The 69,197-nt window shown below is 50.5% G+C and overlaps 3 protein-coding genes across 6 annotated transcripts; 2 read left to right on the top strand and 1 right to left on the bottom strand.

The window, feature by feature from the left end:
• The first annotated feature begins 11,365 nt into the window (after positions 1-11,365).
• Positions 11,366-20,470, top strand: PRDX3 (peroxiredoxin 3). The gene is made up of 7 exons (XM_075534053.1): positions 11,366-11,473; positions 12,540-12,675; positions 14,776-14,917; positions 15,719-15,854; positions 17,228-17,331; positions 19,237-19,402; positions 19,731-20,470. Exons 1-7 carry the CDS (start codon positions 11,438-11,440, stop codon positions 19,782-19,784), a joined length of 774 nt encoding a protein of 257 aa, XP_075390168.1. The 5' UTR covers positions 11,366-11,437; the 3' UTR covers positions 19,785-20,470.
• A 4,095-nt stretch (positions 20,471-24,565) lies between these two features.
• SFXN4 (sideroflexin 4) lies at positions 24,566-42,052 on the top strand. 2 transcript variants are annotated; one of them, XM_075534317.1, is made up of 15 exons: positions 24,584-24,673; positions 27,301-27,510; positions 27,703-27,768; positions 30,090-30,158; positions 31,266-31,292; positions 31,449-31,620; positions 32,374-32,399; positions 33,088-33,141; positions 33,228-33,284; positions 33,452-33,517; positions 34,209-34,299; positions 35,542-35,657; positions 38,666-38,751; positions 40,617-40,734; positions 41,741-42,052. In XM_075534317.1, exons 6-15 carry the CDS (start codon positions 31,518-31,520, stop codon positions 41,816-41,818), a joined length of 795 nt encoding a protein of 264 aa, XP_075390432.1. In that variant the 5' UTR covers positions 24,584-24,673; positions 27,301-27,510; positions 27,703-27,768; positions 30,090-30,158; positions 31,266-31,292; positions 31,449-31,517; the 3' UTR covers positions 41,819-42,052. The 2 variants fall into 2 exon arrangements, with proteins under 2 accessions (XP_075390431.1, XP_075390432.1); XM_075534316.1 differs by lacking the exon at positions 27,301-27,510 and having other exon boundaries at positions 24,566-24,673; positions 31,566-31,620.
• Positions 42,053-44,236: 2,184 nt separating this feature from the next.
• DENND10 (DENN domain containing 10) lies at positions 44,237-67,930 on the bottom strand. 3 transcript variants are annotated; one of them, XM_075533303.1, is made up of 9 exons: positions 67,794-67,930; positions 64,171-64,367; positions 62,247-62,326; positions 56,830-56,978; positions 54,895-55,006; positions 52,318-52,418; positions 49,575-49,682; positions 47,575-47,669; positions 44,241-46,430 (listed from the first exon to the last, which is right to left on the bottom strand). In XM_075533303.1, the coding sequence occupies exons 1-9, from the start codon at positions 67,846-67,848 to the stop codon at positions 46,224-46,226; spliced, it is 1,104 nt and encodes a 367-aa protein (XP_075389418.1). In that variant the 5' UTR covers positions 67,849-67,930; the 3' UTR covers positions 44,241-46,223. The 3 variants fall into 3 exon arrangements, with proteins under 3 accessions (XP_075389419.1, XP_075389420.1, XP_075389418.1); XM_075533304.1 differs by lacking the exon at positions 62,247-62,326 and having other exon boundaries at positions 44,237-46,430; positions 64,171-64,387; positions 67,794-67,920; XM_075533305.1 differs by lacking the exons at positions 62,247-62,326; positions 64,171-64,367 and having other exon boundaries at positions 44,237-46,430; positions 67,794-67,908.
• Positions 67,931-69,197: the final 1,267 nt, after the last annotated feature.

The following is a 69,197-nucleotide window of genomic DNA, read 5'->3' as shown; positions in this document are numbered from 1 at the left end:
AATGATACTTGCTTCATCATCTCCTCCCACAGATAGAGTTGATTTGATTTCTATGCATTTCATCTGGTGAGATCCAGGAGTATAATGGCCATTGACATTGCTGAAACATGTTTTTACGATAAAGAAGTCATTGGTCTTGCAAAATCCTATCATGCGATTGCCAACTTTGTTTCCATCACGAAGGTCTTATTTCCCAGCTACTTATCCCTCCTCTTCTTTCCAATTTTCACATTTCTATCCCCAATACGGTGCCCTAAGTGGCCTAGTGGTTATGAGTTGGCCTTCGATCTGCAGGCTGGTGGTTAAAAACCACCTGCTTCTCTGTGGAACAAAGATGGGACTTTCTACCCCTATAAATAGTTACTGTGTTGGAAACTCACAAGGCAGTTAGACCTTGTCCGATGGGGTTGGTATGAGTCATCATCAATTCAATGGCAATGAGTTTGTTTTGTTTTTTTTTAAATCACATGATAGTGAGACAAGGGGAAAGTAAAAGGAAATAAAGGAAAGAACTCAGAGGCAAAGGGCATTTATAGAGGTCTAAATACAAGCATGTGCATATGTAAATATATTTTTATATGACGATGGAGAAATAGATCTATGTATATATATTTATAGGTTTAGTATTAAGGTAGCAGATGGACAGTGGGCCTCTACCCAAGTACTCCCTGAATGCAAGAACACTTTGCTCTATTACCCTGGCATTCCATGATGCTCACTTTCCCATCACAATCACTGGAGACAAAGTGGGTGCATAAGCAAAAGTGGGGAAGAAAGCTGATGGTGCCCAGCTATCAAAAGATATAGCATCTGGGGTCTTAAAGGCTTGAAGATAAACAAGCAGCCATCTAGCTGAGAAGCAACAAAACCCCATGGAAGAAGTCGATAGGATCAGGGATCAGGCATCAAAGACCCAGAATAAAAAAATCATATTATTGTGAATGAGGGGAAGTACAGGGTGGAGACCCAAAGCCCAGCTGTAGACAATTGGACTCCTCTTACAGAAGGGGTTCGGGGATGTAATGACCCAGTCAGGGTGCAGTATAGCACCAATGAAACATACAACTTTCCTCTAGTTCTTTAATGCCTCCCCCCACTATCATGACCCCAATTCTACCTTTCAAATCTGGCTAGACCAGAGCATGTACACTGGTACTGATAAGAGCTGGCAACTCAGAGAATCCAGGACAGATAAACCCCTCAGGTTTTCAATCTTAATGAGCAATATTTCCTTTTTGATGGTTTCCAATATTCTTAGAGTCATACTTTGTACATTCCAGGTTCCAAGTATTCATGGCTGCGTACAGCCTTTTCTTCTCATTTTCAGTGGTATCCTCCCAACAAATGAAGGTCGCAGAAGCTTTATTCCATCCATGTCATTAAGGCTCAGTCCCTTAGGGGAGACCCTTCTTCCCCAGTCATAGTCTGAGGGCCTTCCTACCTGTGCCCTCAGGTCCTCTTCCAGCACTGGATGAATGGACTGGAAGGAGGTAAAGTCAGGCAGGCACTGAGGCTCAATTGCACCACAGGATTAGACAGGCCTACCAGATGACCAATAACACGAGAGAGGTCGGCCCACAGTCCTTAGAACAGTCCATTATTTGAGATCCAAAGGACAGCATCTGCCCAAAGGCAAAGTTCCAACGGCTAGCAAGGCTAGGAAAAAGAGACAAAGTGAAACAGGAACCCCAAGAAGGAAGTAAGACGACCGCTGGTCCACTATAGATGATGCTAATCAGTGGCACAGGACAAACAGACGGCATGTGACTTGCTGAAGGTCAAACTGTCACCCAACACACAATATAAAGTTTCTAAACCGTGAAGCTGGGAGACAGACAGGGTAGGAAGGTGTTGGGTGCATGATGGCAGGAGCAGGGGAGGCTGCTGGGGAGACCTCAGACTTGAACTCGTCCAGTATCTGCTAGTGAGCCCATGGGCTCTACAGAGAGAATACCAGAGTCTGGTGTTGTGCCTATCAAGTTTGGGGTGGGCAAGAGACACCCACCTGGATATGTTGGCGGACTGACAGGCAAAGGACAGGCCTGGGCTGGAGACGCAGCTTGGGAGAGGAGAAAGGGTTCCAGGCGCAGAGGAGAGGGACGGATGAGGCTCTGAAGTAAGAAACCAAGGTGTGCTGGGGGCGAGGGGGTTTGCAAAAGGAACCTAGTCTTCCCTTCTTTTCCATCTCTGCCTGCCGCCCCGCCCCCCCCCACACACACCTCTCTCTGCCTCCCCCTCCTTCTCCCTCTTGGCTTCACAATGCTCCTGCGTGGTGAATCTTCTCCTATGGAAACCCTGGGACTCTGAAAGCTGAAATAGCATTACTGGTCTGCTTGCCTTGGAAGAGCTCAGTGTGGAGTAGCATGAGACCTTGCGGCGAAGGCCAGGGTCAAGATAAGCCACAGAGACCTTGGCGTGTTCAGCCATGAGGCTTCATTTCCGGGGGACATAGGAGAAAGCTCAATCTGGGCTTCTCCTTCCATGGGAAAAGAAGAAGAAATGAAAGCCTTTTGCATGGACGGAGGAAGCGCTTAGCAAAACCCAGAGTCATGTTGGCCATCTCTAATTACAGCCCCAGCTAGCAGAACATGGACTTGTGGTTCTAGGGCCGTATTTTCCTAATCATCATAAAAAGCAGCATATCTATCTTTCCATTTGCCTTGCCCTCCACTAGATCCAAAAATGTGTCTCTCCAACTCGAAAGGGGAGCCTTTCGCTTGTTCAGTCGCGAGGACAAGGTCAGCTCTTCTCTTTTTCCTGCCAGGAAATGGCCTGCATCCTTCTTCTGGCAGCTGGAGAAAGCGGAACCAACATGTTTTTGGTTTTCCACGAGTGTGAAAAGGACAGTTTTGAACACAGCGTGAGCCTGGCTTATTCATGCATGCCACAGACTTCTTCTGGACGGTTGCTATGAGCCAAGGTCTGGTCTAGTCACTGGAACCACAGAGATGAGTAAGACTTGAACTCAATGCTCAAGACGTCCGATGGGTGGTGAAGACGCAGAGGAAAGTACACGGGTCACATTGGAGAAAACTGGGAGGATCCCCTAACTCAGCCAGACAGGGGTGGGTGGGGCGGAGATGCTCAGGCACCCGAAAGAGATGCTCCATAGGTAAGCTGGATACTGATTTTATGAGGCGCCTTTGTGGGCTGCTAACCGCAAGATCGGAGGATGGAAACCACTAGCCGCTCCTTCGCAGATACACAATGCTTTCCACTCCCTTGAACAGTTACAGTCTCCAAAATCCACAAGGGCAGTTCTGCTCCGAGGATCTTGAGGAGTTGGAATCAACTCAATGACAGTGAGTTTAGTTGTGGTTCAGGCCATGAAGAATTATGCCTGCTTCACCCAGTTCTCCCATATGTTAGGCCGGATTGACTAGAGAAACAAATTCAGTGATATATATATATAAAATCTTTATGACAAAGGGTAATTGTCTATCAAGAAACATCCAAGCCCAGTCCAGATCAAGTCCATAAGTCCAATCTGAACCCATAAGTCTGATATTGGTCCATTAATTCATCTTCAGACTCAAGCAGCACATACAATGATGCAAAATGCAGGAAGCTCACAGGTTAGTGGGTGCAAAGTCTTGCAATCCAGTGGCGGTGGAAGCAACTCAGCTCTGGGGCAGGTCTCTACGTGGCTCCAGGAGATCTCTGATCAACACAACAGCAGAAAAGTGAAGCAGAGAGTGTGCCCCAGCTCCAGGGAGAAAGCAGAGGAAGTTTCCAGAATCTTCATGAGAAGGCCATGCCCACAAGGAGGTATCAGTGGGCTGTGTGCAACCTGATTGACAGGCTAGACTCCACCCCTTTATTCTTAATAGCTGCAATTTAACATAAGATTATGTAACTATCACATCCCCACTTCAAACCAAAGGGTGGGGGGAGAATCCCTATCAAATGCAGACACACTGGGGAATGAAGTCAGGGCCCCTCCCCTCCCTCTCCTGATTAATACCAGTCACGAGCAGGCTTCCTGGACAGCAGAAGGCATGTGGGTTGATTTCAACACAACTCACTGCTATTTACCTCAACCTCATCTGTGAGGCGAGGTCACAGATGTGACCTGTGTGGAGTCATACTGCTCCACAGATCTTTACAAAAGCAGATTGCCAGGCCTTTCTTGCATGCACCCCGGGGCAGACTCACACTGTTAACCTCTAAGCTAGTCGATGAAACTGAACCACTGGCACCACCAGCATGGGCAGTGCATTGCTTTCTGAGACATGGAGGCTGCGAGTTGGGACCCGTCCCAGAAATGCCCCTACACATATCTTCATGTGTATGCTTCTGAAAGCTGTAACTAGGTTAAGCACACAAACAAAAGCCAGAGCAGAACCAGTCATGATGATTGTCTTTTCTTGGAATGAACCATCAGGACTTTGCTTGTCTCCTGAAGGGACACAGTGGATAGAAGCTGAGCTCAGCGGGCAGTCCCTCAGTCTGCCTCTGTACAACCTTCCTACGCCGCGACCCTTTCATACAGTTCCTCATGTTGGGGGGACGCCCCGATCATAAAATCACTTGGGCTGCTATTTCATCACCGTAATTTTGCTACTGTTATGACGTAATGAAAATATCTGATATCCAGGATGTATTTCTATTTTTTTAACCATTTTATTAGGGGCTCATACAACTCTTATCACAATCCATACATATACATACATCAATTGTATAAAGCACATCTGTACATTCTTTTCCCTAATCATTTTCTTTTTTTTCTTTTCTTTTTTTACATTTTATTAGGGGCTCATACAACTCTTATCACAATCCACACATATACATACATCAGTTCCAGGATGTATTTTCATTGTTACAAATTGAACATAATTAAAGCACAGTGATTAATCACAAAAACAATATGTAATTATATATTGTGAAATATTTATTTCTAATGACAGGTAAATGAAATTTTAAAAATTATTTTCATTAGGGGCTCATACAACTCTTATCACAATCCATACATATATCAATTGTGTAAAGCACATTTGTACATTCATTGCCCTCATCATTCTCAAAACATTTGCTCTCCACTTAGCCCGAGGCATCAGCTCCTCATTTTTTTCCCTCCCTCCCCACTCCCCTCTCTCTCCTGAACCCTTAATAATTTACAAATTATTATTTTGTCAGACCTTGCCCTGTCCGATGTCTCCCTTCATCCACTTTTCTGTTGTCCGTCCCCCAGGGAGGAGGTTATATGTAGATCCTTGTAATCAGTTCCCCCTTTCCACCCCACCCTCCCTCCACAGATAAATAAAATTTTGTCTTGAAGCATGATATAGCATGGGTAACAGTCTTCATGCCGGGTACTCATATGTGGGCGTATCTACATGTGGGCAGACCCGCCCAGAGATGGACATCGGAAAAGGCATATTTCCGATGGTCTTAGGCGACCCCTGTGAAAGGGTCGTTCAACAGACCCCCCAGAGGGGTCGCGACCCACAGGTTGAGAACCACTGCTCTAGAAGCTGCCTTCTGCAGCTCTTTCTAGAGAGCTCATTCTCTTTATGACAAGTGGCAGGCATGGCAGGGGTCGGCAGGTCAGGAGCTGTGGGGTCGGTGGTCCTGGAGCCATGCATGCCTGTGTGATTTCTGAACTATTTAGCAACAGCAAGACCCTCTAGGAGATCGATGGACTCAGTGGCTACCACAATGGGCCCAGGCATGGCAACCGTGATGAGCACCGAGCAGGGGCGGGCAGTACTTCCTTCTCCTGTACATGGGGTTGCTATAAGTCAGGACCTATGTGAGGGCTCCTAGCAACGATATTTAACCACGGACAACTGCCTCCGATTCGTGTGTGGTCAGGAGAGAAGCAGCAAGATCTCAGCTCCACCAGTCAATCGGTTGACTGACTCATGGAGACCGTCCATGTGTCTGAGGAGACTGCTCCACAGGCTGGCTTTTTGGAAGTACACTGCAGATTTGAACCCCCAGCCTTTCGGTTACGATGGGAGCAGATTAATAGCTTACACTAGCTAAGGACTCCTCAATGGCAACATGACCTGGGAGTCGGGCTGCTGTGTTGGGCCTCTGCTTGGCGTAAGGCAGACAGGCCCCTCAGACGAGCCCACCTAAACCCCCTACATGGAGAATGACTGCTGCGTGATTGAGCTTTTATGGAGATGAAAATTACTGAACGGCCGATGTGATTTGCATTGAGGGGGAAGCAAGAAGATACGTAGACATTGTTAAGATAAAAATTAAACCACCCATTTAAAAGGAAACATTAAAAAGACATCAGGACAAATGATTAAAAAAAAACAAATAAAAAACATCAGGTGTACCTTAGGGACCTGAAATAACGACATGAACAGAGACCCGGACACCCAGGTTCAGTGAATGACTATTCCCAATCGTGAAAAGGTGGACTACAGCTCCGCTCCAACATCGGAATGACTGTGAGGACGACTCAGGACAGGCAGGGTTGCAGTTCCCTGCCCAGAATGTCACTCCACGTCAGAACCTCCTACACGGCACCTTACAGCCACAGCAGCAGAACCAACCCATAAAGAGCTGATCGGATGGACAAACTGCAAACGTGATGCATACCTAACACGGAAGAGGACTCAGCCAGTAGGAGACACCATCATCTTGGCAGTTGACTGTCCACCAATTAGCTCTGGTGCAATGACTGCTTATTCCTTCCACTTTCTATGGATGCCTCCTCCGTTGTGCAATATTTAGCCCTTAGAATCCTTCAACACTGAAACTTGGGGCTTGAGTTGCTTCTTCCATTCGTTCAGTGTGAAAAATGCTCAGTGTGTTCTACCTTTCTGGTTCCTAACTCCAGGTCTTCGCACATCCCAGTGTAATACTTCGCTGTCTCAAGCTGCCCTTAGGAATCTTCAGTTCAACTGTTTTATTTAATGATTCCTCCCAGTTATTTTAGCTACTCTATGCTCAAGAGCAAGTTTTAGAGTTTCTTCCAACATCCATTTGGGTGTCTTCTTTATTTCCTTTATTTTTAATGGCGTTTTCCTTTCTTTGGGTACAATCTTCTTGATATCATCCAACCACTCCTCAGTTTTTGGTCATTAATGTGCAGGGCATCAAATCTGTTCTTGAGTATTCTCTAAATTCAGCTGGGTTGGATATACACAAGGTGGTATCTAGTTAGGTACTGTCAAGTCGGCTGTGCCGCAGTGACCCTGTGCACAGCAGAAGGAAAGACTGTCCAGTCCAGTGCTATCCCTACCGTCATTACTAAGCGTGAGTCTGTTATGTTAGCAACTGTGTACCTGTGGCTATCAGTTTGCTGTATAGTGGTACCTTGGGTGTTGCTGTGATGCTGGAAGCTCTCTCACCTGTATTTTAAACACCAGCAGGTTCACCCCAAGTAAATAGGTTTCATCGGACCAGTTGTTAAAATGGCACTTGTAATCAGGGTTCTCGCTAAGGTGAGGGGTGCCCATAGTAATAACGCTCATTCCGTCCATAGGGATAAGGAATTAGACAGAATTATGCTTGTTTTATTTATTTATTTGTTTGTTTCATAAAACTCATTATACTTTGGATGAAATACTACATTTTTATTCCCTTGAGTTTGTTACTTCAGTAAACAAACATATAACAGTAACAACAGAGGGGGACATGCCGTCACTCACTCCAGTTCTGTTGTGCCCCAAATTCCCACAAGCTATTGTGAATGAATTACACAATTCCTGAAAGTGCTCAAAGAGCTAAAAGTATTGGTCACAACAATCACTCTAGGTTCAGCAGAAACTGAAAGGGATGTTTCAAAGATGAAGCTAATATATTTAGAGAAGTCAACTGACGGTTTCTAATGTATCAAACACAATGACTATTGTCTGATTGGCCCGCCTCTAGAGGAATGAGAGCCTACTCCTACAGTGAAAAGATGGTTAAGGATAAATCACACAGCCAATGAGGCTTGGATAAAAGCGAAGAATATTGCAAGTGAGGACACCAATCAAGAAGCAATATGGAAATATCATCAATAACATTTTTATTGGTTTTGTAAAGTATTATTTAACATTTTCAATAATATTTTAAAACTTTCTTATATAATCTAGTTTTGTGTATCTCTTTTATAGTTGTGTTTTAATTATTAACTGTATGAAATAATAAACTCTTTCCATATATCTTATTTTATACTTAAAATAGTCATTAGGGCAATGTGGCAGTTACGTAATCTGTCAACATAAGCGAAGGGGTGGAGTCTACCCTGTCAACCAGGTCATAGCCAATGGTCCCTCTGTGTGGGCATGGCCTTCTCCTGAGGATTCTGGGAACTCCTGTCTTACTTGCTGGAGGCAGGACACTTACTCTCCCTGGGAGACATTCCTGTTGACAAGTCACATGGAGCTACACTAGTGGAGCCAGAGTCCTGGAGCTGGAGGAGCCACATGGAGACCCACACCAGCGCTGAGATACTTCCACTGTCACTGGATCCACAAGACTTTCCACCCACTGGCCTGTGATCTTCCCATATTCGGCATCATTGTTGCATGAGCCCGAAGAGGAATTTATAGACTGGCATAGGACATATGGGCTAGTAGCATACTCATGGACTTGATCTGGACTAGACTGGGATGTTTTTTCAATATACAATTGCTCTTTTATATAAAACTCTTTCTTATATACATATGAGTGTCTGTGAATTTGTATCTCTAGTCAACTCTGACTAACACAGGCACCGAACGGGTTGTTAAATTATTTGACTCACACCACTGGGCAAAAGATGAGTCAAATCATCCAATCTGAGGTTATTAAACTTTCCCAAGCCTTGGTATCTCTTGGGGGTGATGCATTAAGAAACAGGACTTGCTTAAAAGTGTTGTGAGGAAACTAAACGTGTGACGGCATTGGACCCATCATAAATCAGAAATTACTGTTGACTCCTTTCATCAGTCAGAGTGACCCTAAAGGGGAAAAGTAACCAAATCCTTCTAGCCACCCTCTTCGCCTCTCCCACCACCTTCCACAATCACAGACTTCATCTACTTCCAGAGCATCTTCTTTCTCGGTGAAGCCTTTCTTGAACTCTTTTTCTTTTTTTTAAATTGGTCAGGACCATCTTTTATTCATCAAGCAGATGTACAAGCATAACAGTACCTCACATTTTTTCTTTTCTTTTTAAATAATTAATCATTTTACTGGGGGAGGGGGTGCTCACAAATCTTATAACAATCCATCATTCAATGATATTAAGCACAGAACTCTCTTTTTCTAACCTGTCAGAGCACCCAACCTGGCCTTCTGTTTCATTCATCTAACCGGCTGTCCCAGCACTGTGAGCCTGCTGACATTGCAAACTACTCTGCGGACGTACTTATTCCTCAATGTACTTTGGAGAAGCACTCGGAAAATGTTCTTACTTCTCCCAACAACTCCGTGAGGAAGGTATTCATATCATCCCTGCTTGACCATACAGAAAACCAAGGCCATAACTTCCGTTTTCAAAAGTGAACCCACTTAAAAAAACTCAAATGCCAAATACTGTTAGTGAGCCAATTCCACCACAAAATGACCTTACTAGGCAGAGTAGAACTGGCCCTGGGGGTTTTGAGGCTGTGAATCATAATGGACACAGAAAGCCTCTTCTGTCTCCTTTGGAGCGGCTGGTGGTTTCAAACCGCTGGTCTTGTGGTTACCAGCCCATTGTGAAACTCACTGTACCATCAGGTTCCTGAGTCCATTCCAGAAGATGTTAACCCGTATGCAGGTGATTTGAGACACGGAGTCCGTCCTTTGGGGATGGACTGACTGGTGTTTGACATCTGAGACAAGGCAGTTGGTCTGTTTTCCAACAATGAGGCCAGGGCTGGATGCTAAATCTGCGTGGGAAGAGCTTATTTTAAAGTATGAGGGGGCTTCAAAGGCTCTATGACCTCTTCATTCCATTTTCCCGCCAGTCTTTGAAGCCCCCTCAGACCAGGCTCACCACTGAGCAGCTCATTTATTAGTTAACTGAAATGGCATGAAAAAATTTTTTTGCGTTAATAAACATACTTTATTTAAACAAATCCTCCTGTAGGAAATAAAGAAGCATTGCTTTTGCTTGGCTGTGTAACTGGACATGTCGAACGTTATCTGTGCAGATCACCACCAGCCCCTCTTTGGAACACTGGTATTGCCACATCGCAGCTCCCCAAAGGTTCTGACCACCTCAGAATTCTGTGTCTCCTTTGGCTTGCTTCCCTCTTCACTCTACCCAGGCTTTGTTAATGGTTTCCCTCATATCATCATCTCCATCTTCATAACTTTTCTTTAGGACATTCATTCATCCCTCCCTTGGATCTGTTTCCCTGTCGTGGGAAGGCTTTTCTTTTTCCTTGCATTCTTTCTCACCCGGAGGCAGACAGTCCCACCGCATGCTTTCAGCCTTCTTTCTGCACGTGATAAGGACTGTACCATCTGCACGTTTTTGGAACTGCCTCCACAGAGATGAGTTTCAAGAGGTTGTTCACGATCGTGGAGTAATTCTTCCCTTTCAGGTCCTTTCCTAGAAGATCCAATGACCTCTCTGGGAAATGCACCTGCACATTCTCGGTGGGCACGTGATGGACCCAGTTAAGGTGATGTAGAATTTCACAAACTTATTTGACGGATCCCATCCTCTTCCAAAGCAGAAGCCACAGTAGGGCAGGTCAGACCAAAGCCCGCACAGTAGTAGCTTAGGGGAGGAGACAGGAAAGAACGCAGGCAGCCCCGGTACAGGCCGCAGGACCCACAGCCCGCCCCGAAATGGCATGAATTATTTAGTGTATTTGAGGGGGAAAAACAGAGGTCCGACCAGAGAGGCGTTTTGCAGAAATGGTGGAAACACTAACCCACACCCAATCAAAGCCAGTGATTCCTGCTTGGCCACCTCCCCAGGCCTTTCTTGGCTGCCCTCCTTACGAAAGCCATTCGCCAGCATTTCTTCCGGGTGCTGCTGGGTGGTTAGTAATAGATGCCAAACGGCTAGCACCACTCAGGGACTTCTAAGCCACAAATATATAAAGTCTCAATAAAACAAACACTGCCAGCCAGTCGATTCCGACTCATAGCGACCCAATAGGCCACGGTAGACCTGCCCCTGGGGATTTCGGAGGCTGTAACTCCTTATGGGAGTAGGAAGCCTCATCTTTCTCCCACAGAGCGGCTAGTGGTTTCGAACCGACTTCATAGCCTAACGTGTAACCCATCACACCACTATCAGCAGCAGATATGGTCCAATCTAGATTCCCACCTGGATTTTTTGGTCGAAGCGCCAAAGAAGAAGACAGGGAGTACTTTCCCAAAGCAATCAACCCCGCAGAAGCCATTGCGGGACTTGTCCTCCAGGGTTGTGCCCTGGAACCCCAAAAGACGGGAAGTCGGTGGAGCTACAGACAGACCCCGCCCCTGACCACTGGCCACGCCCCTGGCCGCTGGCCACGCCCCGTCCCCTTCGCCCGCCACGCGCTAGCTCCGCGGACTGAAGATGGCGGCCGCCGCGGGAAGGTTACTCAGGTCCTCGGTGAGTGGCTGTCGGCGGGGGACAGGTGTGGGGACCCCGCCGTGGCTCTGGGCACGTGCCTTCCGGACGTGTCCCGCTCTCCCGCGGCCTCGGAGACATGCACCCGTCTCAAGGGGTCAGCGGCTAACAGGCCTCCGGGGAGGGCACCCTTGCGCCTGCGCAGACGACCCTTGCCGACCCCCACTTGCCCTCCGCGCTGTCCCTCCGCAGCCGCTCGCCCTAGAGTCGCCGATCGCCGACCCCTGGTCCCCCGTCCGCTCAAGCACCTGGCCCTGGAGGTGGGCGCCTGGGCTCCCGGGCCCGGATCTGTAGCTGGCTGTGGCCTTGGACGGTGACTTCGCCTTTCGGAACCTCAGTTTACTTTCCATATAAGTTGTAAAGAACGATGCCCAGTGCGGGATTGCCGCTTAAGTAGACGGAGACATGCAGAGTAAAGTAACGGAGACGCGGTTGCCCGTCCCCACCCCCACCCCACCCCACCCGGATCCTCTCAGGCTGGCGTAGCTGTTGTTTCTCGGCTTATCTCGGGCAAAGCTTGCCACCCCGACCCCTTTGTTGCGGTGGGTTTCTGCACAGATCCGTTCTCCTCCGTGAGTCACGTTGGATGTGGAAGTTGAACAAACGCTTCCCTTGAGCCCAATGCAAGCTTGCCCAAAGGCTGAACTTTGCCCCGAGAGTTTGCTTGTGCTTGGGGCTAGACCTCCTCTTTGCTGGGTAAACAGACGAGAACATGCCCAGCCGATAGTACTGGTAAAAGGCAGAAATGCACTGGGTCTGCCAGCTGCCCCCACACCCCACCCCCACGTTTATTTCAGACCCTGTCGTTTTGGTCTTGAGCCCCTCTGCCCTGCATTCAGGGAGCAGAAGGAAGCAGCACACGTGAAGAACAGAGAGAGACGCTCTGTACTTGGGGGGTGGTATTTGGTTCTAGGACAGCTAAGGACACCGTGCGCATTAGCAATACCCTTTGAAACCAACAACGTCCACCCCCCACTACCCCCCCCCCCCCCACAGACACACACCCAGCCCAGAAACATTTCCTAAAAGAAATTGGTTCTCTTCCCAGGTGGCCCGACATGTCAGTGCCATCCCATGGGGCTTGTCTGCCTCCACAGCCTGTAGGCCCACCACCTCGGGAAGAAAGTTTTTGACAAATGTGTTGTGCACTGAGTCCCTGCAAGCAAGATGCGCCTTCAGCACCAGTAAGTAGTTCCATGTCTTAGTTGACCCCTCTGGTCAGGGAAACATGAAATCATCATCATCTCTGGACCAGGGGGGGAGCCTGACTGCTTAGGCCTACCTGGGGAGCTTTTGTAGAATATAGCAGAACCCCAGTGTCACCAGCAAATGGGATTGTGGGGGTGAGATCTGGCATTTGTTTTGTTCTGTGTTTTCCTACAGCTACCTGGGGCCCAGAGTGCTGTGTGCACGTCACGTTCTCTTGTTGGTTTGCCGGACCTTTCTGGGTCCTCTGGGCAGGAACAGTGGTTAAGTGCTTGGCTGCTAACCAGTAAGTTGGCAGTTCAAACTCACCCAGTGGCTCCACGGGAGAAAAGCCCAGCAATCTGCTTCCTTCCCGCTGACAGCCTGGAATAAACCCTGTGGGGCAGTTCCCTGTCCATGGGGCCACCGTGGGTTGAAAACCAACTTGGTGACACCTACCACCACCACATTAAGGGGCCTGCGTGGATCTGAACTTGATACGTGTGTAAGGGTGTCTAATACCCGAGTGTGCTGAGCAGCACCCCTAAAGGGGGTTAGTCACAGTCCCTGGCTGCAGACGACCCTGAGGAGCCCGACGGCCCTAGTGGGACCCACTCTGCTATATTGGGGATTGTAGCTGTATCTTGTGATGTCCATGCCCATCTTTTAGGACATGGCCTCTGCTGCCATCTGGTTCTGATCAGGACTCCTGTTTGAAAATGACTCCTTTTCATTGATCCTGCCTTTGAGGAAGTCCGCATTTACAATGTAACTGTTTAGCCCCAGGTTGTGGAAGCTAAAAAGTGTCCAGTTTTTGCTCCCTCAAAACTCTAAAGGCTTCCAGGTCCAGCCAGACCTTGTTTCCGCTCACCATGCTTTGATGAGGTTCACATGAGGTGTACTTTGTTTTTCAACAAAATGGAAGGTTTGTGGCGACCCTGCACTGAACAAGCATGCCGGGGCCACTTTCCCAGCAGCATGAACTCACTTTGTATCTCTAGTGCCGGGATTGTTGCCAAAGGTAGTTCAGACTCTTTACAATGTTACCATTACACACCTAATAGATGCAGGACAGTGTAAACATATGTTTCCTCTACACTGAGAAACCAGAAAACGTGTGTGACTTGTTTGAGTGCCCTGGTCTGGAACCCAAACTGCTCAGATCTCCGAGGTCTACCCTGTTTGTGTTCCAGGCCGTCCCACCACTGAAACCGGGCATTGTGACACTGGGACCCTTTGTGCCACAGTCCCAGGCAGACACAAGTTCTCTCCAGTTTTGCTTCATTCTTCATCGCTTTCTCTCATCTTCTCGGCCACACCCAAACCTTTGCCCCCCCCTCACAGAGATAACAGGAATCGCCTCCCCCATCAGGCACACCACCCCTCTGGGACCTCTGGCTCCCCTGCCAGCCTAATCTGCTGAAACACAGCTGTCTTGTATTGGCTTCCCCTTTAAGCCCCTCCCTGGTACTTGGGGCCCTCTCAGCATGGCCTTGGCCCTGTCCTTGCCTGCTTTCCAATCCTGCAGCTGGGCCCACCACACTGCTTCCCTCAAACCTTGCCATGAACTGCACACAGCTGCCCTGCTTGTACTCCCGGGGCCACTTGCCCTGCCCGCCCTGGCCCCGGCAAACCTGTGCCACATTCAGAATCTCTCCCAGACCTCCCTGCCCCTTCCCTACCGTGTTCCGCCTCGCTCATTTTAGTTTCGGTGTTACTTGAATGAAATCGGTATGCATTCTAGCACTGTGGACAGGAAGCGATTACTGACTATCAAGGATGTGCAATTGAGGTCTGAGCCATTTGACTTGATTTATGTTGTGTGCTGACAAGTCAGTTCTGAATCACAGTGACCCTGGAGGACTGGGTAGAACTGCCCCGGTGCGTTTCCAAGGCTGTCCTTATGGAAGCAGACTGCCCAGCTTTCTCAACTCGGAGCCACTGGTGGGTTTGAACCCACAGCCAACCACTGAACACACTATAGCCCAGGGCCCCTGTTAATCACGGATACTCATGAGTGATGGTGCGGGGTTTAAGTAGAACCAGATGGGCTTTGGATTCCGCACGTGGTGATCGGTGCCCGGATGTGGCTTTTGCAGGCTCCTCGTACCTCGCCCCTGCCGTCACGCAGCACGCCCCCTATTTTAAGGGGACAGCCGTCGTCGGCGGAGAGTTCAAAGAGTTGAGCCTCGATGACTTTAGGGGAAAATACTTGGTGCTTTTCTTCTATCCTCTGGACTTGTAAGTGTTGCTGCTCCATCATCGCTCTGCGTCCAAGCACACCCCTGCTTCCTGCTGGGACCACCTGCCTCTGCTTGGAGGGGTACTCCTGTCCAGGGAGGGTTCTTACAACCCTTCACCACTGGTGACTGGCCTTGTGGACTGGCCACAGGTGGCCTCAGTATCTCACTCACAAGTGGTAAAGGTAGGGGGTGGAACTATTCACCTTTCACTGATTGGGTTCGAATCTGGCTGCCTCTGATGAGGCTCCCACACATTAGCCTAAGGGAAGTTTTCCCTGGTCTCAGAGGAAATTGAGAAAAGAATATAAAGATGGTGGCTTTTTTTTAGGGGTGGGGGGAATTTTTTCCTCTCGAATTTACATTTATGTAAATTTTCCTTTAGTCTTAGAATCTGTGTACTTCCCCTCCCTCATTGATAGAGTCTTAGGTGAAAAGGGAATGGAAAACACACTGCCATCCAGTCATTTCTGGCTCATAAACCACCTGCTATGGGTTTCAGAGACTGTAAATCCTTCCGGGGGTAAAAGCCCCGTCTCCCTCAGAGCAGCTGGTGGCTTTGAGCTACTGACCTTATGGCTAGCACCCAACTCATAAGCCACCAGGGCTCCCCGTTAATGGAAAGAGTCCTTTTCCCCCAGGGTGAAACTAGCCCTCCACTGGAGGGCGGGCGTTGGCATCCTGCTGCTCATGGAGCTAGCTTTTGACCACCTTCTGTGCCTGTCTTAAGTCGTTTTTTGTTGTTTTTTTAATTGTCACTTCAAAAGTCTCTTGATAAGAATGTCTGCCCTTTTTTCTCCAGCACCTTTGTGTGCCCCACAGAAATCGTTGCGTTCAGTGACAAAGCCAACGAATTTCACGATGTCAACTGTGAGGTGGTGGCTGTCTCGGTGGATTCGCACTTTAGCCACCTCGCCTGGATCAACACCCCCCGGAAGGTACGACATCGCCCTTTACTGTCGCCCTTTGCTGTCTGCTCCCCGAGACGAGAGTGGAGCCGGTAGCCGTTGCTTCTCAGGACACTCTGGCCATGGAGAGCCCACAGGGGAACCTCCTGTATTCCACATGCTGCCTCAATTAGGGGGCGGGTAGGTGGGGTGCTAGGTGCTCTCACCCCTGTGTTCTGCCTAGTTACGATATTCTTCCCTAAAAACATTCTTCTGACACTCAAAATGACTAACCACGCTGCTGGACTCTCGTTTGATTATTCAAAGGGCCTTGGGTTACTCTTCAGTTTCTGTGCTTGAGAATCAGTCCTTAAAAGGCTCTAGACTGGTGGACGGACAACAGAAAAGTGGGTGAAGGGAGACGTCAGTGTAAGACATGACAAAACAATAATAATTTACAAATTATCAAGGGTTCATGAGAGAGGGGGGCGGGGAGGGAGGGGAAAAATGAGCTGATACCAAGGACTCAAGTAGAAAGCAAATGTTTTGAGAATGATGAGGGCAACAAATGTGCCTGGCCAAAAAAAAAAAAAAAAAGGCTCAGTGGTTCTCAACCTTCCTAATGCCATGACCCTTTCATACAGTACCTCATGTTGTGGTGACCCCCCCCCCAACCATAAAATTAATTTTATTTCTACTTCATAACTGTAAGTTTGCACTGTTATGAATTGGGTGACCCCTGTGAAAGGGTCGTGTGACCCCCAAAGGTGTTGCGACCCACAGGTTGAGAACCGCTGCTCTAGAATTGGAACAGAAAGGTCATGGTGTCTTTGGGTCCTGTGGAGTCACTCCTACTCAGAGCTGCCCTGTGGACCATAGCACCCAGCCCGGTGGTGACAAACCCATTGTCTTCCAGGCAAGTCCCACCCATAGCTGTCCTGTGGGAGACAGCATGAAACACTCAGTCCTGTAGGAAACCCACTGCCATCAAGTCAATTCCAACCCATAGCAGCCCTGTCTAGGGATCCTTAGGCTTTGTAAATCTTTATAGGGGTAGATAACTTCATTTTTCTCCCAAGGAGCCGCTGGTGGAGTTGAACCACTGACCCTGTGGTTAGCAGCCCAACAGTGTCACTGGGGCCCCTCCCTGTAGTCTAGCTGCCTCTGCCCGCTCTCTAGCTGTGAGCTGGGGCCAGTTAGAGAGCCTCATCTTGCTTATCTGTGAAAAAATGGAAACAATACAGCTGTATCTGTGGCTAGGTGGCTGCCCAGACAGAATGAGACCACAGAAAGAGCTCAGCACATTGCCCAACCCGTTGTCCAGTTGTGACCAATGGCCACTGTTGGGGTCTTGAACATTGTATTTCGTGGCCAGGGAAGTGAAGCCATGTGGTGTAACCAGCGGCCTCTTTGCATTCCGTTAGAACGGCGGTCTGGGCCACATGAATATCCCGCTCCTGTCGGATTTAACAAAGCAGATTTCCCGGGACTATGGCGTGCTCTTAGAAAGCCCCGGCCTGGCCCTGAGGTAAGAGCCACTTGATGTGGACCTTCAAGCTGGTTTCCATGTTGAGCATCATTCCTACTTCCTAAGGAATTTATACGGGCTTTGGGAAATCATTTAAAAAACCTTCATTGTAATCTCCTTCGAGGGTAACCAGACTTCCTGAAATGCTTCTGGCGGTGGCCCTTCCACCACCCGGCTCTGTCTCCTTGCTGGCGCTCCTCCCTCCCTCCCCCACCCACCCACAGTCTTGACTGTGAACCGCTCTGCCCACAGCAAGGCCATCAGACCAGGGGGGATGGAGCCCCGGATCAAGCCGACAGACCTGGGGTAGATTTTTCAAAACAAAACCGCTGCGTAGTAGATGGGTGTATGAGCAAGTTATGTGACCGCTTTGAGGGTCTCCTCCCTCCCACCCTGCCTCATTTTCCCACAGCTAAAGCAAGGTCCGATTGTGAGGGTCCTGAGGCCTGCTGGCTTATTAGCTCCCCTACCCCAATGTCACTTCTGTCCCCACGCCCTCCTGTGCTAACCCTTCATTCCACTGAGTATGACGTATGTCGAGTCTTCAGCAGCCTCATGTCCAATTACAGCCTTCCAAGGGTGCTCAGAACCCAGCCCTCAGAGCTGGCAGCTTCTTGGCCACTGAGGGAGGAGGAGGAGGAGGAGGAAGGGCCAGCTGGGTTGGCTTCCCAGGTTTGCAGGGACTGATGGAGTAAGCCAGCTTACCTGATCTTTCTTGTGGGGCAGCACTGGCTACGCTGTTCTTGGCTTCCACCTGGAATTTAGGTGCTGGGGAGGGCCTTAGAACAAGGGTCTTTTGACTCCAAGGAACTGGCAGGATTCCTTTGATCCACTGACAGCAGAGAAAAGACACCAGTGCTGGCCCCTTCTCCTGGGAGGTCACCCTCCATACCTATTTCAGGGTGTTAGGGTTGACCAGGGGGCAAGGCTGCCTGGCTTATAAGAGAAGGCTTGCCTTCTGCCTGTGGCTACTTCTGTGTGATGGAGGCTCAGGGCCGGGCCCTGCCCCAGGAGCAGGCACCAGGGCTGATCAGTGCCAAAAGCATGGACCTCCAAGTGCTGGGCCCAGGGAGGGAAGGGGAAACTCCTGCTTTCCTGGTGAAAGTTTTCCAACTTTGCCTGTTCCATGGCTAATTAGCACCGGTGTGCCCACACTGCCTTAACTTCTGGTTAACTGTATTTGCATCCCTCCCCAGATGTACGTGTGTTACGTGGTCACCTCCTTGTGTGGCTGCTGGGTGCTGAGATGAAGGGGTGTGGTTTCTCTGTAGAGCTCTGCTCTGCTGAGGGTTAAGGCCAGTACATTCTTTCTGCAGAGATTTCTCCCATGGGATTTCACCTCATTCACCAAGAATTCACTCCGTTAGTAAATATTTGTTGAAGGCAGATAAAACACAGCTCTGTGGCCAGGCTTGGTGGTGATTGCTGAAAGAATGTTTCCCAGATCACTAGTGACCCAGGAGGTCCTCGCTCTCCCTAGTTCAGTGACTCGTAGAATACTCACCCGATTTTCGGCGCCCAGTTGGTAATTGGTGAACAGGACATGTCGGGCTGCATTTTTTCCCCATGGTGTAGCTCTAGAAAGCACCCTGACCGGGAAGGCATCCCTCTTTACACAGACCACTGCTGCTGAGTCAATCTGACTCAGAGCAACTTCTAGGACAGAACAGAGCTACTGTCCCACAGGCCTTCCCAGGCTCTTTACAGTCATCTGGATGGAAGCAGACTGCTGACATCAGAGCCTGGTAGTGGGTTCAAACCCATTAGCCTTCAGTGAGCAGCCAGGCTGCTTAACTGCTGCATCCCCAGGGCTCCTAAGCCTGGTGTGTGGCCCTTGAAACCTTATAGCTGCCGTACTAAGGAGGCTGCTGGAAAAGGCTAACAGAGACTCAATTCTGATGTCAGGGGTCTCTTCATCATCGACCCCAATGGAATCATCAAGCACTTGAGTGTCAATGACCTCCCAGTGGGCCGGAGCGTGGAAGAGACCCTTCGCCTGGTGAAGGCCTTCCAGTTTGTGGAGGCCCATGGAGAAGTCTGCCCAGCCAACTGGACGCCCGACTCGCCAACGGTAGGCTCGGTGTCCAGAAACCATGGGCTCGAGGGTTCATAGGCGGCTAGCCTGGAGTGCCTGCACCACAGCCCTTCCTTGAAGCAAGATGCAGATGGGGTGGCGCTGGGTGGGACAGGCATGGCTGCTAGGATGCTTGGGGTGGGAGGTTTACTCAGAACTTTCATCCATATATTTTCTAAGGAAGCAGACCTGTAACTGTAACTTAAAAAGTCAACAGCTGCTTGACATAATGGATGGATGGATGGCTTGTGATAAAAGTTGTACAGGCCCCCAAGAAAATGATAATAAAAAAAGTCAACAGCTACCCAATTTTTTCTCTCTTCAGATCAAGCCCAGCCCGAATGCTTCCAAAGAATACTTTGAGAAGGTCAACCAGTAGGTCCTCCCCAGTGCAACTGTAGCGCCAGCGAAGAGCCACTTGCCAGAGTCCTCATTAGCATTTCAGAGATGATTGTTCATAGACAGCGGATCAAGAAAAGGATTCACTACGCTACAAATTTTGTTTTCCCAGCATTGGCTAAAGCATCTTAAATACGGCTAGTTGTGAACGTAAGGAGTCCTGTTTGTATTGTCTTGATGGCTTGCTAGAGTGTCTGCCTCCCCTTCTTGCATCATGTTTTCAATGGGAAAAGGACACGCTCTGCCGGCTTACTCCAACCTTGGTGCAGACACCCACAGTGAGCAGAGCAACTAGCTTCTGATCAAGGTTCAGAAATTGTCTTCGGGAATTTCTTTGTATCAAACCCCACCTTCTTTTTAAGCAGCAAAGATCACAGCTTTCGGAGGTTAGCATCGGCGATCTTTAGCCCTCTTATCGGATGTGTCTGTATGTGTTGGGAACCAATGTCAATCGTGTTCTGAAGAAACCCTTCTGGTGACTTCACTGATCCTGCACAATTCCCACCCCTGGATCATGTTCACATGATGATTTCACTTACTTTATTCATGAGTTGATGTTGATTGGGAGGCTATTTATTATGTCCACAGATTGCATTTTGAAATCATTGTACTTGTTCGCTCCCTTGACGTGTTGAATGTGGAGTATAATAAAAATAAACATTTAAAAAATATTAAGCCTTTTAAAATTAATCATTCTTTTGGGGGCTCTTACAAATCTTATAACAATCCACCATTCAGTTGTATTAAGCACACTTGTACATATGTTGCCATCAACATTTCCAAAATATTTTTCTACTTCAACCCTTGGTATCAGCTCCTCTTTTTACCCACCATCATGAGTCCTTGATCAATGATATATTATTGTTATACTATGTCTTACATCGTAGTATTAGGTGTTTGACAGCAGTTATTTCAACTTACCTTCTGGGGCTATGTTTTTCCTTCTCTGGATGTGTCGACAGTTGAGCGTTTGACTTGGCCACAAAAAGAGCTCAGTTTGGGGCATCACACAGATGTGAAAACATTTTCTCTCTTACACCCCCCAATCCTTGTGCCCATGTCCCAAGAACATAGAAAACCAATTTCCACCTTCATATGAGACATCCTAGAGAGGGGAACATGACCATAAAAATATGTAGAATGTCTAAAAAAAACAAATTTCCTCCACTGAGCCAATTCCAATTCACCTGACCCTACCAGACAGGGTAGAACTACTGTGGGTATCCCAGACTGTAACTCTCCCATGGAATGGCTGGTAGTTTGAAAGCATGCTTAGAAGGAAAATAAAAAGCCAGGAGCTGATCCCAAGTGTTCTAGGCAGGCTTGTTTGGGAAGGAGCCCTAGTGGTAGGCAGCTCCAAGGGAGAGACGGTTTTTCCATAAACCCACAGGGGGTTGCTATGATAAAATGTAAAAGGAGGGGGAAGAAGTTAGGGGTTAAGGATCCCAGGCAGAGGGCATGACAAGAATGAAGGCCTCAAGACCAGAGCTGGTTTGGATAGAAGTCCAAGGGGCTGGAGGGGGGAAGGAGGAGAGTGGTACTTGGGCCAGTAGAACCTGATGGACACGTTAACATACTGGACTCCAGAGGGTTGAAGTCCATTTGTTACGGGAGGGTTACCCAGCTGGATTTGTCACACATGGAGGGTAGAATAAGGTATACTGAGTACCCAGGTGTGATGGAAGCACAGAAGGGGGCACCCCCACTCAGCTTTGGGGTCCAGGAAAGTCTTGGAATAGAAAGGAGCTGGTGAACGCTAAGGAAATGGTGAGAAGTCACACGGAGCTGAAGAAAACCAAGATCTGTGGTGGCAGGGCCAGGGCCGAGGCAGATGAGGGCAACTGGGCATGCTGAGCACTTCCAACGCGGCCAGTGCTCAATGAAGGATGCCTAGCTGTTCTCTCTCATTGGCTCAAGAAAGCCCTGTGACAGGTACAATTATCCTCATCTTTGAGATGAGGAAGTGATTCAGAAATAAAATGGCCCAGGGTCGCGGCTACAGAAGTGGTGGTACTGGGACCCCACCCCAGGCCTCTGAGGCCCACTGAGTCTAAACACATGTGACTTCCAAGAATCAGCTGTACACGCACCACCCCACTGGCCCCAATCTGGGAAGGACATGAGGGGGGGAGGAGGGATATGTCCTTCCCCAACAAATGGTCCCTGTTAGGTCTGGGATTCCACAGAAAGTGCTGGACTTATCCTCCCCAGGTTTAGATAGGGCCTTGGGCTTGTGTAATGCTCTGTCTCCTCCAAGTTCTTAAATGCAGGTTAGTCAAGGGCACTGCATTTATCTTCATTCTTGGATATTTGATAGAGTTATAGGTGAACGTTTATGCAGAAAATTAGATTTCCATTCCAAATGCCCTGCATGAATTATTTCCCGACATTGGATACCCATGGTGTGTCGGTACTCCGCCTGCCCTTTCCGTCCATCTACTTTCCCTGCCCCTCCACATTCCTGACAGATGTTACTGTTTACAGGTCAATTGACTGAACAGTGACCTCTGGGAGTGGCTTCAGTTCCAGGTTAAAATAGTGTCTTAGTCTTGGGGGTTCTTCTAGTCTTTTTTTTGAATTTGAGTCTTGTTCTACCTTTTTCTCCCATTCTCATTGGAATGACCTTTGTAGTAGCCAGGAGCCATCTAGCCCTTTTGGCCTCTGGCTCAAGGAGACTTTCAAGTGGGTTTTTCGTCCTGTGAACTCATTTCTTCCTTGATATTTTGGTCTCCATCACTTCCTTCACTCCACATGGGAAGAGACCCCTAGTTGCATCTTATTTAGCCACTCCCAAGCTTTAAAGACCTCAGACACCCCAAGTGTCGGCCACTGGAGATCCCCTCATAGAGGGGTTTAGGAGAGGAGATGGGTTAATTAGGGTGTGAGGTAGTACCGATGAAGAACACAGCTTTCCCCCAGATCCTGGATGCTTCCTCCCCCCAACTACCATGATCCGAATTCTACCTTGCAGGGCTGGATAGGACAGAGGCTGTACACTGGTGCATATGAGGGCTGGAGGTACAGGGAATCCAGGGTGGATGATACCTTCAGGACCAGGGGTGTGAGGGGCGATGCTGGGAGAGTGGAGGGTGAGTGGGTTGGAAAGGGGGAACTGATTACAAGGATCCACATGTGACCTCCTCCCTGGGAGATGGACAGCAGAGAAGGGGGGGAAGGGAGACTCCGGATAGGGCAAGATATGACAAAATAACAATCTATAAATTATCAAGGGCTCATGAGGGAGGGGGGAGCAGGGAGGGAGGGGGGAAAAAAGACCTGATGCAAAGGGCTTAAGTGGAGAGCAAATGCTTTGAAAATGATTAGGGCAAAGAATGTACGGATGTGCTTTATACAATTGATGTATGTATATGAATGGATTGTGATAAGAGTTGTATGAGCCCCTAATGTAAAAAAAAAATACCTCAGACACTTTATCAAACCAGTATGACATCTTTGTGAACAAAGTGAAGCCGACGACTGACCTAGTTGTCCCACAAGCCTACGGACCTTAGCCTTTCAACCCAGTAAATCAATCTGTACATGTGCCCCGCCTATGCTTTTCTGTATGTATGAATATACATATGCAGCACCTACAAACAGCTGTATATGAGAGCTTAAAATTTTTTTAAATTAAATTTTTTTTTCTTGAGAGCTTCAAAAATTTTATGGGAAAATCGAATGCAAAGATAATGCCATTTTGTTGTGGAGGTGTTGACATTTTCTACGTGTTATAAAGAATAAGACTCGCATACTTTAGACATGTTGTCAGGCTAGATCAGTCCCTAGAGAAGGACATCATGTTTGGTGAAGTAGAGGGGCCGTGAAAGAGAGGAAGGCTCCCTGGCAAGATGGACTGACCTGCAACAGTAGGCTCAAGCATAAGAACAATTGTGAGGACAGCGCAGGCTGAGCAGAGCGTGCTCTGTTGTACCCGGGGCGTAGCTGTGAGTCTGGACTGACTCCATGACATCTAACGACAGCAGAAACAAAGACGCTTATCAGATACAGCATTACCCAAAATGATTTCCGGTGCGGAGGTTCTCTCATTACCCTTTTCAGAAAGTCTTGTAATGAGCATGAATTTTTAGGAAGTCTGTTATCTAGGTTTTTATCTGGTGGCGTCTTTGCCTGGCTTCGATGTCAGGGACTCACAGAACAAATGAGGTCCTAGCCTTTCGTTTGCTACTTTTTGGAATATTTTGAGTACAATCAGCTTCAACTCTTCTGTTAGTTGAATTCTCCCGAGAAGCCATCCGGGCTGAGGCTTTGTTGTTGTTCTTGTTGGGAGTTTTGTTTTTTGTTTAGGATACCTTCGTTCCTTCTTTGACTAGTCGATGTCGACGTCTGACCTCTGTTGGTGGTGCTTTAGGCGAGTAGTGTGATAACACTTTCACGATTCACCGAGCCTACGCATATCCTACTGTGCATTCTGAACGTTGCGGGCAAAGGGACAGAGCCTCCACGGTAATAAGCAAAGGGCGGGAAACACGCGGGAGGAGGCCAGGCGCGGCCGTGGAGGGAAGCCCCCCTTTCGGTAAGGACAGTGGTTGGCGGGGGGCGAGAATTGAGCCCCTTCCTAGCCTGTACGAGGCTGGACCTCCCCACGGGGCGGAGCGGGCGGAGCGCGACTGCGCACTCCCGGCAGCGGCAGGCCAGTGGGAGAGAGCGCGGGCCCAGCGAACTGGGCGGGGCGGGGGCGGGGCGGGGCGGGGAGGCGGGACCCACCCTGGCTCCTCCCCGCGCGCCCCGGCGCCCGCCCCGCTCCGCGCAGGCGCAGGAAGTGAAGGGAGCCTCGCGGGCCGGCGCCTCGCAGGGCGCTGTGCCGCCCTCATGGAGCCTAACCTGCACTTCTGGATCCGCGAGCGCCAAGTACGGGGCGGGGCCGCGGGGCGGGCCGGGCGCGCACGGGGGTGGAGGGGCCGCGCTCGTGAAGTCCGGCGGACCCGGCCCGCCTTGCCCACCTGAATCTGGCGACCTGGCGACAGCCACGTGGCCGCTACGCGCTCCCTGGGTGACCTCCCCCCGGAAGTGGGTTTGGAGCGTGCCCCTGCACCTGCCGCACAGTCGGCTCAAGAGCTTGCAAGACTGGGAGGAGGATGGGAAAACTCCTCAGTCACTCGGTCACCAGCGTCATCACCTGAGACCCAGGCTTGGACTTGCAGGGTCGTCACAAGGTCACGGTCTAGATCGCCCTAGCAGAGAAGCCCCCACCCCCGCTTCGCAGGTGTCTCTTTCCCTCTGGGTCTGCTGCTCAGCGTGCAGAGAGCGCGTGCTGGAAGCTTAGACAGCTGTCATCTTCCCAAGTGACACGTCCCTCCTCTTGCAGTGCCTAAGTCTGCACTGAACCATAGAAACGGGGGGGGGGGGGGCACGCCACAGAGGTGATGGAAAATACCTGAGCTACATTTTAAAAGGAACAAAGAACATGAAAGGCATTTTAATCAAACACTAAACCGGTGGTAACCGCAGCCAGTGCAGGGGGAAAACCTGTCAGCGAGCAAAAATGCACACATTCGCCGATAATAACCACAGGAAAGTAGTCCTGCTGCACCCTGTCCCAGGTGAACAACTCGGCCACCTGGAAAACCAGCTCCCGCAGTCGATCCAAACTAATCATTTCAACATGCAACCAGTCAGAATATTATTGAGATGCTTTAAACCTCTTTTTATATGTGCATTTCACACCCAAGTCCTGTCTCAGTTGGGCTCAGGCATATTTCAAGTGGTACCTGGGAATGATTTCTTACTGGTAGGAGTCTCAATTGAGATCTACGCCCTCCTTTTAAAGATATTCTGTGATTTGGGTAAAAGTTGACAGCGCACCCCTTTAGCAATGTATATGCATCCCGTTTCCTGGCATCAATTGCAATCCCCACAATCTAACAGCACTTGGTCTCCTTCCTCCTTGGATCCCCGGTTCCAATCGCCCTCCTTACTGGCCCCATTTTGCTTTCTGAGCTTTGCTGGACCAGGGAGGGGAAACTGGATGTCAAGTTGTTCCCTGGAGAGCCAGGGACTCAAAGCCAAGAGCATGGTGACCTTTAGGGGTTTGGTGCAGCAGCCCAGCCTCCTTTCTCAGTGACCTTGGCTACCTCCTCAAGCCCTTCTTTGTGTGTTCAGGGCTTTATTAGTGTAGCCAGTCTTGCAACAACTGTAAGGGTGAGGAAACAGATTCTGTGGTCATTCTAGGTCAGTGGTCTCAACCTGTGAGTCGAAGCCCCTGTGGGGGTCGAATGACCCTTACACAGGGGTCGCCTAAGACTATCTGAAAACATATTTCTGATGGTCTTAGGAACTGAGACACCGCTCCTCCATCGGCTCCAGGCAGGTCCGCCCACATGCAGATACGCCCACCTATGAGTACCTGGCATGAAGACTGTGACCTATGCTACACCATGCTGCAAGACAAAGTTTCATTTATTTGTCATTAGAAATAATATATAATTGTATATTGTTTTGTGATGAATCACTATGCCCTAATTATGTTCAATTTGTAACAATGAAAATACACCGTGCATATTAGACATTTACATGACGATTCATAACTAACAAAATGACAATTATGAAGTAGCAACAAAAATAATTTTAAGGTTGGGGGTCACCACAACATGAAGAACTGTATTGAAGGGCCACGGCATGAGGAAGGTTGAAACCCACTCTTCTCCGTACTTGCCTCAAGGTCATATATGGGATGGGGAGGTTCACAGGTAGAAGAGAACCCAGGCCCTTATGGACCCTAGAGTCTGAGCTTTGAACTCTCAGGAGCAATTTGATGTGACGAGACAGGCATATCTGTGAGAGATTGCTGCGGGGCTTTCTGTGGCTCTAGATCATGGCAGTAAAACTAGGAAAAAGTGGCAGCGCACTGGGTACGTATTGGTTTGCTTACTGCAAGGTCAGCAGTTTGAAACCACCTGCTGCTTCTCAGGAAAAGGACTAGACTATCTACTCCCTTAAAGAATGACAGTGTGGGAAACCCACAGGGGAAGTTCTCCCCTGTCCTAGAGGGTCGCTTCGAGTAGGAGCCAACTGGATAGCATTGAGTTTTGATACACATTTTATGGTTCCCAGTGTATCTGACAGTTACGTTTAGACGGTCCTGTCATCTACTAACTGTGTGAGGAGCATGATGAAACAGAGTGAGGCTGAGGGACTTGTCCAGGCTTCCCACAAACCTTCCAGTTGTAAGAAATGCAGCAGCTGCAAAGTGCAACTGTAGGCAGTCCGATCCTGTATTTTAAGAAAGGAACCCTGGCAGCATAGTGGTTATGAGTTGGGCTGCCGACTTCAAGACCAGCAGCCCCTCTGAGGGAGAAAGACGGGGCTTTCTACTCTCACAGAGGTACAGTGTTGGAACCCACCAGGGCAGATCTACCCTGTCCCGTAGGGTCGCTGTGAGCCAGCATGGACTTGGTGGCCGTGAGTTTGGTTTTGGTTGTTGGTGTTTTGAGTACCGACTAGAGCCATGGCCTGACTGGTTGCTATCTAATCTTCAGCGTCCTCGTCTGTCAAACGGTTGCCATGAGATGATCAAGGGGAAAAAGCGAGAGATGCAATACAAACCCTCACCCACTGAACCCCAACATCCTGCCGACCCTGAACTCTGAGTGACCCCACAGGGCAGAGGAGAGATCTGCACCACAAGGGTTTTGAGGGTAAACCTTTAGAGGAGCAGACAACCTCACCTTTCTCCCCCAGAGAAGTTGGTGAGTTGGAATTGCTGGCCTAGGGGTTAGCAGCCCAATACTTAATCCACATCGCCATCAGGGCACCTTCCAGGGCCCTTCTAGGTTATATTAAAAAAAATGTTACTTGTCATGATAACTGTATATCTTTGTTTTCCTATTGCTATTAACCTTCTCTCTGATGCTCCCCGCCCCTCCTTTCTTTCTCTTTAGCCTTTTGTTCAAAGATTTCTTCTGTGGACAGAATTATTAGACCCTACAAATTTGATCATTTCAACTGTAAGTATTTTCTTATTCTCAGAGATAACAGATGGTGATGCCTTCCCCCCCGCCCCCCGCCTTTTTTTTAAGTGAATGTGAAAGTCATGGGTCCCTTTGCAAACAGTAGAAATGACAGAATCTAGCTGCTGTTTTGTTGTCCTTTCTTTGGGAGATGTTTGGCAGCTTGGCAGGATGGTACACAGAGTGGACATCGGTCTGCAGATCAGGCCCACTCCTGGGCGACAGGTGCTGGTGATTGAAAGTGAATGGAAATAAATGCCTCCTGTGTCAGGAGCCACACTGGCCATACTGGTCACCCTCCACGCCCTAGAGTGCTCCAAGAGGACTTGGTAGAGAATCGCAGACCAGGGGAGGAACACCTGTCTGTCTGTCTCTCCCTCCTGTAGTGGCTTGCCCGTGGCTGTGATGCTGGAAGTTGTGCCACCAATAATCCAACTACCAGCAGAGCCACCCATGCTGGTCAGGTTTCAGCAGAACATCCAGACTAAGGCAGACTGGGAAGAAAGGCCTGGCAACATGCTTTCAAAGACTCGCCACGGAAAGTCCTGTGGATCACGGTAGACTATTGCCCAAGACGGTGCTGGATGACACTCACCAAGGGGCCCCAGAGGACCCGTGTGGGCCGGGGCATCTGGGGAGACTGAGATGAGAGAGGCAGGGAGGAAACATCAAGGAGCAGGCAGGGACCCTGTGCAAAACCCAGGGTCAGGCAGCCAGTGTGAGCCACCAGCATTTGCCATGTTAGGCGGTGAGGTAGACAGTGAAGTGCTGGTTGTGGCTGAGACACGGAGGACTGCATCTGTCCTCGGGCAGCAAGGGATGGGGACATTTGCATGTCAGAGGCCTCCTATAGCTGGGTGTTGGGTCTCCAGAGGGGACTCCACTGTCCGTGAAACTGATCAGGGGGTTGGCTCAGGGTCCAGGGTGTCCAAACAAAAGCCCAAGAGGATTGGAACCGGGGGAGGAAGAGGCATGCCTTTCTCACCAGCACCAGCCTCAGGGCCAGACCCCGAGAGGCCCTCCCACATCTGTGCTCCATAAAGACCGTAACCTAGGTTATAGAAGAAACAAACTGAACGTCATCAGTTGGGAAACAGGCCGGTGATATGTGGTACATGGGCTTCTGCCTAGTGGTGACAAGTGATGGAACAGAGAGATGTCCTAAGTGGACATGGACCCTGTCGATGATGTGTACTGCAGACAGCAAGATGCTAGAATTCTAGCTCTCTTTAGAGCAGCAGTTCTCAACCTTCCCAATGCCATGACCCTTTCATACTTCATAACTGCCATTTTGCTACTGTTATGAATCAGACGATCCCTGTGAAAGGGCCATTCATCCCCAAAAGGGGTCGCGGCCCACAGGTTGAGAACTGCTTTAGAGAGTGTAACATACTCAAGAGCAAAATCACTCAGTGTTGATGGGTGCATCTAGTCACCTGCTGTTATCAGCTGTTTCGTGCTGTCCCCATGGAGAACAGAACAGAATGCTTCCTGGCCCTGCAGCTAGCCCCAAGCTCAGTTGCGGATCGGTTGAGTACATAGATGTTCACTGGCTGATTCCAGGACAGGATGACCAGGCCTTTCTTCCTAGTCCAGCTTTGCCAAACGTGTTCAGCATTGTGGCAACACCCAGGCGCTTGCCGATAGCATGTGGTGGTGGCTGCATGCGCCGTGCATTGGCTGGGACCCAAACGCAGATCTCCAGCATGGAAGGCAGGCTTCCTGCTCCTGGGCCTCCCAGTACAGGGTTGGAAGAATATGCCTGGTGTGCAGACGGGCAGTGACCTCTAGAGTGGAAGAATGGGGAGGGAACGCAGCCCTGGGGGTAATGATTCCCAGTTCCAGAGAGAAACTCGTATGATAGACTGGTTACAGCAGTCAGGCCAAGAATTAGTCTTCGTATTTTTCTGTTTGTTATTTTCTCTAATTAAAGAGCCAAGCAGAGAGGGACGGTGAGTGGGGTGGCTGGATGTGGGGCGCAGGAGGCAGGTGGCCCTGTCATCACTGAGACAGCTGGTGACCCTCTGAGAAGAACCTGGGTGGAGGAGCGCAGCTGCTGTGGGGCAAGCTGGCAGGACCGTCGAGGAAGTGTGTGTGTGGGTTGGGATGGGAGGGATGGTAAGTCTGAACTACACCTGTGAGGAACCCCCTGGGACCCCGGGAAGGGAGTCTTGGCCTCGCTGTTGCGCTGACATCAAAAAGAAGCACCATTTCCCGTCCAGTGCGTGCCAGCAAGGGGACAGTGGTTTAAAGGCGGTAGGTCAGTCTGGACGACAAGTGAACAGTTCCCTCCTTGATACCTTCGTCTCTGATTGTAGGAAACAATAGGAAAATCCAGGCAGCTGTTATCCACCAATGCAGCCAGCGGGAATGTGGAGGAGAAGCAGGTACGCGAGGGTGGCTGGGAGGGCCGACTTCCGACAGTTCTGCTGAGTGGTCTGGAGTCCTGTGCCCGGCCATGAGGCACATCTCCGAGATCGGAGCGTATGTAGCCCCCCACGCCCAGGCTGAGCATTTGGACAGCCAGCAGGACCGGTTTGCACACCGGATGTGTAAACGCGTAGAATTCCTGCCAGAAACCAGCGGACAGGGAGCCCTGGGTGGCGCTCAACTGTGACACCAGGAGGCTGGGGGTTGGAACCCACACATCCGCCCCAGGGAAGATGACCTGCTGACTGTACCCTAGAAACCCAGGGGCCGTGCTCCTCTCCAGAAGGGTGGGTCGCTCCAAGCCAGACTCCGTTGGACAGCACTGAATAGCCGTGACAAAGTGGCCCAAGCAGGGGTGCTCCTGGTGCCAGAGGACTGGCGGCTGGTCTGAGGCTTTCCAGGGCGGCATTTCCTTCCGATGCCGGGGCTCTGACCCCGTGTTTGTTGTCGCCCTTGGCGTGCAGAGCTAGTGGAGTAGGGGCTTGTGGAATCAGCAGACGTCAGTCCCACAAAGGCAGCCTGCAGAAAGCTCATGCATAACTGGGTTTTTTCCTAAGAGCCTGCTGGGACTTCCGCTGGTGGCATAGTGCTTATGTGTTGGGCTGCTAACCACAAGGCCGGGAGTTCGGAACCACAAGCCACTCCATGGGAGAAAGACAAGGCTTTCTACTCCAGTAAAGAATCACAGTCTCGGAAACCCACGGGGCTGTGTTCTCGACCCTGTCCTTTAGAGCTGCTGAGTCAGTGTTGACGCGACGGCAGTGATCCAAGCTTGCCTTTGGTTTAGCTGGGCCGCCAGCGGACAGCGACCAGTGCCGGGTGGGGCAGGCTAGAGTCAGACTGCAGGCTTGCCGGGTTCCAGGGTGTACTCGCTGTGTGTGTGTGTGTGTGTGTGTGGGTCCCACTTTGGAGCCCTTGATTTTGAGGTAGGAAAACACTCAGGACCTTTGCTCTATGGGGGGGCAGAGTGAAGGGCCCACCAGCGACAAAACTGACAGGGACGCTGTTTGCTGCCAAACCCCATGAAAGCTGTTGCCTTTTTGTTTTGTTTGCCCTCTTTTCAGATGCAAGAAGCTTGGAAGACGAGTCTTGTAAGTCAGCCCCATAGTAAATTTTCACCCTTAAAATGACAAAGGTCCCCAGGTGTCACAAACCGCTTGCCCTTGGCCACTAGCCCACAGGGCTGGTGGTTCTTAGTGGTGGCATTGCGGAGGAAAGGCCTGGGGTCTGCTTGTGTCCGGTTTCAGCCACTGACAGCTTGCCTGAGCACAGATCCTCGGATTCACCCGGGGGCTCCCCCAGTCGAGTAGAAAGAAATGGACAAACCTAACACTAAGCTGACCTGTATGTGCCCTCTCTTGAAGTCAACAGTACACCCCGACAGTGGCAAGCTGATCCCCGCTCCTTTCCGACCTGCAGGTGAGTGGGTTTCTTCCTAGAAAGGCTTAGGGGGTCTGTGGGGGAAAAGAATGTTCGGAGGACCTAGGGCTTGGTGGGAGGAAGAGCAAAGTGTGAAATGGTATCTTGGGGTCCCCTTTGTCCACGTGAGTGGGGGCGGGCAGCAGGGAGGAGTGGCACGGGAGAGAGCAGAGAGCGAGGGTACGCACGTCTTGATCAACCAGCTCCCCGTGACCGTGGAGCCTGTTCCAGCTCCGGGCGGAAGTGAGCCCACTCAGGTCTTCCGTGGCTGCTTTCTCTAAAGCAGAGAGTCAGGCCTGTCCTCAGAAGAGCCCCTGCTGGACTCAAACCTCCAGCCTTTAGGCTAGCTTGTTCACTGTCGCCCCACTCAGGGGCTCCACACATCCTGACAGGCAGACCCCCAGCTCACAGTGGTCCTGTAGAACAGGAAATCTGCCCCTGTGGTCATCCCAAGGGTCATACAAACAAACGCCTCCAAGGGGTTCAATGGGAGCCCCCCACCCACGTGCTCCCCCCTTCCCCCTGCACTGGAAGAGGCTGCCAGACTGGGGAAGGCTGCTGCCCGCTCTGTGCCTCATTTTTGAGTTTGTACCTTAGGTGCATGTTTGTTATTTTTATTTATGGGGGGTGGGGGGCGGGGGACAAACAATGAGTGCAGCTTCCTTCTGAGGTCTGTGGCTTCAGCAGGCGCCCCTTCCTGTCACCTCGGGGCCTCTGCATCTATGTCACTGACGGCCCTTCTCTCCTGTCCAGCTTTCCTGCCTTTCATGGGGCCCATGGTGAGTACGCTGCCCCTCACCGCCAGGAAGACGGCCGCCCCAGCCTGACCTCAGCCAGTGTCCTCCAGCCCCGCCCCCTGTCCGGGGGCTCCTCGCCTGTGCCCCTGCTCTGCCCTCCGCCTCCCTGTGCTTATCTGTCCCGTCAGCAGGCCTCCATGCCACAGGTCGTCCTTGGTTTCAGCTCCCTCTGTGTGCAACACACCGTGGAGGAGGCCAGGGTGTAAGAGGGCCCTGAGCTGTGCCCACAAGCCCCAGTGGGTAGGCTGTGAGCCTCTTGCCTAGGCCCGCCCAACACTGACTCCCACCTGGGACCGGAGTCACCCCCTCCCCCAGTGAGGTTGTCCTTCTTTGTGCCCCTAAAGTGCTTCCATCCGCCTCACCCATCCCTCCTGCCTCCCACACCTGCCCTGTGTGTCTTTCCAAGTACGTCTGAGCTGCCCTGCCAGGTTTCGGCATGGGGACAGGGATGACTTGGAGGCTCCCGGCATCCCCAGGCAGCTAGTTCAGGGGCCCGTGGCTGCTCTTTAGCATTGGATAGCCTGGTGACCCATGGCCCCTGCATCTTGCCACCACCTACTTTGTCGTTGCTCCTGGGGGGCTCAGCTGCCATATGCCCTGGGAGGTTCCAGACTCCTGTAGGCCCTGCCAACCCCCAAACATTGACTGCTCTCGTCTTCCTTCTTCAAAGGTGTTTTTATCAATGATGCCATCTAGAGGGTTGAAGACCATGATTTTACCCCAGGTAGCCATTGTTTCTGCCTCACGCATGGTGACTGAGCTCAGTTAGGCTCAGAACCAACAAGGGTCCATTTGCCTCTCTGCCCACAGTTTTCCCTCTACACCTACCTGACATCGTTCAACATCTTCAACGGGAACACCAGCTACGTGAGTGCTACAGGGCCAGACGTGGGCCCTTTTGCTGGTGTTTCTCTCCATGCTTGTTTGGTTTTGTTTTTGGAGGGGGCACCTGGATATGGCTTGTTTGTTTTTTAATTATCCTTGCTGGGTGACATGGGGACCTTTGCTAAGCATGTACTTTTATGTTTCCCTAGCATGATCACCCACGAGAGAACCTCTTACTGGGGGCTGGAGTCGTTGCCTCCTCAACCTTCTTTGGAGTAGGTATTTTACCAGCCTGTCTGATTTACTCCTCTCTTATTTGAAATCGACACAAATGTCTGCTGATCCTGAAAACTTAATTGAGGTTCTGACTCCCAAAGATAGGAGGAGGAAAGCCAGAGTTTTCTCCCCTGTGTTCAGGAGACCCTGGGTGATGCCGCCATGCTTGGCAGCTAACTGAAAGGTTGGAGCCTCACGTTGACCCAGAGGTCCCTCTGAAGGAGGGTCTGGTGACTTACTTCTGAAAAAGCAGTGATGGAAACATGGGGATCTCATAGATCAGGATCTTCTGGCTTTATAATCCGTTCCCTCTAAACTAATGATCCTACTAACATTCTAAGTTCCTACACAAAAAGTCAAGTGAAAAAAAATCACTCATTTCAAAGCGTAGCTCATGCTGCACAAACAGGTGTGAGGTCATAGTTGTTGCTTTGGGGCTCAGATCCACTAATGGTCACAAGTGTCATCCCGGACATTGAACAAACCTGGTTAGAGTCCTGGCTCTGACCTTTAGGCACTCTGCGACTCTGAGCCCGGGTCAACCCCGGAGCAGAGCAGCAAAACACAGGTTTTGCCATGGCACCCTGCCTGCCCCACCACTTACCCCGGGAAAGGCTGGCTCTCAGCTGTCCAGTCTGCCCAGCTGATGTTGGGCCTCAGGTAACACTGCCTTTCTCTCTCGTGTTCTAGATACTTCCTCACTTGGCACAGCTGAGGTATGCCCTGAGCAACCCTGCCCTGAGCCTTTTAGTCCGACGAGTCCTCCCGGTCTTCTTCCTGGGTGAGCAGTGTGAAGGGCTGGGAACACGCCATCTGAGGCTGGTCTTTGTGGTCCAGAGCCTTCCACTCCCCAGAGCCAGCCCAGCCCCTTGTTCACGATGACAACCACTGCTTGCAGCTCCTGGGCCCCCGGGCCCCTGCCTGAGTTAGTTCTGAGGTCTGAGAGGTGACATTTGCCCCACCCGTCCCCTCGTCCTGCGTCCCAGGTGCTGACTGCTATAACAGGAATATCACAGGGAGTGGCCTTCAGGAACAGAAGTGGGTTTCCTCTGCCATGGGGCCTCTGCAGGAAGGTCCTCTCTCTGTCCCTGTCTCCACCTCGCCAGCCTCTCCTGGGTGGTGCCTGCAGAGCTCCGCCCAGCACTTGCCCCTTCCTCTGGTTTTATCTTCAACACTAAACACACATTCTGACTGGACTCAGCCTTGGCCCTCCTTCCCCTGCTTCCTCCCTGTGTTTCCCCTTCCCATCTCCTCCCTGCCAGTCTACCCTCCGAGCTTTGTCCTGGGCCAGGGCCACCCCTGGGATCTGACTGAAACAGTTGATTCCCCCACCACCATGGGGATGAATGAGATAAGCCCCAGGCAGTCTGTGTCCCAAGTGTCAGCCGGGCTCTTTCCTGTATCTGCTCTTCAATGTCTCGGAAGTATGGAGGTTTACGGTGCTCGCACTCCGAAACTGCCTCATTAACAGGGGACCCACTCCTCTTAGATGGGGCTGTATCTGCAGGCATGGGGTTAGGACATAAGGCATGTTTTGGGGGCCACGCAAGTCAGTCCCTCACCCCCTTTAATTGGCTTGTCGAGGGTTGAATACAAGCTGGGAGCCCAAATGCCTTTGTAAAGAGCTCTGTACACTCTCGAATGCATGACTGCCTTGGCTCCTGACAGTGACTTAGAAGTAGGGACTGTTATTCCCATGTACAGACAAGGAGACAGACCTTGAGAGCGTTCTCAGGGTCCCACAGCAAGCCCGGAGTGGCCAGGCCACCAGCACGATAGAGTGAGGCCTGCCCAGTCTGCAAGGTTGCCAGTTGGCAGACTCACTCACAGGTTGCTGTGATGTCATGGAAGCCCGGTGACACCAGTGAAGCCAGGCGAGGGAGGTGTTCTAGGATGGGTGGGGTGGGGTGGGGTGGGGTTGGGCACCAGCTGTCAGAGGAGGCTGGGGAAGGGCAGACCCTGACCCTTCCTCTGGGAACTGAATCTCACCCACCCGTCCTGCATGTGCTCTTCCCACTTCCAGCCCAAGTCAGTGCGGTCAATGTGCTGGCATCTCGAAAGCAGGAGTTGGCGCAGGGCATCAAAGTCATGGACAAGGAAGGCAACGTCGTTGGCCACTCCAGAAGGGCCGGGGAGAAGGTAAGGGGCCGTGAGGGAGTTTGAACCCTTGAAACTATTGCCCTTTACTTCTAGACTAAAAGTATCCTCTGATGTCATTAAAGCAGAGAAGGGGGGAACTGATCAAAATGATCTCCGTGTATCTCACACACACACACACACGCGCGCGCGCGCGCGGTGATGAACAACAGAAACAAGGGTGAAGGGAGACAGTGGTCGGTGTAAGATATGAAAATAATAATTTGTAATTTATCGAGGGTTCATGAGAGTGGGAGAGGGAGGGAAAAAATGAGCTGATGCCAAGGGTTCAAGTAGAAAATGTTTTGAAAAGGATGATGGCAACATATGTACAAATGTGCTTGATACAATGGATATGTGAATTATTAGAAGAGCTGTAAGAGCCCCCAATAAAATGATTAAACAACAACAACAAAACGGAACAATGGCTGAATTAGTAGAACATGTGCACCGTGAGCACTAAGCTCTTTCAAGGTCTGTGTCCGTGGCCTCCCAGGAGCGCGGGACAAGGTCAGCCATTCCAAGCCACCAGCCACTCCTCAAGAGAAGGTTGACGCTATCTGCTCCCGTAAAGATTCACAGCCACAGATGGATGTCCCCAGGGGCAGATTGGGACGACATTGACAGTAGGCACTTGAAAGATCAGGTGGGAACCTCGGGGCCAGTGAGTGGGTTTCTGCGCGACTGAGACTGCACACCCTGGAGGAACGTCATGGTCACTGAGTGGTGAGGAGTGTCGTGTCGTTACCGGGTCACACGCAGAGACTGCCGCACCGGTGGCAATGAAGCTGTAATTCGAAGCTTAACAAATGGAAGCCTAAGAGCAGGTGTGCAGGACTCGGCCCCCCTGGAGCTGCTCCAGCTCCCTGCCAGGACCGGGCGGGCGGCTCTGCCGACTCAGGCCCAGTCCGCTCAGCTGCCCGCTCTCCAGAGCCCGCCTCGGGCCAGCCCAGCCCCGCCAGCTCGAGGGTCCGTCTCACCAGGAGGAACTTCACTTTTTTGCCCGAGAGCCAACTTAGGGGAAAAGAGAGGGCTTGATGGTCTGCTTTTATAAAGAAAAACTTTTGTCTCCTAAGAAAAAAGTGTCCGAACCCATGCGTAAGCACGAACCTTTTTTCATCACGCCCGTCACCGAACAGTTTCTGTCCTTTGGCTAAAGTTTCAGAAAGTGCGTAACCAGCAGTATCTGATGGTAACAGGGCACCTTTGACCCGGTTTCAGGGGCCTCACTCGCGCTCTTTTCCCTGGCCGGCCAGGCGAGACGCAGGATGGCAAACTGTGGGGCGTCATCCCAGCGCCTCTCAATGATGGCTGGCTCCATCCCGTGGCTGCCCGTGGCACCCGGGACAACGGAGGAGGTTGGCCTCACTGTGCCGACTACGCAACCCCACACAGCCCTCCTGCAGCTCCTCTTCCCTCCTGACATGGCTTTATTGTACGTCCCTGAAACTTTATCTGAAAGCCAGCCTCCTCGGCTCCACTTGGCCCACGAGGGGAAGGGTGCCCATGCGTGACCGTCAGCACGCAGGGGGGCAACCGAGGGACTGGTACCCGGTGGAAAGAGATGAGCCCAGGAAGGGAGGTTGCGGCCAAGTCCTGGCAAGTGGAGTGGAAGGAAGGCCGGGCGGTGGTGCAGGGACGCTGGCGGAGGAGTGACGTGTGTGGAGTTGACTCTGTCTTACGGGTTCTCCAGTGAACACGAGAGTAAATGCCAGCCAGCATCGGGATGTCCCTGGAGAATCCGTGAAATGCCGTGGAGGAGAGAATGTGTGCTCTTGGGATCGAGCCCGGCGCACGAAATGAGTTTGTGTTTAACAAACAGCGGTGCACACAACCGCAGGACTCCCTGGCGCAGCACGTTGAAGCCCTCGGGGGATGGCCTTGGACGAGTGCTCTAACTGGTCTTGGTCTCACTAGGGATAGTGGCCGCCGGGGAGGCGGGGGCTCTGCTGGGCCCGTTTCATTTCAGGTCGAGCGATCAGCTCCAAAGGTTACGGTGGCTGGGTTTCAGGATCAGCACGAGGACTTCCTATGAAGAAACTTTACGAACACCAAAGAGTTCGTTGGTGAGACAAAGGCCAGAAAAATTGTGTGCCGAGCGATTTGCCCAAGTCGGCCACGTATCTTCTCATTTGTTGAGAGCAGCAAGTGCGTGCTGTACTCTGAGAAGGTTGCAGGGAACACCTGCCGGGTCCACCCCACAGCCCTGATCCTGCCCCTCCCTGCACACTCCTCTCTGTTCACCAACGCCAACATTGAAGAGGAAGGTGATTTGGAGTCCCTGGAGAAAGCTGGTGTCATTGTACTGCGGCGTCAATGAGGAGCGCACCATACTTTGGGGAAGGAGGGCCACAGAGCCAGCGTCTTCCCAAGAGTGCAGACACCAGTGGAGGCCACGGACCAATACCAGCTTCACGTTTGCACACTCCCAGTGACGGTGACTGGGAGTTTCCAGCAGCACCTTTTGACTTGCCCTCGGACTTGGTAAAACGACATTTGATGGCACGATCTTCGCGTCTGTGACTCAGTGGTTTATAGTGCAGCCCTTGGAATGGCACAGGCAGCCAGGTGAGCTGGCTCAGGTGGGCTCCACCTGGCTCAGGTGGGCTCTGGCATTCATGCAGAGTCGAGCTGCGGTGGTAGCGTGTGCCCGAGTTGGAATCCGCGCACAGCGGCCCCACCAGGCTGCCCCCCAGGGTTTCCAAAGTGTTGATCACTGTAGAAGCTAACTGTCTCCTCCTCACATGGAGTGGCTGGTGGGTATGAACTGCCAACTTGCCAGTGAGCAGCCACGCCACCCTGGCTGTGTGCACTGGGTGAGCCGGGGAGTGGTCAGGATGGTGAGGAGACCAATGGCCAAGGTCTGGATTGAAAGGAAAGCGTGTTGTGTGGGATTTTCGAGGGAGAATGGGTGGGAGGGGGGTGCTTCCGCCCGCCCAAGTCTGCCCTGAATTGCCACTCCCCAGAAACCCCCATACCATGCATTGACCTGCTCTCCCCACTCCCGCCAGGCCATCAAGGAAACAGCCTTGTCCAGAATGGTGCTCTTTGGGGCCTCTGCCTGTGTCCCAGAAGTCGTGTCCTACTTTTTCAAAAGGTAAGCAGTCCCCTCCCCCGCGCAGGTGAACAGCCCAATACAGCAAGTGTGTCCAGTGCGAAGCGGGCGGGGCCAGGGCTGGGAAGCGTGAGCTTCAGTCATCTTCCAGCCAAGCCCTCATCCTGCCCAGGGGCTGCCATAGGCAGCTGTGCCCAGGAGCCCGTGGGTGCCCACTTCTAGAATGAGGGTGCAGGCCCTTTCAGCTCGGTGTGCTATAAATGTTGCTCAAGGACTGCCCGCCCTGCACCATCCTGGCCACGTATCCGTTCCCTGAAGTGCTCTGTGACTCTACTAAAGGCCACTGGAGGAAGATGAGTGGACGTGGCCCCAGATTTAGGGGCCTGTTACCTCTTGAGAATCAAGAAAGGCCTGGTAGGAGGTGGCGTGGCAGGGCCTGCTGTGGTTGTGAGGGTCAGGAAGCCCGACATGCAGCAGCTGGGCCAGCGGGGGACATGTCGGTGTGGGTGACGGACATGGGACACCCACCCTCCTCTTTCCTAGGTGTCAGCTTCTCTCTCTCTTGCTGCACCCAGGCTCCTACACCCTGATAAGGGAGGAGTTACTGACCACCCTCAGCTCAGTCCCTCACAGCTTCCTGATCAGACATGCAAAACAACATACCCCGGGGCCAGGGGAGGGGTCTTGCACTCAGAAAATCCCAAGGAAGGCTTTTGATTGGCTCATGCCAGGCCATGGTCCCATGGGGAACTAATCCATTCTCATCTGGATGGTGAGCCTAGGATGGGAAGGCCCCACCAGAACCACATATGTTTAGAAAGGAGGGGCAGGGTCTTGGGTAGGGGTTGGCCGAGCTGGGTAGATACAGAGAGGACGACTCGGGCTGGCTGGGGCCGGAGCTCCTGCGGGAATGGGCCCTCCAGTCCGTCCCAGGGTGTCTACCTCATGTACAGGCTGCGTGGTGGGGAGCACCTTGGGGTGCTGGGAGGACCTTGTGCCAGGGAGTAACCTCAGGTGGGAGAGCAGCTTGCGTGAGGGCATGCAGTCTGCGGAGGCCTCAGGTCCCTGTGCTTCCCCCATGTCTGTCACAACCCCGAAGGGTCAGCACACCCTGGCTGAGGACATGGGCTCCCGGGGGTTCTGAGGCTGCACCTCTGAGCCTTGAGAGTCTCGACAAGCTAAAGGTCATTTGTCAGAGGGGATGAGGGGGACATTGGTGGTTCGGCGATAGAGTTCTCGCCTTCCACAAAGGAGCCCTGGGTTTGATGCCTGGCTCAGGTACCTCCCATGCAGCCACCACCCGTTGCCAGTGGTCTCCATGTTGCTGAGAGCCTTTCAGCAGACCTTCCAGACCAAGACAGACTGAGAAGAGAGTTCACGCTCTGCTCTGAATCTCAGCCCAGTGGGTGACAGTGATCCGAAGCGGGGGGCACAGGGGAGAAAACTCGAGCCTTGGGTGGTGGGGTCCCGTGATAGGCCCCCTGTAAGGCATTAAGACAGCTAAGGCCTGGCAGCATAGTTGTCTTCTTGGCTTGTTTGTGGGTTGGTGGAGCCAAGCAAGCAGCTCTGGGCACAGTGGTTAAGGCGCTCAGTGGCACCAGCCGCTGAGGGAGTTCAAGGCACCAGCCGCAGTTCAAGGCACCAGCTGCTCAACTAGAGAAAGGTCTGGGTCTTGTTTCCATAAAGATGACAGCTTTGGAAACTGGGGCAGTTCTAGGAGCCAGAGTGGACTTGGTGGCAATGGGTGTGGTGTGTGGTGTGACCATAGGCTATAATAAGGCAGCTGTCTGTGGTGGAGGATGGCAGTCAGTCTCACTGGAGCAGGGGCGCCCAGGGAGGGGGTCCCCTGTAAATAGTGCCTCAAGGGGGGGTCTTGCTGGCGGTCAGCCCTGTCGTGTTTCCTGCAGGACCCGGTTTTTCCTGCAGCAGCCGTTGTCACTTTGGGCTGTGAGGCTGTCCTGCAGCTACCTTGCCCTGGGGCTGATGGTGCCTGTCTCCTTCAGCATGTTTCCCCAGGTCGGACAGGTAAGTACCCCTACGCCCATCCTGGGTCCTCTGGAGGCTGCGGTACACCATGCCCAGCTTATGGAGGCAGAATTCCCAGAGGCCACAGTGGAGGCAGGAAGTGGGGACTGTGAGAATGCCGTTGGGCTAAGATGGGCATGGAGGTGGTCCTAGGCTAGCTGAGAGGGGCATGGAAGCCCACCCAGACACTGCAGGCTACACTTAGGGCCCCTGTGGCCAGAAGAAGGGCCTGTATCCCACCTGTGCTCCTGGCAGTTAGAGAAAACCCAAATGTGAAGTTATTAGGATGCTGCCGTTAGGGGCTCCTTAGGATTGATGGTGAGCATGCCGGAGTAGGGTGGGAAGATGTATCTAGGGATTGTCATAAAGTACCTTCCCAAACCCACTACCATCAAGTCACAGTGACCGGATAGGACAGTAGAGCGCACTCTTTACGGGAGTAAGTAGAAAGCCTTGTGGCCTTATCTTTCTTCCCCAGAGAGGCTGCTGGGTTCAAACCACTGCATCTTTCTTCAGTTAGCAGTTGAGTGATTTAATCACTGTGCTACCAGGGTTCTCTTAAAGTGCCTCTGAAGGGAAACAAGGTGCACAGCAGGAGCATGGGGTGCTTGATGGAATAAGACGGGTTGAGTGAGGACAGCACAGGCTAGATGCTGAGGACCCGAGTTTGGTATGGTGCTGCCGACAGGGGTGATCTCAGGAGAAAGACCAGGCTTCCTACTTACTCCCAAAATGAGTTCGAGCCTCAGGAACCCACAAGGCCAGTTCTGCCTGTCCTATAGGGCCGCTGAGTCGGAATCCACGTGAAGGCAGGGAGAAAGAGGAAGCAAACTGGGTTATATTTGAGATTGTCCACAAAAAGTATCCGGGGGCTATATTTTTGCCCTAGATTGGGCCTCGTGATTAAAGATGGTTTAATCACAGAGTGGTTGGTTCTGAAAATGACTTGCCTCTCGGCTCCCGAGGGAAGCGCTATTGGCACTCAGAGGTCCTTTCTGTTGCTCAGATCCAGTGCAGCAGGCTCGAAGAAGCCATCCAGTCTTCAACCCGAGAGACGGAGCTCTTCTACCACAGGGGTGTATAGGGGCCACTTTGAGGGGAAGGTGCCCTGCTGAGGCTGCCACAGTGCAGCCCGTGTCTGGGGCTCTCGGACATTGATGGAAGCAGAGAAAGGAGTGGGGTGGGGGGGTGCGATGGTCCTGGTGCATGCCCCCACCGGTATCTGGGACAAGCAGTGTCAAAATCAGTTTTCCGTTTGCTCGTTGGCCTGTGGAAGGTAACCGTACAATGACTAATAAACTTGTGAACACTGAAAACACCTTGCTGGGCTACTGTGGCTGTGAACATGGTTGAACTGTGGTCTTAGCAGGGGTGGGCCAAGAGGGGTGTGTCCCGGAGGCTGGAAGGGTCCCAGCTTCCTGTCCAGGGCTTCTCTCCAGAGCCAAGCTGCGCAGCACTTGTCAGTGTCCCATCTGCAGTTCCTTCTCCACTCATGGCCTGCCCCCGCCCGTCAGCAAGGGTCCCCTGGCCTGGGGCAGACTCCCCTGGAGTGATGACATCCCCTTCCCTCATGTGCCGCTGTTCCTCCACTCTTCTTCCAGACAAATGCTTAGTCTGCCCAGCAATGGACCCAGCCCCTCCTCCACTGAAAACGGTGGCCCATGGCCAGGAAGAGCCTGTTGGCCCCAGGTCCAAACCTCCTGCCACCATGTCCCCCACCCCCACCCCCCTCAGGTCACTCTCCTCGGTTCTGTGGACGCCATATCCTCTCTGGCTTCAGTCCCCCCACCCGATCCCCACCCCGATCCCCACCTGCCTCACTCAAAAGCCCTTCTGCAGCCAGACTTGGGCTATGAAGCACCTCCACCCCCACCTTCCAGGCTGTATGGCACCCTTGTTCCTGCACTGCCATCCAAGCTGAACCATGAGCGTGTCTCAGAGACCCCTCCCCTTCCCCACTGCCATCTAGTGGATGAGCTCCTTAGAGGAAACCAAATCAACAAACTCACTGCCATCAAGGCGATGCAGATTCACAGCGACCACATAGACCAGGGTAAGAATGCCCTTGGCAGTTTATAAAGGGCTCTACAACCATCTCTGGCCACTACTCAGCCCAACAGCACCCCCTGCTGGTACAGCTGCAACAGCACCCGGCCTGGCTAGCGTGCCTCCAGGGAACCCCATTTCCCATCCTTGCGCACAAGTGATACCAAGCACCAGCTTCCCAGGGCATCAAGGTCAAGCCTAACTACTGGGTTAGGGGCACTGCCTGTGCTCTCAGCAAAATCCAGACCCATTACCCTCAAGTCGATTCTGACTCAATGACCTTATAAAGCTTAGCACACTCGGGTTTCTGAGGTGGTGAAATCTTTATGGGAGTATGCTTTTACCTGTGGAGCAGCTAAAAGACTCAAACTGCTGACCTTGGGTTTAGCAGCCCCATGTGTTACCCTCTACACCACCAGGACTCCTATGCCAAACTTACTGCCATCAGATCAATTCTGACTCACGGAAGTAGAAAGCCTCATCTTTCTCCCTCAGACGAGCCAGTGGTTTTGAATTAATTACCTTACAGTCTAATGTGTAACCCACTAGGCCACCAGTGCTTCCACAGTCTGTATTTCCTGGGTCACATCTAGCTAGCGCTGGTCGCTCTCCTGCTCTTCCTGGGGACTCTGGAAAGCAGGCACTGGGGCAGCCCAGATCTAGCAGGGCACCTGGCACATAACTGGCACACACATCAAGGCCAGCACACCCTCCCCACATCCCCAGGCTACGTACAACTGTGGCTTCCTACTGCCTTTCCCCAGCGTGGTGGTTCCTTTCTAGATTTGACCAAAGGGAGCTGCAATGGACTGAGCCTGACGGCACTATCTACAGAAACCACCTGCCAGGTGGTCCACAGGCTTACAGGACACAAAACGGAGGGACCGTTTGAGTCAACTCCAGGGTATGGGGGTCAGGGGTGGGGTGGGGGATAAGGAGCAGGGCATCCCACCTTCATTCCCCAGTGGGTCAGCAATTGGGAGGACAACTTTCTTCCTCCTTTGTGTTGGGGAGAACTGGATAAAGAGGGCCTGTGGGAAATAGCACGGAGTGAAATATGGCTGAGACTTATTCCCTGAATGGTGCGGAGGGAATCTGGAAGGCCAGTATTCCATGGTAAGGAAGGCTATCACTCTAGTAGTTGGAGATAAAGACCAAGTACATTTTCCTGCAGTAACCTGTCATGTTCACCTTAAAGTGATGCTGCCTTAAAGTGAGCACATGGCTGACTGTCTCCCTATAGAGGTAGGCGTTCCTATTGATTCTATGTCTTTCCGCGAAGCATCCAACCCCTCTCATACCTCCCTCCAATAGCAATGGGCACAGGGGGACTTTATCCCCCAAGCCTGGATTCCAAACGCTTGCCATGAGCCTGAGTGTTTTTGGCTTGGTTACTTGAATATTGTCATCAATTTTATCTTGATAGCTTTCAATGTATAGAAAATAACCGCATAGCCACTGCAGCTCTTTTGAATTTTATATATAAAACAAAAGGGGGAATTGTGGGATACAGAAAGTTTTCTCCCAAGTTGTCTCCCCCAAATATATGCCAAACCTAGGTGCTTGCTACACATGGTAAATGACTATACACTTAGAGGTCAAGGAAAGTTCTTCTCCCTAAGAGTTATCAGTAGTCTAGAGCAATCAGACTAGAGTCTGTCCCACCCTAGTAGGGCCCACTCCCTTCTGATAAGGATAGTAGTAGATTGTTCTCCTGAAGGTAGGGTCCGCCCTTCTTGTCACATGTGTACCCCTATATTATGTGCACCCTCCTAGCTCATCCCCTTCCTGTCACACTTATGCCTATTGTACATCCTTTTCCTGTGATGTGCGTGCCTACTGTACAAACCCTTCCTGTGACGTATGTCTACCTGTAATTAGGGGGCATACATGCTCAAGGTATATCCCTTGGTTAGTAATGAATCACTCTCTCGCTTGTTCCTGCCCTCTCGTCTCCCACCTGCACGTGTACCACCAAGAGGAGTTGAGGTGAGCATGCTACCATGAAATATGTCTGACTTCTTCATTTTACTCCCTCCTATCTCGATTATTCTTTATGACTTTACTGTAATCTCCCTAAATATTTTAACTGTACAAGTGGGCTTACTGAACCCGTGATAGTGTGAGAAGCTGCCCCTCCCCCACAAGGGCCCAATTCCTCACCTACCTAAATCTGTTAAATATCAATAGGCTCCATTTCTTCATCGTGAATTTAGCATTGTAACTTTAATCATTAGCTGATAGTAATTACCCGCCCCAAAAAAAGGGGGTCAAAAAGGATGTTAGCGTTCATTTCCATAAAGTGCAGATTTAATTTTTCATTGTTTGCCTTGGTAAACATCATCTCCTTTTAGATCTCCTCCTGCTCCCACCCAAGGAGGAAGGTGTTTTTGTCTTTAATTATTATTGTTACTATTTTGCTTACTGAAGATCCAACATTAAGAAGAAAAGAAAGTTCCCGCGTGGACGGGAATTTCTGCCAACATTTTCTGGATAATGTTTCTAAGGACACCAGTGTCGCTGGAGTGAGCACCAGCCTTGTATGAACACATGGCTCTGAACGCGAGATAAAAGACACGTACATCCCTTACACCTCCGTGTGGATCTGATCACGTTCAGATGTCGGATTGTGAAGACGGCACATTAGCGCCCGAGAACAAGTCCCTTCGCACACGGCCAAATCACTCGTACTGGAGCTTTTTGGAGACAAGTTCTGATCCGGACCAGGGAAGACCTCTACTCTCTCTCTCTCAGCAACGTCGCAACAGGTCCACTCAGAACCTGCTTCTGGTGTCACTCTGCCACGGAAGGACTGGCCTCTTTCCCCAAAGGACAGTGCTAGCAATGGAGTTAACTAAAAGCATGAAAGGCTGAAGTCGGCCAGCGCTTCCCTCTGCGAAGGCACGCATAGGGAGGGTAAAGTTGTCTACTCAAGTGTGAAACCCGCGCCAAACCTAGTAGGCAAAAAGGTTCAAAGGCCAAGGGGAGAAAAGGAAACGAGATTCTTTTTTTCTTTTACAAGAAAGTGCAACTGCAGGGTCTCTTGAATGGTCTTCTAGACAATTCTACCAAAAAACTTAGTCGTTTGGCTCAGAAAGTCAAGTTCCTCATGAGGAATTGAAATTCTTCCTGGAAGAATACAAAGCAAAATTTCAGGCCACTTTCTGGATATAAACCGTTCGTGTGTGGATACACAGTCAGGCTGAACTGAGAACTATGGGGCAGGCAAGAGGGCCCGAGCCCTGTGCCCAGGCCGTGGCTGCTGCGGTGGCCTCGTGCTCCATCCAGGACGGGCCCGGGGCCCAGAGTGGGTCTTTGTGCAGCTCGGACAGCAGGGACACAGCTAACCGGGAGGAAGCTGGACGCTGTGTCCAATCCTTGGTGAGTATAAGAAGAGAGCATTTCCAGCACGATGTCCAGTATTGTCCACACTGACTGGCCCGTCAGAGTGGGAGGGTGGCACTTCCTGTCTCGGGGATTTTCAGCATGTGCTCCGCGGCTGCCAGGTGGTACAGGAAGTTTTCTGTGGCTGGTGGGAACCGCTTCTGCTTTAGTACTTCCAGATCTAGGGCTGGCTTTTCTCCGTCCCCCGAAGGGTTGGCTAAGGATGCGAGGTTGGTCAAGAGCTCTCTGGTTTTGAGAGAAATGTCCTTTAATGGAACAGGAAAAGGTGTCATGTGTTAACATCCAAGAATCTGAAGGAAGCCAGAGTCTGACCAGAAGAACAGGAAGCGGGTGCCAGGGGCATGCTGGTGTTTCGGGGCGCTAACGTCCTAAGGTCCTTGACTGTCAATACGGCCAGCTCTTCAGAGCACTGTTTTCCCCACAGAAGCAGGAATGGCCTGTCCCAATCTTCATCCCAGCTCTCACCACCGAGCTCCATCCTTGAGTCCCTCTGCCCAGAGAGCCCACTGGGCCCTAACCTGTCTTTCCCCAGTCCCCAGGCCACCTCCACAGGGCATCCAACGACTAGACTCCAGGGGCAGGAATCCTCAGGGGCAGTGCCATGGGATCTCCCTCGTCTACTTTGGGTAATAAAAAGGCAAGATGGTGAGTCTGAGGAGCATGAAGTCTGAGAAAGGAGCACACTGCTTGCCAGCAGCCCCACGTGCCAGCCACCGCAGGGTGTCCTCAAAGCCCACGCTGCTGGCACTAACGTGAGCACAGGGGGTACCTGTATTTGCCCCACAAAACTGAAGACGAGGCTTCCTCTGGGTTGAGCTGAGTAGGACTTGACACCTCACTCCTGGGACACTGCCAGCCACTCCTGTGCCCATGGCAGACACTGCCAATCAACCGCAAGTAGCCCACACCCCCTCTGACCCTGCTTTCCCCAGCACACACCCCACATTACCACAGGCTCTGTGTGGCTTGTTCCCGTCAGCTGGAGTTTACAAAAGCCACAGAACCATTTGTCCTCACGTCTGGCCAGGGCGAGAGGAGGGTGCCGACAGGACCAACACTGTCATCCTGACGGGCAGAGCCCACAGAGGAGCTAGGTCTGGGATTTCAAGCAGAGTCCGCGCCATTTGGCAAGGGTCCTGAGGCAGCCCAGCCAAGTGGAATGGAGACCATCCCAGCTGCAATTCATGCCCAGCGGAACCTTCTCTCTGCAAACTGTGCCTCCACACTAATCACGAGGGGACGATGCTGGCCAGCCCAGGGCATTCCAGACCACCAAGCAGTGACACTTCTGGCCGGATAGCTGACAGGACCATGGTGGCCCAGCCCCTGCTCTCTCCCACGTCCCTTCCCATGGTCATGAGGGCAGGAAGGCACGGACAGAGTGGTTACCTTGATGACTTGGCCGTCGGACTTCTCGGGGTCCTCTGCTGACTGGACGATCAACTGCCCGATTTCTTTGTGCAGCTTCCCCATCAGCATGGCCTCTGGTGAGATCAAGGACATGTGTGTGACTACAAGACCTTCTTTACAACAAGAGGAATTGTGCCACCTGAGCGTGAGGACACAGGACAATTGCAAGAAGCAACGGACAACGCCTCACATGGTCCCATGTTGTCACTAGAAGCAACTGTGATGACGGGCTGGAAGGGACGGAACCACAACAAGGATCACACTTCATGTCCAAACACAGGGAGGGCAGAAGCCAACCACGCCTCCCCAGGCCCCACCTGAGGAGAACAATCTAATGAGAACTCCTGACTGTGAATAAATTGGCCTTTGAAGCCCACAGCCTGACTGATTTTCCTGTCCAGGTCTGGGCAGCTGAAACGTTAACTTTCTGGGGGGATGTTGTGAAAGACGCTTCCCGTCAGCCCACCCCGTGGAGGCCACTCGCGCACAGGAAACGCCAGCAGCAAAGAGCTGAAGGGAAATTTCTGTCTGGAGCCCAAGGATGGTGCCCCAGAGGACGGGTCAGAGCAGCAGATGGCCCCGGGAGGGGCTGCCTTCCCTGTCCGGAAGCGCCAGCAGGTTGAGTGGCCCTGGCTGCGGCTGGGTGTTCTGCCACGTTGGCTGAACCGACAGCACCTTCTTCTGAAGGTCTGATTTTATGCTTGAATTTTTCACCAAGTACGATCCTGTCTGCACTTTGAAAACGAATGGGAGAAGGAGTTCCGCCTCTGTGATTAGACGCTGCTCAGTACAAGCTCCCCTGAACCCGTCCAACAAAAACCCTCAGCAGCCGGCCTGGGGCTGCCACTCGCTCCCCACCGCCCACGTTCGGGGGAAGAGGGCCTCTCATCCAGAGAGAGCGGCAGAGACCACCCTGGGCACGAAATGTACGTGCCCGTCTCCTCCGCTCCACGCAGCAGCCGCTTCTCAGTCTCCTGCCTCGGACTCGCCCCGGCGCACGGAGACCTGCTCCTGAGGGATGCTGAGGCTGTGACTCTTCACAGGAGCAGACGGCCTCATCTTTCTTTTGTGGAGCAGCTGGTGGGCTTGAACCACTGAACTTGTGGCCCGTGGCTTACCCCGCAGTGCCCCTGCATGCCTCAGCTGTCGCTTAGAACCAGAGACGCCACGATAATGCCTTTTTTTGGTCATCACTCCCAAGGGCACTTGAGCTTACAGAGCTCAAAAAACTTTCCCCTGCAGGAGTTTTGTGCGGAGGCAAATGTCCACCAACTAGTCACTATGCCTTTCAAAAGTTGGAGCCCAAATCCTCTCCTCTAAGGGGCCTCGCCTAGACCCAGAGGCTGGCTTCTAATAAATGGAGTAAGACAGAAGTGACCACGTGTGATTCCTGAGACCAAGTCCTAGAAGGTACCCCACACGGCCTCTACCACTTCACGAGGCCACTCAAGCTGCCCTGTGTGGAGGAACCGAGGCCTCCTGCCGACAACCCCATGAGGCAGCTGCGAAGTGGACCTTCCAGCCCCAGTCGGGCCGTCAGACTGCAGCCACAGCCAATGCTTTGGTTAGAAGTTCCTAAGCAGTATGGATTGTGATAAGAGTTGTATGAGCCCCTAATAAAATGTTTTTTAAAAAAAAGTTCCTAAGCAGAACACACTGAGCCAGAACTACACAGCGAAGCCACTTCTGAATCTTCGACCCACTGGAGCCATGAGATCTGTAGCCTATTTCTGTATTACAGCACCAAGTGTTGGGTGAAAAACGAGATGAAAAGACTTTACCTTGTTAGTCTAAAGTATGCATAAAGAACCAGAACATTCTGCTAACTGGGCTAGGTCTGCAAGAACAAGCACAAGAACAATCCCTCCAGCTTCCCAGAGCAGGTTAAACTGCGAGTGTAGAGAAAAGCAGCCAAGAGAACATCACTTTCCGAATCTCTCTGAGGCCAATGCCCCAACAGAAGGAAGGCGAACACGCACCTTTGGCAAGGGGCGCGATGGTGATCTCGCCATCTGCCAGGTTCACAAACACATCATAGAGGTCCAGTCGATTGCTCACTTCCAGGTCTGTGAATCCCGCGATGTAACCTGCAGGTCAGAGGTGATGGGAATCACCAAGGTGTGAGAAGAAAGCAGACAGCGAACAGATCAAAAAGGAAATGCGGCCCCAGCCCAGGGGCTGCTCTTCACCAGAACCAGGTGGCTGGGTTTCCCAGGAACAACGTGGTGGAGGTGGCATCATCTATGAATTGCAGTTCACGGACGAGAAACGCACCAGAGATCGGGGAAACTCAGGAGCAGGAGCTAGCAGACCTGAGGATCCAGTGCTTTTCCCCTGGTTGTGTGGTCAAGGCCACAGTCCCAGGCTGTTGGAACTTCACAGTGCAGGATGGTTTGTTTTTTGAAAAAAACTCGTGGGAGAGGGAGGGAAAAAAGAGGAGCTGATACCAAGGGCTCAAGGAGAAAGAAAATGCTTTGAAAGTAATAATGACACCTTCTGAACCAATGTGTTTGATACAATTGATGTATGGATTGTTGTAAGAGCTGTAAGAGCCCCCAATAAAACGATCTATTAAAAATAATTTTAAAAACATGCACACACCAAAATCAACTGGATTTTACCACAGTTCACAAAGACCGTTCCATACCCTGTTTTGTGAGTAGTGACTGGCGTCTTAAAAGCTCATGAGTAGCCATTTAAGGTGCAACTACTGGTCTCTCTATCAAAGGAAGAAGAGTGGTGAACGTCAGAGACACATGGTGACAATTAGTCCAATGGACTTGAGCATAAGCCTACAGGAGCCTGACCCCAGAAGAATCAGATGGTGTCCATCTACCACCACTACCAATGGCTCTGGAAGGGTTCACATTTGAAGGTACCGGATAGAGTGGGGGCAAAAATGTAAAACAAAATTCAAAATCATAAAAGAGACCAAGCTTGCTGGCCAGCTAGACACTGGTGGAATGCCAAGCCTGTGGCCCTTAACCACCCGTTAGGTCTCAAGTTTCTGTTGACGTGCCAACACTAGTGAGGTGTACCCGTCTGCATACAATCAACCACCTCAGACCAACAGGGCAGCATTTACCCCAGGATAACGTTCCGAAGGGCTAGGAAGGAAGGAGGAATGGAAACAGGAAACACGACTTAAAATGGATAAAACACAATGAGTGCAACAAACACCCAGCCCCAGGTCCACTTCTGTGAGAAAACGGGCTCCAAGACGCATGCTCCCAGCTCCCTGGAGAGCGGAGAGCCAGCCAAGAGCTGAATCCTGGGCCAACTAACTGGCTCTCTGCTCAAGAAGTTAGATTACATCATCACACGCTACCTAAGAATGGAGTCCAGGGAGCTATTAAACACTTAAATGGAAAATAATAATCTGTAACTTATCAAGGGTTCATGAGGGAGGGATGGGGAAGAAATGGAGAACTGATGTCCGGGGCTCAAATGGGAAGAGAATGCTTTGAAAATGACGATGGCAGCATATGTGCAAATGTGCTTGACACACTGGATGAATGTATGGATTGTGATAAGAGATGTAAGAGCCCCCAATAAAAGTTTTTTTTTTAAGGCTTAAACAGGAAATAATTTATCAAGTGTTTAAAAAAAAAACTTAAATGGGAAAAAAATTATAATTTATCAAGGGTTCATTTATCAAGGGTTTATCAAGGGAGGTGAGGGAAGGGGGAAAAAAAGCTGACACCAAAAGCTCAAGTAGAAAGCAAATGTTTTGAGAATGATGATGGCAACAAATGTACAAATGTGGTTGACACAATGAATGGATGGATGGATTGTGATGAGTTGTACGAGCCCCCAATAAAATGATTTAAAAAAAATAATAATACAAACAGGAGAGAAAACCCTTTAAACTCTTCTACCTGTAGAATTTTCTTAAAAACAAAACAAAAAACCTTAAAACCATTAAAAGAAAGCCTAATAAATTCCAACATGGAAAAACTGAGAATTCAAGACACCATAAGAAATTGGGGGGTGGGTGCAGACCTAGCCCAGTTAGCAGAATATCAAAGTGGAGAGTTTGGAGAACGTACGTAATCAATGGTTTCATATTCTGAATGTATGCCGACAGTCTATCAGCCATTAATTAAAAAGAAAAGTGTCGAAATGAGAGGGATTCAGACATTTTACATAAGAGAATGTAGAGATGGCAATATAAACCATCCATTCTGCTGCAGAGTCACCCACAGAACTGCTACCTGGGCCTTCCGAAGCTGGACATGCTTGTGAAAGCCGCCTTTCTCCTGGGCAGCAAGCAGGTAGTGGGCTCCAAGCACAGCATGTTGGCTAGCAGGCCAACACCCACCCCACCGTACAACGGAGAAAGCTGTTTAAGCTGCATTAGCAACCAGGAAAACGCAAGTACAGCCACAGTGAAATACCGCAGACACCCCTAGCAGGCTAGCAACGAAAATAATTTTATAGTTGGGGTCATCACAAAATGAGGAACTGTATTAAAGGGTTGCGACATCGGGAAGGTAGGTTGAGAACCACAAATAGAGTTTCCAAGGCTGGAAATCCTTATGGAAGCACAGTCTCATCTTTCTCCAGCCAAGTGGCGACTTTACTTGAACTGCCATCCTGCAGTCAGCAGTCCAACACTTACCATACACAGCACACAGATTCCAAAGAAAGCAGAGCTCCCTGTGGAAAGGCACACCCAGGGCCTCCTACAGGGGACCACTTCCTCCCCCGCCCCGCGGCTACCTGTACACATCTGCAGGGCTTCCAGCTCATCAGCGCTGAGGTGCACGTAAGAATGGAGGGTTGTCCAATCCTGTCGGTGCCACACCAGGGCAGGCAGTGTCCTGAGAAACCAAGGCAAGAACTCAGATGGTTGTCGGGCAGCACCTTAGAGACCACACCCGCCCCCCTTTCCTTTCCTCTCCTCTCCTCCCCACTGCCGGCTCTGCAGACTCAACACCCGAGGTGACATCTACAGGAAAGAAGCAGGTGGAAAGTTAACCATTTGAAATTTCTGAGTCCAACCTAGCGTGCAAAACCCACTTTTTGTTTGTTGGGATACAAAATAGGTTTCCTTAAGGAAAACCTTAGGTAAACTGATGTTTCTCGGGTTTCTTGGCTGCTGCGGGAAGCTGTGCTGCTTCATCTTTTGAGGGCCTTGTGTGTCCCTGGTGCCCTGCTGGGGAGCTGGGGCTTCCAGGGTTAAAAGGCAAACTATGAAGAAAAAGAGAGCCAGGGTGGGGGTACGGGTTGTTCAGGGCCCAGACCAAGCAGGGGCAAACTCTGCCGGCTCCTTTAAGACCTGAGAACCGTGATCATACAATAGCCCTTTGGTATTGGGGCTAAGTACATCACCCTTTAAACAAACGACTTCTGATGTGAACACTTGCCTTAGAAGCTAGGCAAACCAAACAACTCACTGCCACTGAGTTGATGCAGACCATAGCGGCCGTACGTAAGACAGTGTAGAACTGCCCTGTGAGTTTCTGAGACCACAACTGTTTACAGGAGTGAAAACCTCCGCCTGTCTCCCTCAGAGCTGCTAGTGACTTCCAAGTGCTGACCTTTCGGATTGCAGTCCATGCATAACCACTACGCCACCTGGCTCCTCATGGACTCGGGCCACACAAACATCAGCCTCCACAACCTGAGAGCGCAGACCTAAATGGTGTCCAGTTACTACTACCAACTGCTCTGAAAGGGATCAAGTTAGAAGATCCTAGACAGCGTAGGAGAAAGACGTGGAGCCAAACTAAAAATCATGGAAGAGCTCAGACTTGCTGGGAGGACCGAGATCAGTTCTTGGTCACCTGTGGCTTGATTCTCAGCCAAACTTACAGCCTGACAGGCCAATAAGAGGAACAGTAACACTACGGCTACACTGGACACCTCAGAGTAATCAACCATTTGGAATCAGGAGGGGAGTCCTGGTGGGCTAGCGAGTTACACACTGGGGAGATAATACCAAGGTCAGCAGTTTGAAATCACAAGCCGTGCCGAGGGTGAAAGATGAGGCTTCCTACTCTCATAAAGTGACAGTCTCAGAAATTAACAGGGGTTGCTTTGCGTTGGAATTGACTCAATGGCAGTAGTTTGGAGTGTTTGGGGATCCGGAGGGCAGGATTAACCCAAGGCCAAAGTTGAAAATGGTCAGGACACGAGGAACTGAGATGGAAACATGAGGGGGAGACGGGATGAGCGCTGCTGCCCTGGGAGGGATGCGGTGAATGAGACGAAACTCGCTGTGTGAGAAGCGCTCAGTGGGAAACTGATGATCTACTCTGCAAACCTTCACTAACTCACAATCAAAGTTTATAAATAAATCCAACTAATGAAAATTTGTTTAAAAAACCAAAGTGAATACATGAAGAACAGAATAAAGTGAATAAAAAGAAGAGAAAGAACGACTTACTTTAAAACGGAGGTTGGCAACACCATGGCCCACAAGCCTGCTGTCTGTTTCTGTAAACAAAGTTTTGCTGGAAACCAGCCACGCTCGCTGGTTAACAGTCCCTGGGCTGGCACTGGACAAACCTGCTGCAAAAGACCTCTTTACAGCGTTCACCGAGCAAAGCCTGCCACTGTGAAGGCCACGGTGTGCCTGACTCAAGCCTGGTTAATATTTTTAAATCGCCTCCTAGGTAAGCTGGCCAATGAGCAAGGAGAATTGATGCCTCTGGGTGATGGGGTTGGTGAAGAAAATGAAATATACTACGGGCTGCCAGAAGAATGAGCAGATCTGTCGTGGAAGTACAGCCACAGTGCTCCTTGGAGGCGAGTTGAGGCTGCCGAGACTGTCTCCTGTACTTTGGACATGTGCGCAGGAGGGACCAGGGGGCGAGCAGAGGGTGAAATCAAAGAGGAAGCCTCTCAAGGAGAGGAAGGGACAGCGGCAGCAACAACCGACGGAAGCAGCGAAGGCTGTGAGGACGACTCGGGGCCGGCAGTGTTGCACCTGCTGGACAGCTGCTTCCATGAAGCCACAGCAAAGTGAGTAGTGACCACAGAGACAGGCCCGGCGAGCCACAAGACTGTCCCTTTAGAAGACGCCCTGCTCCAGAATGTTCAGTGTTCCAAACTCCAATCAGATAATTAGATACGAGATTATAGAAATAGGTAACAATCTAGTAGTAACAGGTATCCTTCTTCATCTCCTAGTCCAATTAGAACCTGCCCAAGCCCCAAGACCTTGAACAATTAGATTTTAATGGTATTTCATGTCCAACCTACTACATTCTGGTGATGTCAACTGTGCGACAGAACACAGAATTCTAGACTGGCTGTCAACCAATCTACCTTGTTAATGGTTAGCGTCCATACCTGGTAAACTCCTGAACAACTTCTATGCTTGGATGATAAACGACGATTCTTTTTCTTAGCATCATTGCTGTGTACAAGATTACAGTTTCCATTCCAAATTGAGATACAATATCTTTAAAAAAGGAAAGAAATTAGAAATGTTACGGCATTCAATACTATCAAAAATTCACTGCCATTCCGACTAGACCTTACAGGACAGAAGAGAACTGCTCCTTTGGGTGTCCGAGTCTATTAAATGTTTACGAGAGCAGACTGCCTCTTGTTTTTCTCCCTTGGAGGGCTGCTGGGTTTGAACTGTTGACTCTGAGGTTAGCAGGTCAATGTGTAACAACTGCACTGCCAGGGTTTCCTATTAAACACTAAAGAAGAGAATACAGTCTTTATCAGAAAGAACTCTTGTGATCAAAAGGCAAAACTGGAGAGAAAACACTTAGGAAAACATTTTGGCAAGCGCCAAACCCACTGCCCAGCCTGTTGTCCTCAAGTCAATTCCCTACTCCTAGTGGCCCTATGGGACAGAGGGCAGAAACACTGTATGGGTCTATCCATCTGCTCCTAGGATGAGTGACAACTGCCTACCACCACCCCAGGAGGCCCCATACTGGGCTCACAGACCACGCCAGGCTCAGGAGAATAAATGATGGGACTGGTACCAGCAGTTTCCTATCTCCTGACAATGACTGATTTTAAAAACACTGTTCCATAGGGCAGAGGCTGTACACTGGTGCATATGTGGGCTGGAGGCACAGGGAATCCAGGGTGGATGATACCTTCAGGACCAAGGGTGTGAGGGACGATGCTGGGAGAGTGGAGGGTGAGTGGGTTGGAAAGGGGGAACTGATTACAAGGATCCACATGTGACCTCTTCCCTGGGAGAGGGACAGCAGAGAAGGGGGGAAGGGAGACTCCGGATAGGGCAAGATATGACAAAATAACGAGGTATAAATTACCAAGGGCACATGAGGGAGGGGGGAAAGGGGAGGGAGGGAAAAAAAAAAGAGGACCTGATGTAGGGGGCTTGGGTGGAGAGCAAATGCTTTGAGAATGATTGGGGCAGGGAATGTATGGATGTGCTTTATACAATTGATGTATGTATATGTGTGGATTGTGATAAGAGTTGTATGAGTCCCTAATAAAATGTAAAAAAAGAAAGGAGAAGAAAGGGATTGAGGCAAAGACTGTACAGATGTGCTTTGTACAATTGATGTATGTATATGTATGAACTGTGATAAGAATTGTATGAGCCCCAATAAATTGTTAAAAAAAACAACAACACACTGTTCCATCGCTTCTGGGCCTTTTGGATAAGATCAAGTGTAAAAACACTGTTCCACGGCCTGTCCCCCCTCCACCCAGCATATAGGTCATTACGTGAACCCACGTAAGTCAGCATGATTAACAAGTGAACATCTCAAGCGCACAGAGCTGTAGGGTCCCAGGCGAAGGAAGACAGGCAGGATGTGCACAAGGCAGCCCCTCCTTTCAGCTGCCTTCTCTCTCCTGAGGACCCGAGGGCTGTGGCTCCGCCCTGGGCTGGCCTCAGCTGGTTTTCATGATCCAGCTGGGGCAGACGGGCTAGGAGTGGCCCTCTGGGTCAGGAGTGTCAGATCTCCAGGTATAGGCGCTACCTGCCAAGATGGAAGGGGAGGAAAGCGCGAGTTATCCGAGGCATGAATTCAGCCTCGGGTGCGAGACTGCGCGTCCCACAGAGTGATGTGGGCAACCACCAGAATCTGCCCTCCGGCTGAGCTGTGAGCCATAGACGCCATGAAGCGTGGGGATAGCACAGGACCCAGGAGACACTGGCCTTGGTGGTTGGGGTGGGTTTGGTGTTCTTTCCAGTGGCAAAAATAAGCACAACAACGTGTACCCCAATTTAACGCTTTCTGTGGGACGATTCTGTGAAGTGACGGTTGTGTTCTGCTCTTTGTTTACCTTTGATGGGCCCTGCGAGGTAGGCCTTTCGGGCATCAAAGTCCTTGCTGAGGAAGGAGCCATTTTCCTCAGTCTGGCAGATCCCCTTGGTGAGGACTGCAATATAGCTCTCCATCATTTTCACCGGGCTCCCATGTCTCAGGTACATTCTGGAAGGAAGGACAAAGACCACGGGATTGAACTTGGCAGGACAAGAAGTGCCCCAAAGTTAGGCATGAGCACCTGCTAGAGCTTCCAGCCACCTTGCTAAGACTCTTCTGAATATTCACTTCTATGGCACTTATCGCCTCTACAGTTTTCTTTGAGAAGGCCGACAAGCCTTGGACAGTCAGCTCCCCTTCCAGCCCCCAGAGCTGCTGCTCTCACCCACTGGGGCAGGAAAATGGCCTCTGGGCTCGCGGAGGCACCATTATCCCTGAGCGCTGGGTGGACCTTAGGTCCTACATTCAAACAACTGCTGCCCTTAGTCTTAACTCTTTTTATTGCTGGAACTGCCCGTGACAAGGAAGGCGTCACAGGCACTGTTCCCAGAGGAAGCAGTAATTAGCCCGAGAACCCACACTATTACCAGAGCTCCCAGAGGTGCCTATATTTAGATCATTAAGAAACCAAGGCGCCTCTTAAAGTTTCTGGTGATGATCGTACAGGAGCTACGTCCTTTGCCCAGCTGCATGTCCAGAAAATGCTGACAGGAAACTGACTGCCCTGGTGGCTCCCCTGTGGCGCCTGTCTTCCTGGGAAGCACCCTCAGTAACCTTTGCTGGGAACGCGGGTGAGTCTGTTAGGTAGCTGAGCGGGCAGAAAAACGAGAAGACGATAAAGCTGGTGCTTGGGACAGCTTGCTTGAACACTACGTGAGCTGCTGAGTGAGGGGAAGGCCAAGTGCTTTACCTGCCTACCAAATGTTGGTCCTCAGTGGGTTCTAGAGGTAGAGATTAATGAATATGGTACCAAACCCAACCCAAACCCATGGCCTTCGGGTCCTCTCTAACTCACGACGACACTACAGGACAGAGTAGAATGGACCCATTGGGCTTCTGAGGCTGTCATGTCCGTCTCGCCTGGAGCAACTGGTGTGAACGGTCAACCTTCGAATCTGTAGTCAGGTGCCTAACCACCAGGGCTCCTGAAAGACGAAGATAAGCTCTCCAGTATCTATATGAGGGGGCTTCAGAACGTTTTTGGAAAGACTTCATTATTCTTATTATTTTTAATCATTTTATTAGACTTCATTATTTTTCTATTCCATTTTTCCATGGACATTCTGAAGTCCGCTTGTATAACAGATCTTCAAATCCATGAAAATCAAGCACGCGGCTATGCAAAGAAAACATCTCTGCTTGAAGATACAGGGCACTGTTACAGGGGCTGTCCTGGGGGGTATCGTAAAACAGGGGTTCTTGGGAGCTGGGGTGCAGACTGTTTCCACCCTCTACTGCTCAGCATTGCCTGTATTAGTCTCAACAACATCCTGACGTTACTAATACCTAAACGTTAAAATGCCACCAAATGCTGAGACACAGCAACAGAGGGAGACCCTCAATGAGACAGAGCGACACAATGGCAGCAACCATGGGCTTGACCGTGGACTGGACGGCAGCTCCTTTTGTTTCTAGGGCCACGCTGAGCTGGAACCGACTTGGCAGACCCAACAGCAATATGTATTTGCCTGCAACAACTAAAATATAAACACCCCTAAAATTGTCAGACAGGAAGAGGACACAGTTAGAACAATGGGGACTCGCTGCCACAGCTGGCCCAGGGCTGCTGGCTCCCAAGGACCCTCCTCTGCAGGGACTAGGAGATGAAGAAGGGGTGGAAGTGACGGATCTGGCTCCCCACCAGGGAGTGCTACCTTCCTCGCCTTGGAGAGCCATGGCCCGCCAGGGCTTTCACGCCAATGCGAGGCAGCACCTGCACGCCCACCTCACAGTGGGGGAAAAGGATCTATTTCTTTGCAATCGCGTGGAGTTCTTGCACTGCTATAACCTCAAGGCCAGCCGTTTGAAAGCACCAGCCACTGCGCTCCAAGTGATGGGGCTTTCTACTCCCATGAAGAGCTACTGTCTCGGAAACCCACAGGGGCAGTTCTACCTTGCCCTATAGGGGTCTCTATGAGTCAGGACAGACGCGTTGACACTTTTTTGTGGGGATGGGGGTATGCATGGACACATGCATGTGCGGGGGTGGTGGTGTGCCTAAGCACAAGGGGGTGTGCACACGTGAGGGCAAGCATGAGAGAACAGGAAGGGTTAGAGGCAAAGGAGATGACAGCAGCGATATGGCTTCGTTTCCCTTGCACTGTGATGAGAGAGGAAAACGCAGAATGTTACAGTGCCCAGATACTGAGAGGAGAATCTGCAATGCAGCAATGCCACAGCCTGCGAGAAGAATCCAGACGCACTGTGCGGAGACACTGAGAGGAGAATGTGAACTGCGGCAGTGGCAGGACACCGAGACACAAACCGGAGGCTACCGCGCCACATCACTCCAGCGGCTGTGCCGCCCTCGCCCTCGGGCTCTCCCCAAGGCAGGAAGTGGGGCCACCTCCCCCGTAACCTTGCCTACGGTTGCTATTCTGGAGTGCTGTCACGGGGGCTTCAAGCTCACAGCTCCCCTACATACCGGTCCTGTGCCACCCTCACAAGTGTGCCCTTCCTTGTTCCTCTAGCCCATTGGAGGTCTTCCTCTTTTTCGCTGACCCTCCACTTTGCGAAGCAGGAGGTCTCTCAAGGGATCCGTCAATCCAGATAACATGTTCAAAGCACTAGGGATCAAGTCTTGCCCTCTCATTTCCAAGGAGCATTCTGGCTGTACTTCTAATTTGTATATTCCATATTCTTCACCAACACCATAATTCAAAGGTTGATCTACACAAGGTCAACAAGCAGTTGTTCAAACAGAGTAAGGGCATACTGAAAGGCTTAAAATCAGGAGGAGAGTGTGCTACAGTTAGGAGCCTGGTGGCACAGTGATGATGCATTGGGCTGCTAACTGTAAGGTCAGTGGTTTGACACCACCAGCTGGACTAGAAAGACGGGATTTTTCATTCCCATAAAGAGTTAAGAGTCTAGGAAACTCCCAGGGGGAGTTCTACCCTGTCCAGTAGGGTCACTATGAGTCGCTGGCATCTCCTTGATGACAGTGAGTAACGAGCGTGTTGTGGTTGTCTTTTTCACCATACCTATTCAATCCGGATGCTGAGCAAACAGTCCAGGATTCTAGACATGAAGAACTCAGGCCTGGAGAAAGATTTATTAACAATCTGGCATACGCAGATGACAGAACCTTGCTTGCTGAAAGTGACAAGGACATCAATGACTCCAGCCTTCAGTAGATACCCCACAACAGGAAAACTCCAACCAAACTCGCTGCTGTCTAGTCTATTAGACAGTGGCGCTACAGAACAAAGTCCAACTGCCCCTGGGGGTTCCAAGACTGTAAGTCTTTATGGGAGAGACAATAACTGATCGAAAGATTCAAAGGAACTATGATAGGGGAGGCTGGCGGGAAATGGGAAGCTAACAACAGCTAGTAAGTACAAGGAAAAAGACATGTCCTGGAATTGACTGTCGTGACGGTTATGAATATGATTGAACTCTTGAAACGTATGAAAGGTGAATTATATGTCTCTGAAGTTGTTAAAAATAAACTAATTAAAAAAGAAATCTTTATGGGACCAGAAAGCGTCTTTCGCCCAAGGAATGGCTGGTGACTTCAAACCGCTAACCTTCTCCTTAGCAGCCCAGCACGGAAGCCACGGTGTGCCTCCTCACAATGGGACCAATGGCAACATCCGGGGAAGTGCAGAGAAGGCCAGGTTTTACTTCCAGCCACAATCCGCGTCACATGCATGGAAGCTGGACTCGAGAGAGCTAATGCTGTCCTGCGTGGGGCCAGTCTGCCACACACACCTCTTCAAAGTGTTGAAAGCAGCAGTTCTCCACCTTCCTCCTTCCGCGGCCCTCTAACACAGTCCCTCGTGTGGTGGTGACCCCCCAACCATACAACTATATTCGTTGTTACTTCACTGTCATTTTGCTACTGTTATGAATTGGGCAACCCCGGTGAAAGGGTCGTTTGACCCCCAAAGGGGTCACGGCCCACAGGTTAAGAACCGCTGGTTGAAAAGCAAAGCTGTCACTCTGAGGGGTCAGGTGTGCCTGGGTCAGTCAAGCCCCAGCATCAGGGAAGCTGGGCAACGGATAAGGAAGTTGGCAGAATGGATGCCTTTGAATGATGGTGTTGCTGCCTCCTGAGCCACCTAACCCTGACCCATCACATCCACTGGGAGCAGTGTTGATTCAAAAGCACCTCTGCACTGTGCTTAGTTCACAGCTTCCATAGCTTCTCTACCAGCAGGAATAATGTCCACTTGTGTCAGCGAGGCGGAAGACAAGTGCTGAGGTGCCTTTAGACATTACACCATGTGCCTGCGATTTCTCTCTTGACAGCAAGAAGTCTGTCTTGCCCTCACTGGCTGCAAAAACAGGATAACCTCCTTTCCAAACACAATCTAACTGAAGCCCGTAAATGGGAAGGAGGTATTCTGACCCGGGGTTGTGTGTGTGTCTGCATGTGAGAGGGCGCGCATGCAAACAGCCAACACGGCCACTATTCAGTGAGCACCCAGTCCAAACACACACACACCCGCGCCACCCCACTTAAGAAAACAGCCGCTTAGGAGAGCGTCTGCATCTAGAGGTACAATTCTGTCTAGCGAAACAGTACTTCCGAAACCCTAAAACTTCAAACATCTCTCATTACAGGGTCAGAACCCACAACAGATAGGAATAAAAAGGATTTCATTAAGTTCATTAGGTCGACTTACTGTGCCAAGAAGTGTATTCAGTATATTTTAGAACATTGTTTTTCTTTTTAAAGTAGAAATTTCTTTTTCATCAGCTGGAACGAAACTAAGGGTCTGCCTGAATCACAATTAACCAAGTAAGGGAAACTTCCCACCCGCCTCCTTGCTCCAGTTGATGGTTTCCTGTGTGTAAGCACTCCTCACTATTCGGAACGCTCAAGACCTCTCCCCTCAAAAGATTCCCACACATGGGTCTTGACACATAGGAACCAGCTTGCCGTTTTACCCAGTGCACGGACATTCAATTTCACCTGAGCTGCTAAGGGACGGTCTGCCCTGGGAGCAGGCAGACATAACAGACCCAACATGGTGAGTAACTTAGACTCCCTGGGAACTACAAGAGCCATGCAGATGACGGCCTTCCCCGGACCATTTCCCCACGCCAGCGAACAGTGTCCTCAAAGCAGAAGGAAGGCCCCTCTTTACCACACAGTCTTATAACAGTCCCCGGAGACTAAGGCAGGGAGACAAAGCTGAACTGTGGGGAAACTATTCAGGGAGCTCTTCATTTGTGCACATTAGCATTTAATACAGTTTTTATACAGACCTACACAATATCCTAGTGAAGGCGGCATATTTCTCTGGGTTAAAATCTTTGGCGGTCAGAACAATAGAAAAATGAGTCACCTGTCCAAAAGAAACAAACAAACAAAAGTACACTTTTTAAAAAGACACTTCAATAGAATTCATATCTTAACACCACATTCTAACACGTCTCTTGTATAAGACATGCCAGCTTTAGAAGGAAAAGGTCACAATGCAGTACGAAAGGCCCCATTTGCATCCTTCTAGTTTTCTATGGGCAGGTCTCAACGAAGTTTGGGTGATGAGAAGATACAAGAATTTGCCTACCAACTTTTTGAATCTCTCTCTCTCACACACACACACACACACAATTTCCTACACAAGAATTCAATACCTAAAAAGAGTTGGATTCCCCGCTCCCCCCACTGCAAAATAAAAGACATCCTTTGCTAAAAATAAAAACTTCACAAAAATATTTCTCAATCTCGTGTCACAATGTGAGCTTTTACTTAATGGCCCCAACTTAATCAAAGCAGAAAGAACCAGGATGGTTAAAATCCAGTCTACCAACTTAGCAAATCTCTTTGTATTAATGACATAAAGAACAAAAACAAAATACATCTCAAAAGAAATCAGATGGTTCCTGAGAGGAGGGTCCCTTTTCTACAAAGGGATGTTTCAAGCTCTGTGACTACAGATATACATTGCTAATCATATGCCTCATAAGCCCATAGATGGGACAATTCCCAAACTTTACAAAAGGGAAAACAATTCAAAATCTTTTTCTTTAAATCAATAATCATATTTTAAAATGTAAGACATCTCTTTAAATCTTAAAACCAAATTTGCTACGGTTTGGCAGTTTGAGATGTAAAACATGGGGTGATGCACTGGAGGGATGCATCAGGACTTAAATAATCCATAATCACAGAACTTATGACACAGTGAAAAGTACTTTTGGGGGGGTACGTTTCCTAATCCTAAGTCTATTTTGGCCTAAAACTGTTTCTCAACCGTTGTCTTCCTGCCCTTTGAAACGCGGTTCCCTAAACTGTGTCTGGTGTCTTGGACATGCTTCAGTTCCACTATTGGTTCTGACACTGGCCCTTACAAGGGACAATAACGTCCCACCAGGAGCGTGCCAGGGGTCCGGTCACTTTTTAGGACAACTTGGTGGACTGGATAAGGCACATCCACAATGGTCACTTAATGGTTTTCAACTTGTGTTGATACTACTCATATCCTCACCCAGAAAGTCCACTCAACCCACGATTTCTTTAATTTTCCTTTCTAGCCTCAACATATCCTTATTGGGGGTGGGGTGTTCTTTCCTATGCCAACAATAAGTATATCTTTTAAAATGGTTTCTCATTATGGGGAAATAATCTTAATTAGTCGTGGTTTTGAAATGACTTCGAGGTTTCGGCACTAGCCTGTCTCGTCAGAGATCCCACTGCTGGGTTGATCATGAATACATCCCCAGGGTCTGGCTTAGAGTAATGAAAAACTCCCTTGCCATTGAGTCAATTCCGACTCATAGCAACCCAATGTGACAGTAGAGAGCTGCCCCTGTGTGTTAATGAGACTGGAAATCTTTACAGGAACAGAGCAGCTCAATGCATAACCCATTACACTACCAGGGCTCCTAGGCCTAGGGCAGATGCCAAACAAACATCTACAGAGTGAATGAACGTGAACTATGAGACAGAACATTCCCAATGGGTGGAATACTTGCTATTTTTCAAGTTTATAGTAATTAAGGTCAAAAGCTTATTACTACAACAATCTTTAGGAAACTGATTGTGGTAGCAATTGTACAATTCTGCTTGACATGCTTGAACTATGGCATGGTATATGTATTAACTCCCAACTAATAATAATTTTTTAAAAACTATCTTTAGTCACTTTGCTAGTTTTCTTCCCCCTTCCCCTTTATGCAGTCCTACCTTTTTCAAGACTGAAGAATCTGGAACTCCCACTGTTGTGATATAAAACCACGTCCTTCGGTACTGGCCAAAGACGAAGGGGTGGAGCAGGCTGCTGTCAGCCGTGAGGCAGCACTTCCTCAGCAGCAGGCCCCTGAGCGTGGCTGTCGTGGAAGGGTAGCACCACACCCACAGAACTTCTCCGTTTGTGTCCTTTTCTGCGGTGGAAAGACGGTCACTGTGTAAACGTCAAACAGCAGCGAGCGAGGGAGTGAGTGCAGGGGTTACTCAGAGGAGTCCGTGGGATCAGTGGTGACACCCCTGCTTCAAAAAGCAACCCAAACAGGCGAAACCCCAAGCACCCACCTGCCTCCACTGACCAAACGAGCCAGTGGGCTCTCGGGAGCTGAAACTGGAGGGCCCTCGAGGAGAAAGCTTTTACACAATGTGAATGACACTTGTGCCTGAGAGGCTCCAGGGCGCCTCCCCACAAACTCTCACAGCCTAGAAGGACTTTGTTCTTATTAAACTGGGAGCATTTTTAACCCATCCATGGAGAACGCTTCATAGACGAGGAAATGGTGAAGTCTCAAAGCAGTGACACGCTGACTGCATAAATGTTGCCATTTCTAATTTTGTAATAACAAAACTTTTCATTCATGCTTTATGTAGTTTCTTGTAGAAGTCAACACCTTAATAGCAACAAGGGAACAATGTGTGAGTAATAAAATCTCCATGTTAAAAGCCATTAAGCTTGGTTAAACAGTTACTGCATGTACATGCACAGTAGGAACCCAGTGTCTGATACACAGACCTAAAATTTCTTTCTATAATGTAATAAAAAGCATACAAGAAGTGGATAAAATGACTTCCTGTGTCTCCATCGCTCAGCCCAGCAAATAGCAACACCCTGTTTCATAAGACCTCTCCCCCCTTGTTTTGGTCAAATCCCCGAGTAGCAGTGGTATCTAGATTTTGTATTTCATGTCAACATGAAAAAATATAAAAATATGCCCAGAAGCCACACTTCTTAAAGTTTTAGTTTGCTATTTCCAGATGAAGTTAGTATAACTTCGTTTTCATCCAGGAATGTGTCAGACAGGGTATATTTCTGACAGAAGTTCCTGCTGTCAGGAGCTGCTGTGTGGATCCTGACTCAGAGTGGCTGGTGCTATACTAGAACAGAATGCTGCCTGGTCCAGTGCCATGCTCACAATGACTGTGTTTGAGCCCACTGGTGCTGCCACTGTGTCCATCCATCACACTGAAGGTCTTCGCCTTTGGCCCTGACGCTCTACTTTACCAAGTAAGATGTCCTTCTCCAGGCATTGGTCCCTTCTGATATATCCAAAGTACTTAAAACAAAATCTTGCCTTATCAAGAGACCCAAAACAAACAAAAACATTGTTGAGAATGAGAGGCATTTGAGTATAGACCCAAAACCCATCTGTCGACTATGGGACAAACCCTCACAGAAGGGTCACAGGAAGGGATGAGTCTACCAGGGCATAGCATAACACCAACAAAACACACAATACTCCTCTGGTCCCTTGAGGCTTCTTCACCTTCCACTGTCATGAATGACCCCAGAACTTTCACTGCTGGCTAGACCAGAGCATGCACACACATACAGATAAGAACTCAAGATACAGGGAATCCAGCTCAGATAACCCCCTCAGGGAAGAAATGGGAGTAGCAATACCAGGAGGGTAGGAGGTGGGGAGTGAAGGTGGGGAAAGGGGAATCGATTGCAATGAAACTGTGGGGGAAGGGAGATAGCATTGGTATAAGATATGAAAATAATAGTAATTTATCAGTGGGTCACGAGGGTGAGGGGAAGGAAGGAAAAATGAGCTGATGCCAAGGGCTTAAACAGAAAGTAATGTTTAGAAAATGATGGCAACATATGGATAAATATGCTTGATACAATTGATAATATGGATTGTGATAAGAGCTGTAAGAGTCCCCAATAAAATGATCTTAAAAAAAAAAAAGCCTTGTGTTCCTTTTCTGGATCCTAAGGCGTATTCTGGCTGTACATCTTCACAGACTTGTTCCTTCTTCTGGCCGTCCATGGTACTCATATCTTCATCAACACCATAAGCAAATGTAGCCATTCGTTTTCAGTCTTCGTTCATCACTCTTGAAAGCAGTTTTTATGTGCACGATGCAATTGAAAATGCCATGGTTTAAAGTGAGGTGGCCCTAAGTCCTCAAAGTGACATCTTCTTTTAAAAACTAGTTTAAAGAGATCTTTTGCAACAGATTTACCCAATGCAACACTTCCTTTGATTTCTTGACTTTTGCTTCTTAGGGACATTGGCTGTGGATATCAGTAAACTGAGACCCTTGGCAATGACAATCTTTCCTGCATTCTTATGATGTGACTTGGTCCGCGTGTGAGGATTTCTTTTCTTAATTACTTTTAAAAATCATTTTATTAGGGGCACATACATCAATTGTGTAAAGCACATTTGTACATTCATCGCCCTCAGGGTGTGAGGATTTTTGTTGTATGTAAACCATATTGATGGCTGTAGCCTTTGCTCTGTCTTAAGTGCCTCAAGAACGGTTTGCTTTCAGCAAGGAAGGCTGTGTCACCTGCTTCCAGCAGGTTGTTAATGGGTCTAATAAGAACCAGTATGTCTGTGTCCTTGTGTTTTTCCTTGAGGCAGGTTAAAAATCATTAAAAATGAATGCAGAAAGCCATTCCCAGATAAAAAGTTCTCCTTTGAGGCACTGAAAAACATCAGCACAATTCTCCAGGTTTGGGCTACCCTGGGGGAATAGCGATCGTTCACGAGAATGTAGAGACCGGGTGGGGAAACCGACAGATAGATGTTCATTTTCAAGTACCTGGTGCTAGCTGTCACCTTTCGAGGAAAGGCTTCTTGAGACACCTGCCCTTGGGTGTCAGGCACACAGCCTAGGTTCCCCAAAGATCCCAACGTACTTCCGCATTCACGAAGTCTTCAAATGTCCCACCACCTTACCAAGTGTGGTGCGACTCAATCACATGACTCCAGTTCTCTTGGTAGCGCTGGGCTTCAGGGCCAGGCTGCAAGCGTCCCAACCTTGGCTCGACCACGGCCCTGGGAGATGGCCGAGCACTTTTGGCACCCAGGGGCTCCCCTTGTTCTATTGTAAAGTGGCTCTCAAGCATTCCCTACACCTCCCTGGAGCTGTGTTAAACGGGAGGTAATCCCGTGCACAACGCCCAGAGTTAACTCCATGCCTGGAACCGCTCAATCATAAGATCTGAGCCCAGCCAGCAGTCACACGCGTGGTTCCCGCGTCCCCACTATGGTTCTACGGACCTCAGACCCACACCGCGCTGCGGCTTGGAACCTGAGAGCCCCCCACTTGCGCACGAGCCCCCGAAGTCGCCGGCGTCTCCGGCCACCGTGACGCACTGCCCTGCCCGACAACCCGGCACCCGAGAAGCGCTCTATCGTGGGACCCTTCACGCGGGGGGCCCCACGCGCTGAGGCGACGGTCGGCCCAGCGGAGGCCCCGAGTCCCCGGCTCCGGTTCAATTGGGAAGGCCGCGCTCTCCACCCGCGGGCAGCGCCGGGACGGCAGCCACCGGGGCCGGAGGCTGAGCTAGGGTTCGAGCCTGCGGAGCAGGGCGCCTGCGTCCTCACCGATCAGCCCGACTCCCAGCATCAGCTGAGTGTCCGCCGCCTCAGCCGCAGCCATCTTCCGCTGCCCCGCGATGCTCCCAGCTTCCCGCTACAGGTCCTGCCTCCTCGTCTCGGCCGCGCCCCGCCGCAGGCCCGCCCCTACTCCTGGCTTCCTGTCGCAAGCCCCGCCTCTCCTTACCAGGCCCCACCCACCCCACAGCTTCCTGTCGCAGGCCCCTCCCCTACTATCTGCCGGGCCTCGCCCCTTTCGGCCGACTTCCCGCCACAGGCCTCGGCCCTCCTCCTTGCTGGGCCCCGCCCCCCTCCCGGTTTCCTGTCATAGGACCCGCCCCTCTTCCAGAGCTGGCCTCGCCATAGGCTCTGTCCTTCCTACGGCTCCCCTATCGCCGCAGACCCCACCCTACTGCCCCACCCCTTCTCTAGGCCACGCCTCCATATGAACCCCAGAGTCGTCCCGACTCAGCTATGAGGCCCCTACTCCGGATCCGTCCCTGGCCAAGACTGCCGGGACTTCCTCTCCGCTTCTCCACGCCTGTTGAGACTTGAGTCCACCAGCCTGGGAAACCGCCCTCGGCCTCCACAGCCTTCCGTAGTTTTTCGAATCCAGATCTCCCTAACATATTCCTTAACTTTCTACGTCTCCCCAAGGTTTTCTTCACTACCTCCTACTTTCGGGCCGGGTCAGAACAGGTGATTTGGTTTTTGGAAACTAAGACCTCCTAGGATAGAGAAATGGAGATTCAGTCATTCATCCAACTATTCAAAGTACGTTTTTTAGAATCTAGTGGGACATTAGGAAGAGGCTCTGGTGGATTAAACATTGAGTTGCTAACCATAAAGTCAGAGGTTCGAACCCACCCAGGTTCTTGCGGGGGTGGGGGGGCGATTAAGCTGTCTATTCCTGTAAAGGTTTACAGTTTCGGAAACTCAAAATAGACTTTGGGGCCAGGACATGGTACTCCATCAGACATGACCGCAAAACATTCCTAAAGGTCAACAAAGACCTTGAACTATTTGCAGACTTTTTTTTGGTCATTGTTTTGTTGGTTCTGTCTTGTTTTTGTGCATATAATTATCTCTGCAGGTCTATCTAGATAGGATAGGCTGGATAAACAATCTGGAGGAGAAAACAATAGGACCGACAGTTCTGGGGGGACATGGGAGAGGGGAAGTGGGGGAAAGTAAGTGGTGTCAATAAACCCAGGGACAAGGGAACAAGTGATCCAAAATCAGTGGCGAGGAGGGTGTAAGAGAAGAGGCCTGGTAGAGCTTGATCAAGGGCAATGTAACCGAGAGGAATTACTGGAACTCAAATGAAGGCTGAGCATGATAGTGGGACAAGAGGAAAGTAAAAGGAAATAGAGGAGAGAACTAGGAGGCAAAGGGCATTTATAGAGATCTAAT

This window comes from Tenrec ecaudatus, chromosome 16, assembly GCF_050624435.1.
Source record: "Tenrec ecaudatus isolate mTenEca1 chromosome 16, mTenEca1.hap1, whole genome shotgun sequence".
NCBI lineage: Eukaryota > Metazoa > Chordata > Mammalia > Afrosoricida > Tenrecidae > Tenrec > Tenrec ecaudatus.
The sequence above is the reverse complement of the archived record's forward strand: the minus strand, read 5'-3'. Positions and strand labels throughout refer to the sequence as shown.

What these genes read in the sequence shown, in the direction of transcription:
- DENND10 (XM_075533303.1), bottom strand. Translation starts at nt 67,848, where the DNA reads ATGGCTGCGGCTGAGGCGGCGGACACTCAGCTGATGCTGGGAGTCGGG. An exon ending in CCTCGCAGGGCCCATCAAAG is followed by an intron (nt 55,007 to 56,829) that starts GTAAACAAAGAG and finishes CCTTTTTTAAAG; the next exon opens with ATATTGTATCTCAATTTGGA. An exon ending in AGCCCTGCAGATGTGTACAG is followed by an intron (nt 49,683 to 52,317) that starts GTAGCCGCGGGG and finishes TCTGACCTGCAG; the next exon opens with GTTACATCGCGGGATTCACA.
- PRDX3 (XM_075534053.1), top strand. Translation starts at nt 11,438, where the DNA reads ATGGCGGCCGCCGCGGGAAGGTTACTCAGGTCCTCG. An exon ending in GAAGGTTACTCAGGTCCTCG is followed by an intron (nt 11,474 to 12,539) that starts GTGAGTGGCTGT and finishes TTCTCTTCCCAG; the next exon opens with GTGGCCCGACATGTCAGTGC. An exon ending in TTCTTCTATCCTCTGGACTT is followed by an intron (nt 14,918 to 15,718) that starts GTAAGTGTTGCT and finishes TTTTTTCTCCAG; the next exon opens with CACCTTTGTGTGCCCCACAG.
- SFXN4 (XM_075534316.1), top strand. Translation starts at nt 24,635, where the DNA reads ATGGAGCCTAACCTGCACTTCTGGATCCGCGAGCGCCAA. An exon ending in GGAATGTGGAGGAGAAGCAG is followed by an intron (nt 30,159 to 31,265) that starts GTACGCGAGGGT and finishes CCCTCTTTTCAG; the next exon opens with ATGCAAGAAGCTTGGAAGAC. An exon ending in TGTTTCCCCAGGTCGGACAG is followed by an intron (nt 40,735 to 41,740) that starts GTAAGTACCCCT and finishes TCTGTTGCTCAG; the next exon opens with ATCCAGTGCAGCAGGCTCGA.